Source organism: Rhipicephalus microplus, chromosome 8 (assembly GCF_043290135.1).
Source record: "Rhipicephalus microplus isolate Deutch F79 chromosome 8, USDA_Rmic, whole genome shotgun sequence".
In the NCBI taxonomy this organism is placed as follows: Eukaryota; Metazoa; Arthropoda; class Arachnida; order Ixodida; family Ixodidae; genus Rhipicephalus; species Rhipicephalus microplus.
In genome coordinates, this window is record NC_134707.1 from 102761323 (window position 1) to 102833411 (window position 72089).

Below are 72089 nucleotides of genomic sequence, written 5' to 3' on the forward strand. Positions count from 1 at the left end.
TTGACCTAAAACACAGGAGCGGTCACTTAATTACACTCCAATGGATTCCTGGACACTGCGGCCTAGTTGGCAACGAAACAGCCGATAGCGAAGCAAGAGCGGCAATATACAACGCTCCTATGTACGTCAAAGTACCGTACTCGCGAGGTGACGTCAACACATTGTTGAGATCACTCATGCGCGAATGCGCTGCCACTTACTGGTCGCTACCAGATCACCGGAACAAACGCCTGCGGGAAACAGACCCCGGTATGACTTTTCATCTTCCAGATAAAATCAGCCGAAGACATGCTAATATACTGCACCGAATTCACCTGGGCGTCGCCTTCACTCGCCACTACACCCACCTAATCGGCCGTGCAGACAGCCCGAATTGTGAACGCTGCCAAGTGCGCGAAACGAAAGCTCACATATTTTGTGACTGTGTATTATACGTGGCGCAAAGAAAAATGCTAACTGCAACGTTGGCAAGCATTGGACGAACACCATTAAGTGAAAGCCACATATTGTCAGCAATGAACGACCAAACAGTGTCAAAAACTGCTACAAAGGCTGTTCTAGACTTCATAAAAAGCACTGGACTAGAAACTAGACTGTAGGGTATTATGCTAAGTGGCTACTGTACATAGGCACCACCTCTTCTTGTCCCTTACATCACCCCTCATCTCTCTTTCCTTCCCCTTTCCCTTATCCCCTGTGTAGCGTAGCAGGCTAGAGCGAACTAGCTCAGGCCGACCTCTCTGCCTTCTAATGAATTCTCACTCACTTGACCTTGATAGAAATTGCCCAAAGCTTAGGTAGAACTTAGGCAGTTTAGTACATCATTGCCAGTTCAACGAATTTTTTTCTCTTAACCTGCAAAGCTCCTCCCCCCACCCTTAATGGGCTGTGGAACTACCAACTTTGTCAGCTCCATTGACTTGAACCTCAATTTCTTGTTACCGAATCTGACTAACACATCCAGGTCTGCCCGCGCAAAAGTACCAGTCAAGTCCGACAGAATGACCACCGCTGCTGTAGGTCAATTGGGAGAGCATCAGACGCGTTAATAAAAGGTCACATAATCGGTATCTACTGGGGGTAACTTGTATTTTTGCTCAGTTCTTTATTTTTTCCCATTTATAATATACACACAGCAGCAAACACAGGGCCGAGATGACCATGGCGCTACATGAGAGAGGCCCATCTCCTGCAGTGGACGTAGTCGCACTGATGATGATGATGATGATGATGATATAATTGCTGCTAAGAATCTGCAATACTAAAAATAACGTGTACTTTAGCTTTCTTGGCTTCACTGTTTCTTTTCGTTAGAACTGTGTTAAACAAAGAAACGAGCGCTCAAATACTGCCATTTATTTGTTCACTTGCTGCAATGGTCTCATTCTGTTAGACCTTGAACCTTTCGGTAGTCTGCAATGGTTTATCCGTTGGCTGTGCATTCATTGGAGAAGACGTATACAAATAGCTTGCACACGACGTCACCATCGCAGTTCCATAAAGTACTGGATCACCAAAACGTGGTCTTGAAAACGTACAGGCAGCATATCCGCATCGTGATTGAGCTGCTTGAATATGACAACGATGTGGGCAGAATTATCATTGACCTTTATCTGTCAAGAACAAAAGAGCTTCCAATTATTATAGCAATAACATTAACGCGTGGTGTCTTAAACATAGCGTGTGCCATGCGGTTCACCAACAGGGTGGTTTCAATGATGTCAGTGCAAGCCATTTATTGCGTTTCACGCGACACCAGCAGAGAGAGAAAAGTGTTCCGAACTTGTCGTCAAGGCTAAAAATGCCGCTGACTGTCAATCCCGGCATTGTATGCACAGAACTACTCGACAAAGTGGACCAGAGAACAACAACTGCCGTAGCACGGTTGCTACAGCATCGGCCGCGTAATCCAAACGTCGTAGGTTCGGTTCCTGCCGCTGGCAATTGTTGTCTTTTTATGCACTTTCCTTTCCTGCCATTTGTAATATAACTACCAAAACCGAATGACAATAGCACAAACTAAGCCATCTACGCTTACTTAGTGTCACAATTCTTATTATTCATTAGGTTCATGCCTCGCGAATTCTCACTCTCTCAAAAATATAATGTGCTAGTGGAACAGCTACGAACAGTGAAAACCCAACAGTGCGTACAAAAAATAAGCAACTGAAAAGGCTGCTCGCGAGCCGTCAGGGCAGGGCGAAATACATCAAGAGCATGGCAAGGGTGAAGGACTCCCGCAGCTGTTACTGTTTTGCGTATGAGAAAACACATTCGCTCAACTGGCATAGCTTATTACCTCCACTACTTGGGTTATTCATTCTGCTTCGAAAGGCCGATGTTTTGGCAGGCAAAAAAAAAGAATGCATACAGATTTAGATCGAGCTTCATCCGGCTAGATGGGTTCACCACTGAACTGCAAGAATGTTCAAACAGAATATTCAAACAGAATGCGCCAGTGCTGCATTACTTCGTATATTAGTAAGCTGCAGCTGTGTTCTTCTGAAAAAACTAGTCGCACGTGCCGGCACGGATTCTGTAGCTGCCTGTTCGACTTTGCGGATCACAGAAATATACGAGAATGAAGGACACGGTCGGTCCGTGCAGGGCGATCGTGGAGAGTGACAGCGACGCACAATCAGTTTCTGATATTGCAAAAACGAGTGAAAAAGGTGAGGCAATTATTCATGTACCATATATATAAAATAACGTTTTGATATTTAACGAATAAACACTTAAATCACGGCGCATAACTGCTCGAAGGTTGCTTTGTCCGCCCCATTAAGATTATCTGAAACATGCGCGACGACAAATAGCAATTCAGGGAAGCCCTGTACAACGAAGCACAGAACGCTCTACCCGCCATGCCCTTGCGATGTGGCTTACAGTATTGCTCACACATGAGAACGCCAGTTTGTATAATTGACCGAAACTTGCTTTTGCTAGCGCGTGAATCAACACAATTTGAATGTTTTTAACAAAATTGAGAGCTTTTTGCAGAGCAGTGCATACAGTGCGGACATGTTCACTTTGTTTGGAACACCCAATTTCGAAAAAAAGAAGGGAGGGGGTATTGCGACGCACAACACCAAGACGCCATAGCGTTTTATTATGGGGGAAGCAGCAGAAAATAGAATCAAGAAGCCATTTTTTTCATTCACTCACGCTTAGATTCAACACTTCCAAGGTTTGAATGGTTGGTTAATTCCTCAACATTTTGGCACAGCCCACTCCAGGTAATAGGCCATGAAACGTGCGGTGCCTTGCTTAGTAAAATAATTCAGTTGGAGAGTGAACGGGTGGAAAGTGAATTGTTTAGTCATTACAAATAAATAAATTAAACTCGTAAAAGTATAAAAAAATGAGTAATCAAACCAGTATGCCAAAAATAAATTGATACGTCTGGAACTATGGCAACTGAATTAAGATGCGCCTACCAGTCATTTCATTTAGACTCAAGTAAAAAGTTATATACAGCGTTGAAAATACTCCTGTGGCTAAAATCTAATATGGCTACACCAAATGAAAAAAATCATTGCAAGGGACAAATTTTTTTATTGATCTTCTTTTACCGTGCTTGTTGTTAGTATTTTTTTTCATCTATTATCTCACAGGAATTGTTATTTCACCGACACTGCCTGTTTTTGTCTGCTTGCTGACTTTGCTCGTTCAATTTCATGAATATTGGCTTGTCGAATTTTTATTGCTGCTTGTAAATACTTTCATGTTGGTCGGTGTCTGTTTTCTTTACTTTGCTTTTTACATTAAGGTACAAGTTTCCTACGCGAGCGTCAAGGAAGTTGACATTTTATCTCTTCGTGAAAACTACGCTTCACTCTGCATGGACGCTTTCTAACGTGGCAGGTTTGACTGTAAAGGCAGTGAGTATTTGCGTGCTATAAAATAAAGTGGTTCTAGCAATAGAGTTTAATACTACGCTGAGAGAGTTGACTGAGTTATTTTCCTCTTTTTTTGTGCTTCTGAACAGCAAGTACTTTCTTACATACGTGCGTCTTATAGCAAACCTCGAGTGATACAGTTTGATAAGATAGACTAGTGAGTGTGAGGTTTCTTCAAAACTGCTTTCGAAAGTCAATGCGACCCGAAAAAGTTGTCGGAATGAAAAAGTAGAAATTAGGTGCCAATAAAGGTTACCCGCCTATAAAATTATGAATGATATCTGGGGTTTAACGTTCAAAAACCACCACATGATAGAGACGCCTAAGTAGAGAGCTCCGGAAATTTTGACTACGAATGGTTCTTTAAAGTGCACCAAAATATGGACACATGCACCTGCAGTAAACTCGCCTGCACCAAAAATGCAGCCGCGGCAGCAGAGATTTGATCCCACGGCCTGCGGGTTAGCAGACGAGTACTTTAGCCACTAGATCACCTTGGCGGGGCTGGCTCTAAAATAGGGTCTAAAATTTCTAACACCGTTTTTTTTAAATCACAAGCCAAACTGCGACCCCTAAATAACTACGAGCTCTTCATTTAAAGTTTTCATAAACATTGAGTGAGATTTGAAGGCATAAGAAACAGGAATATGAAAAAAAAGTCGCGGAACGAAAGGATATCGTGGTTGCACTTGGGTTGCAAACATGCAACCAGCACGAGCGCTTGTATCTGGACGCCCTAGGAAAAAGGTTCCTTTCAAGCCCGGTCGGCATCCTCGCCTAATAAAACTACTCGCGTTAGGTGAGAATATGTCATTTTGGGTTCGTTTTGGGGTCTTTGAGAGAACAAATATTGTGTGTACTGTGGCGTGATTTCTTGTTCTAGCGGTCACGCGACTTTATTGTGCTTCTTACGTGATGTTCCGATCTTTCTCTTTTCCATCTTTTTGTATGTCTCTTTACGCTAAGTATTTTATGGTAACAGTAAGAATGAAAAGCATTTCGGTGTTTTGCACTAACCTCGTTGCTCTGTGTTTTTCCGCTTTTTCAAACACCTATTTCGTAGTGTGATATAAAAAATTACGTTACTATTCGTCTAATTTGCATCACATCTGCTGGCCGCTGCTGTGTGCACGCTAATTGTGCTGAAACTGTGCATGATTCATATGTAATGGGATTGGCGCTCTGCCCTTGTCAGCCAAAGCAGGTGACTACTGGGATCAATGGTATTGTAATAGTTTCTTCGGCACTATATGACCACTGGAGCGTCTATACATTTGCATAGCTATATAGAAATAAAAATAAGCATACAAACACAGAGAGCAAAAGGGACACCTAGCGCTGTCACGCAATCTTAGTGTTCCTGCTTTTTTTCAACTGTCATCGTTATTTTTGTTTTTCTTAACTTGCCTAATGCCTAGAACTGCATTCGTATTCCAACTATCCCAGCAAGCTGTTTCAGTCCCACACTACAACATGCACCTACAGCAAGCCGTCACGTTCACGCTGTTTTTTACCAGGTACTTCATGCGACACGACAGTGACCTATCCGCTTTCCTTCCTGTGAGTATGATCATATACTCAAGGTTCTTATGCAATATTTTGAGGTGGCAGAGAAGAATAGCCGGCTGTAGGGGCCACCATATTGTTCTTTTTCTTCTTGATATTATCCACATCTACTGATACTATCCTCTCTTATTTTCTTTTGTTTTTATAAACGCTCAAACTACTGCCTTTCTTGCCAAGAGCACTCATCGTACGCCTAAGATTCGTTCATGACTGTAATGGGTGGGACGCCCGATCAACCTCCACCACTTGCTGACCTCTTGTATTTTATTTCAATGGGAGCTTGTCGCTTCGCAGATTCCCTGGCATCATCAATATCGAGATGGAACTCGAAGCAGCACAAGTTTTCACACTGTGGTGCTATGTGAAGCTGCCGAAGAAACGAAAGGGACTTAATGAGAGACCGGGCGGTGCACACTATTTCAAGGATAGTTTCGAGCATACCTTCGATCCATCATGACAGTGCCTACAGATCGGCGATATTGCGACACTGATATACACTAGTGATATCAGTGTCGCCTGTTAACTTTTTCTACTCATGCGAAATTTCTAGTTCAGAAAGTTCCGCCTGCTCACTGTAGTTTCTGAAAAAAATGTACTTTTTCCCCATCCACCAAAGCTTTGAGGACTTTTTTTCAAGCGCGGGAATAAGCCAGTAAAATTTATAGAAATTGAAAAAAATCAATATTACTTAATACACGGGAGTAAAGCCTATAACCTCTCGGTCCACGACACCAAACTCTCTTATTGACTTTTGTGGACGTCCACGGCCGCGAACGTCGAGAAACAAGGTGCCTGGCGAACTGCGCTAGAGAAGCTGACGCACGTGATTGTACATACGTGCCTTGTATTTAACACCTTTTCTTTTTCACAGTGACCTTCTTGAGGCAGTGCGGATAACCGTATTGAAGAGGTTAAGTGAAGTGCTGCATCATGGCAATAATGGGGGCTGACAAGACACACTTCGGTAGTTTCAGTAAATGAGCTCCTCGATGTTAGAATTTATTCGTTCAACGCTTGTTTCGAGGCACGCTACCTTGCTCCGTTGAAACTGGCTCCCGATTTCCACTCTATGTTGTTTCAGTACATATTTAGTGAGTGCTTCGTTGCACTTACACGTCATAGCCAGTGGCGGGACACCTTAACGCATTTATGGTTCAGGGTACGAGCACGGTCTCTCGTATTTCTGAAGCGCTGTGAGGAAGTGTGCGCATGACGAATCCTTTAAACGGGTAACCTATCATTAAAAGGATACGGCACACCTATCCGTTTCCCTGCTCACATGAACACGCTTTCCACGAGCCCATTTAGAATACTAGTGTTTATTATGTGCCTGTAGGTGCCATATTTCCGCCGCAGTTCCTTCGCACTCCATATGGGTTAAAGTTAACTACTTCAGCTGCCAGAAAGGTTTTTACTTGATAATTGATGTCGATCATTGCTATTGAAGTGTTCTACGAAGTTTGAACGTAGATGGATTCACATCAAACGCATCGAGTGATACGATATCTACAAGAAAAAAACAGCAACCATAGCTAGCCATCATGCATCAGTGTACAGTGAAGATTGAACTATTTTTGTCGAGACGCGTTTAGCTTTCCTATTCTAACAATTCTTACTGGTAAATGAATAAAACATGCTTTTTTTGCTTACGACTTTTCACTGCCAGGATGGGATTCCCAACTATGCTGGTACGAAAGAATCATGCTTTGGGTGCTACGACAAGGAACCATACCTCGGCACTTCGCCATCGTCGCGGATGGTAACCGGCGTTTTTCTCGGAAAAAGAAAATATCCCTGAGCCAAGTCTACTCTCTTGTGTTTAGAAAATTCACTACGGTAAGAGGTCTTATGCTCGGCCGAATAAATTGGTGTGCCAATTTCAGTATGTTCAAGTTGACCACCATATTTGCAACTGTCAACCATGGTTGTTCATGCTCATAATCGCTCATGGACGCACTTTGACCCAGCAAAATAAGCGTGCACAAGCGCCTTCTAACGTAATCTCATAAGTCACAGCATTGTTTGCTGACTGATGTTGAGAACAATTGTTCGTACTTTTAAATGAGTGCCCTCATTGTGGAGGAACGTGCGATTTAGAGCACATGCTTTGGCGTCGCTCTCGTTACGTGTGGATAAAGAGCTCACGGAGCAGGAATGCAGCTCGGCTCTCAAGAGCTCGGTATATCAGCATAAACTTTGGCCTGTCTAGAGAGCCTGCGATATGGCAGTTAGGTCAAGTTTAACTGTCCCTGCTTAGGAACGGTCGGTGGTGTCGCCCTAAAAGGTGGCACTTCTCCATATCCTCCATATCATTAAATAAAATTATTCTTTCTCCTTATCTTTCAACACATCTTCTTGCCACAAAGTCTGTCATTATTATTCTACTCACTTGCTTGATGTAAAACCACTCGGAGAGAGTCTATAAAACGACTGTACCTGCTTCGAAATTGAAATGGCGTGCTTATACAAGGTGATTATCAAGTATGGTTGCTTGCTGGGCTAGTTAGTTCCTTTTAATGTATGGATGAGCGCATGGAACTAGAAAAGACGACACGGACAGAAAGAGCGCTGACTTCGAAAAAGTTTATTTCTCTGATGATACCAGACAGAAATACAGCTTACTTAGCTTTGCAAATCTGAGTTTGGTGAAAGCAGCATTGTTTATTGTGACAAATACCAGAGCTCCAAAGAAATAGTACAAGCGGTAGATCGAGATTGCTCGCTTGGGAGTGGAATGTGTCAGCATGCCATCGCTTGCATTGGCTAATGAGGAGTTTTAGTTTTTAGAAAATTAGTGATTAAGACTGCTTTATGTCAGCCATTGCTTTCATTGCCGATAGAAAGTTTTTTGGTTATCATTCTTATCTTACTCGCGGTCTCTGCGCATGTATTTGTGCCTGGTATCGTCAGTGCAATAAAGACAGTCTGGGCTTTTACGTTTGTTTTCGTGTCGTCTTCTCTAGCTTTACGTGCTATGAAAGAGGATAAAATGAGGATAGGAAGTGACCATGTTCTCTTTCTATTTGAACTTCTACTCATCTATCCCACAATCATATGGCGAGCGCAAAAAAAAAACGCCTGGTCTGTGCCGAAGGCGCAGCACAGTCACAACGAAAGCTAGAAGAACGGCCTTTCAGAGCCTTTTCGAAACGTTCATTGGGTAACTAGTGCAAGCACACTTGCTTGATACCCAATTAGTCCATATTAATAAATTTATTTGGGTAGTAGAACGGTATTCAATATGCTATTTTTCATCATTCTTCTGAGACGCGTCATTTCCGCTAAACACTTGCAAAGTATTTTGTGCCAATTGTTCATGCAGTGGCTGACAAAGATGAGGAATAATGGTTGAATTCAGTATTCACCACAGTTCATAGAGGAACAAGAACACACTTTTGTGATGGGTTGGGGCATTGGACGGCCCACTCGTTAGGCTATCCACATTGTGCGACGGCTGGTTGTTCTTTCGCTGTCTTACAACGCTTTATAAGTCGTATTAACACGATTTCTTTCCCGACATCAAGCCTGCCAAAGGCAAGTTTGACAAGCCACAAGCACCGGTGAAACTCCGTGGTAGAATGCTGGGCTAGTACCCAGGGGACCCGGGTTGCAGCCCCACTGTGTCATTGGTGTTAGGTTTTCTCTAATTTTGCACGATGTGGTTACGGACACCGGCACCGCTGGTGTCCGTAACCACATCGTTATGTTATGGGATCGTAAGTTATGAGATCACAATCGGAGTTGTGATATAATAACAAATTTCGCTGTAAAACATTATTTCTAGCAAGCGTTACTTCTCCCCAGCAGCGCACCACGCATGCAGTGTGGTTTAAAATAAAGTTGATAAGAGCCAGTACACTGATACTGGCGCCGAGGCTTTCGATAATATATGAAGGGTCCATATAAGAATGAAGTGCCCTCATGTAAATCGTATTTAATCAAAATTAGGGCTCAGCCAGGAATGCTGTTTTATAAGACGTCTAAGAATATTGTCAAGTACCATGAAAATTTTTCGTAAATGCGTGTTCTCCGAAACCTTTTCATCCTGACGTTGACATATACCCTCGTCTTAGTCACCATTTCATACAAGTGATTTGCGCACACCGGATATGATATTCCAGTACCACCAAGTGGTACAAAACGCTTGCCCGATTTATGTTGATTGTTGTTGTTTGTTACGTTCCCTATAAAATCTGAGATGCTACAGCTGCAAAATTGAAGTTATGAGCTGCGTAATGAAATATGGTATTACGCGTCGATGTACAATTTGCAGGCTTGTAGTTCTGCTGCTTCGAATTCAGCACAATATATATTTTTTTACCTCTGGTATGTTCTGCTTTTCTGCTTTCACCATTGGAGCTCATGTGTACTTATTTTTGACAGACTTGGCCCTACATGGCAGCTCTCGGTGTTCCCGAGGTCAGCTACTTCATGATCAGCACTCGTAACTTCAGCCGCTATACTAGGGACCTCGTTACTGCCATTGATGAGATGATGAAGTTCTTCGCCAGAACCCTTCAGTGCCTGTGAGCATTCCCACATTCGTCACATTATCGTGAATTTGCTGGTAAGGCAAGCATGACGTAGGAGTTGATTGCTTTTATTGTGATATCAATCATATGGACATTCTCGGTGGGATTTCGCCGCTGGCGTCCACTGACATTTAGCGTATATGTATACATATCTATATATGAGTGCATAGCTTTAGTCACTGAGCCAAGAAAAAGCAGTTTGTTCAACGCTTAAACGCAAGCTACTTATATCTACCACTTAATACTGGTGATGCTGATCTCGGTAGAAATATTGTGTTCTCTGCATTACCAGCGAGATGGCGCAATGTGCGCGCTTCACCAAATCGTGTTGACGCGACGACGCGCGCTCATGCGCTGATCTCCCTTGCGTACTTTGCCCCGCGGAGAAGGCGGGGGTGGAGTGGGCTTTGATGCTCACGCGTGTACGTCCTTTTCAGACTCATTCGCTCTCCCCGGAATGAGTCTGCTGTAGTTACCGGGCGCACAAAGGTCATTGCACTCGCTGCATAGTCTCCATTTTGTGTCCGTTTGCGAAATGAGTACACTTTGTAGACTCAGCAAAGTAACAACTTAAACACTTATTCGCGTACTTCTGTACTAGTGAGTACGTTTAGTGTGTCATTTGTGCATGAGCAAAGCGTGGCACGTTCAGACCTGCTTGCCATTCTTCGCATGACATTCCAATACGTTGTTGTCGCATTCATTGCTCCGCCTTTGCGGCGAAGTTGTGGCTTTTTAGTATAGAGAGATTTTTTTCTTTGCTAGAAGTGTAGTTTCTTCCGAAGATCAAGCTACTTTCTTTTTCTACGTATTTTGCAGTTCCTATAGTTTCTTTATTGCCCAGGTCTACATACTCAGTGTGGCCTTCGCATCGCAGTTTTCTTATTTCTTTACTTGAATAATAATAACGTTGATGCTAATGCTAAACAGCCGTTACTGTTCTTAAGCATTTATTTTTTAGGCACCTTGCGTTGTCACTATGAGTTGAACTGTAGCCACGAAATAACAACTCACTGTATCAGATTGGGGTCTACATTTTGCATTTTGAAGATTTGTAGTTATTTGTTCTTTGAGTCCTGACGGATATCTTTAGAGATAACTGATGCATGAATTATGGCGTCTTTGAACTTTGAAATGACAATGTTAGGTCTCATTGAGTACAAACTAGGCACCTCGTATCTCTTGCGGGGCTAAACTCTTTGACTGTGGTTCCCTAGGGGAGGTCACTATGAGGCGCTTGCTTGAAACGTAACGTACAAAGAAAAATACGAAACTGAAGCGACAACTAACCTATTTTTTAATAATCAATTTCATTTCAAGAATTTTTGCGCCACTTACCTAAAAGTTTTGTATTTACCCTCTAACAGCCTGTTCAAGTGTACATATTTGCAGCAGCCTTTGTGACCTGCCCTTTGTCAAAATGTAAAACCATTCCAGCGGCTAATCTGTGAAGTGCCTGGATGCTTTTCTGAGTCAACAAGTCTCTACAGTTATTTCCACTAAAGAAGCGAAATGCGAAGTTTAAGCTGTCTTGAGAATATGTTATAAACTCATCAAAATAACAGAGCGTGAACATTTGCAAAGCGTGGCATGTTTGCAGTTCCAAACATTCCTACACGTTGAGGACCAGAAGTATTCGTATCACCGGCATTTTGGCGTAAAAATCACGGAAGGCGTTAACGTATTGTTTAACTGCTTTTTTAGTGCAAAGTTTTTTGTGTAATACTCTTGAACACGAAGTTCTCTCGACCATGCTTCGAGGAGCTGTATGGGCGTACCGGCTAAGCAAATGGCCACGGCTCTTGGCGACAAATTAACACTGCGTCAAGATTCTTGATAGCTGAACACCTAAAAAAAGAAGCGCCGTTATCTCAAATAGCCACTCGATGACGGTCAATGCACACCGTTGTTTTTATAAAAGGACGTTTGAGAGCACTTCAGTGAAGTAGCGTGTGAGCGCAGTCACGTGGTTTTAATGCAAATTTCGCGGCCTTCCAGTTGGCTGCTTTCTGTAAGGCATCTGCGCACCACCATCTTGGGCCCTTAAGCCAATGCTTTTTTTTCTTGTGTGTATTTCAAAGTGCATTATTAAGGCCATAAGAGATAGCACAAGTACATTTAAATAGGTTGCAAAATTTGGGGCGAAAAGTATGTCAGAAGCTAGGGCCAGTGACATCTAGTACTATTATTATTTTTTTTGGCGTTTAACGTCCTAAAACTATCATATTATTATGAAAGATGCTGTAGTGCAGGGCTCAGGGGATTTCGACCACCTGGGCTTCTTTCACGTGCACGTAAATTTAGGCACGAAAGCTTGGAGAATTGAAGAGCACGAGGCTCAAATAGACAGTGCCTGCTATTTTCCGCGTGATCGGTGAGTACATCTCCCAATTATCTATCACGCTACAACTCGCATGCCTGCATTTGCATACGTAACAGTAATGTATTGGAGCAAGACAAAACATATCACGTGTACTGTACAGGCACTTTTTGTGATTGATATCAGACCAGGTGCTCCATGTTTACAGTGTAGTAAAAGTGAGTTGTTGTGACCATGAAATATCGCTGACGTGTCACAATATTGGCGTGGCAAGACTTCTTCAGGGTCCTACACAACTAAGTTTTCATCAAACTTGGCGCCTTGGGCAAGAAAACGACGTAACTTGTTTACGAGCTGTATACAGTCACGCCCGGTTTTTCGTTGTTGTTGTTTTGCCGGAAGAGTCTCCTCCTCTTACAGATGGTGCTAAGCCGCATGACAAGCTGTTGAGCCGCCATTTTATGATCTAATGAGTACCTACGGAAGCTTCGCAACCAGTAACATTTGCCTAAAATTGTATGCAACAACCCAGTAGAACTCATACGTGTGCGTCTGCAACAACACTTCCTTTTGTTGTTAAAGATCCAAAACATGAAGGTTATAAGCCGTATGTCGCGGCACTCATATGCATACATACAATAATCCGTAATGCCGGAAGAAAAGAATACGCAGCATGCACGTTGGCAGGAAAATAGAAATCACTGTCCGAGCACTCCGTACAAATGGTTCACCAGCGAAAACTCAAACGTGCAACCCCGGTGCTCAACTGTGGGTTCAACCCGATGTGGCACTGAATTCTTTCGCAATCATTAGTTCCGTGTTCGTTCTCTTTTACGAGGTTGGAGACACGTTTTGCTTCGGTTTACTACAGCGTTTATTAAACGTGTAGCACATTCCACGTCACATGATCGCGGTAACGGAGGAGTGAAATTAGCGGTGAAATGCGTTTCGCAATGCGTTAATCACAATGTTTGTTGACGAACAACACACGGTCACAGACGTCGCAGCTAAAACCAATGTGCCGCCGAAGAATGAAGGCGGGTTTCACCCCGGTGAACGTGCTCCTGCAACAATCACATTGATGCCGCAACGCCGCATTGTTGAAAGCGTCTGACATCGTGAGCCAACTCGACGGGGAGGCTTCAGGAGGAACTATTGCGTGCGGGCTCAGCCCCATGGCTGCGACGTCGTCACTCACAACGCAGGCACTGGCGTGTGTGCTTGAGAACGACGCTGAGATTGGAGAAAGTGATACACCAGTCAATGGAGACCAGTCATAACACCGCTGCTGAACGGAATTTGCTTTCCCAGCTTTCGCTGTAAAAACCGGATAAGTCGTTTTCCTGATTCCTCTACCCTGGATCAAAACGTACTTCGCCCTGAAGTAACCTATGAAAAATTATGGGCAAAATCTTCGTCATAGAAATCAACATAACAAAAAAGTGAAACCCGTCTTCATAGAAGTAGTGCTATAGGGGTACAGGAGAGCTTGTACAATTTTTATTGGTGTTTCTTCGCTATAGCCTCGTCTGATGTGGTCACATTCACGTTAACGCCTAGTGGCACGTCTCGGTAGTGTCGACCACCATTCATAATTATGATTTAATCGATGTGGTAACTGAAATTTTTAACAAATACCGAAACACAGCGTATTGTTAATCGTGCACAACGACGACAGCAACAAGCACACACTACACACGCGATATCAGTTATTGCAAGTCGATCAAGTGACGAAACGCTCTGTTGCGATTCCGCCATCGGTTATTTCTTCATGATAATTCCCTTGATAAAGCTCTTATCAACTACGAATTTGTCAAGCTGCTTCTGGTGCAGAGCCATGAAACTGCTGAATACATCGACGTTTTCGCGTCGAAACAAGCGCCTAGCGGTATCACCACTGTCACCAAAAGTATTGTGTAGCCTCCTAAGTAGGTCCTACATCAATAACCCTGGGCACCTTTCAGCTCTCCACCCTACGATCGAGCGGAGTCGCTTGTCTGTATACGCACTGCATTGAGAACGTTTCGGGCTATTGCCAAGAGGGCGGTGTATCGTCGTCGTACTTTACGTTCGCCAGTGTCATGTTGGTGTTGGTGTCGCTTGGCTTCGTGAATTTTTCTTCGTCTGAAACATCATAAGTATTGCATACTGTGTGAATGCAGTGTTTTGAAGACTACGTAGTGAGCGATGGAATTGGAAATGATAGCTGCAACCTTAAGAGAAGTAGAGAGGGACGTATGCCAAGGAACAAACCGAGATTAAGAATATCAGATTTGAAATAAAGAAGAAATGGACAGGCTGGGCAGATAGCACGTAAGCAGGATGACTACTGGTGTATAAAGGTAACTTATTACCTTCTCAGAGAAGGCAAGTGCACAAAGGAAAGTGAAAAAATTGGGTGGCCTATGAGATTAAAAAGTTCGCAGATGTGGAGTTTTGTCAGAAGGATTTCCTTCCCTCTGGGCTGTTGCACGAGAGTACGAAAGCCAACGTCACAGCCTCGGCAGTGCATTTCTTTGGGGCTCACGCGTGCTAACAGCAGCCCAGAGAGGACTATTGCAGCGCCAAGAACACCTTGAGCGAAAAAGTCTGTAATGTGGCAATGGAAAGCACAAGACCGGGTTTATTGGCGGGTCATGGAGAGGCATTCGCCCTGCAGAAGTCGTAGTCAAGCTGATGATGATGATAACGCAACGTTTTAGTGGCTCATTGGTAAACCAAATTTAAATATTTGTTAGGTGCCTTACGGTGCTCTTGATTTTAAGACGAGCCAAAATATTCTTGTGATAAACTTTTATATCACGGTTCTGGATCTACTACAGTGTTATATTTTGTTAAATTCTGACTCTTCAGGATATATGAATTTCTCTTTAAAAACCACGGAAAATAGAATGACATGGAGGTAATTAAACTTCACAAAGCGTGCGCAATTTGAACATTGAGTTAAATTCATAAAGCCGCACCCATGTGCATAAATTTGGGCTCATTTTCAAAGAACCCAGCTGGCAAAAAAATTATTCCATAAGGCGTGCCTCACACTTAAGTCATATAAACTCAGGCAAAACACAATTTTTTACGCTTTCTTGAGTGAATTTGTGGCAATATTGACTGGCGTAAGCATCGCAAACTATAAGCTTGAAGGAAATACAGTTGTTTCACAAGATAACCGAGCCTTTCCCGTATGCCTCTCATGCAGATAACCGATGAAACTGTGTGCTGAACTGTTACCTTTTTATGTTTCTGTTAGAGTAAGCACAAACGCACCAATACCACGCCGTTTACCTTAATGAGTAAACTTATCAACTGTGCAACGTTCATTTCTTTAGTAACTAAATAAAAAATGCGAATGCGTATACTTGGTTGTTTAGCTCACCGCCCAAGAATATGGCAATTATTTCTTCTATTTTGAGAATCCGAGGCCCGGATTCAAGAATCAAATAATTAATTGAGTCACTCTACAGCAAGCCGTAGTTGGTGGGGCACGAGGTCAACACTTTCTAATAAAAATACAAGAAATGTAATAGACTGCCAAAACACAGACAATCGCCCAATGTGAACATCACTTTCCATGGTAGATTGCGTTTGTCTCAGAAGTGATAGCAACGTTCAGCGAGCTTCACACACATTCGGCTAAGCGGGTCTGATATATTCACGGGTAAGCTGCAGTCAAGGATGTTTGCTGCAAACAACACATTTTATACGCTGACAATCAGCTGACATCACTCTCAAGAAAGCGCCGCTGTGTTCATTTGCACGCCCGCCGCTGGCTGCCCATCCCCACTATAGCGCGAATATGATGCTGCCACCCGTAGCCTTATCTGAGGGCAACTGGAGTCACCAACTATTTCACGAAGGAATTGAGGACGTGGTGTATAGGGGGGGGGGGCGTTTTGTTTTTTGGAACTCCTTCTTCCAGACAGATTCATTGTTTCTTTGTTGTTGCCGCATCTTCTTGCGGTTCAGCTGGGGAGCCACCCAACATTGATGATAAGATAATTGTGTATTGTGTGCTCATCCGATTTCCTCTAGTCTCTAAAAGCTAGTCGCAGTACGAACGGCTAGAAACACTTTATTTTAAAGGCCTGTGCGAGTGCCAAAGTTTGCAGCGAACATCAAGGTACTTCGTGAAGCTAGTCTTCCACCGTTACGTCTTCTCGCCTCTCGACGACTGCCGACACAGCTTTGCAAACTTAGCCAATTGAGGCCAGGACGAGCATTACTCAGTCGCCTTCAGCGATGCACGGAATCGGGAGCTTACGTAGCCCTCGACACCCTTCGTCATCTTGCCATCTGAATCCCAAAACTCAGACAACTTCGACAAGACCAAACTTGGTCACATGAGGATGTCGACTGTCAGGTGACGATTACACAAATGCAGAGCAAGTTCTTCACACCCACAGCAGAATTACGTTATTTGGTGCTTGAATGCAATGAAAGGAAGTAACCCAATCGTTTGAAAGTTTTCACCGATAGATTGGTTGACTTAGAGCGCGGAGCAAGGGCTGAAGCGTTTGTGACCTGGTCTTCTGGTGCCCTGGACAGTGCGACTCGAGTGCGTTGTTTCATCGACAGCATGGGAAAGCATGGCATTTCAGGCAGCCCTGAAGAAACTGAAGTTTTGTAGACAGCAACCAGTCATGCTGTTTTTGTACAGTAAGCCCGCTTTGCATCGGCTAAAACACGGATTGGCTTTAAATCAATGCACTCAGAGATCACTGCAAATTCCTCAAGACCTGCTTGGCATTGGTCTAAACATAAAGTTTCAATGGATTCCTTCACACGTGGGTATGAGATGGCTGATAGACTTGCACGGAGTGCCTTGGAACTTATACCAACAAAGAAGGTTCCGAAAGACAATTAGTGTCTTTCACGAGATGCTGTGAATCAGCATTTCCGCTCGTTATCGCTGACGCTTCACCAGCCATGTGTGACAAAAGGGCTATCAATGGTTTCAAAGGCCAGCTTGCTTAGTCGCATCTGAACGAGATCAGCGCGTGCATCAGCATGGCTCCAGAGGTTTAGACTCTCCGCGACGTCAATCTGCTCAAATCCAAAAAAAAGTGGTGACATAGAACACTATTTGCTTAGGTATCATTAGCTTAAGAATTAACGGCAAAGTTTATTTCAGGAACTTCAATGTTTAGGCTCGCCACGTGACAGCGTGACTGATCACAATGCCACGCGTGGTCACTGGATCTTCAGAAAGCAGGTGTCGCAACTTCTCTTGAATTTTTTGAATGCTGCAGACTCCGCACGTGACTGGTGATGAGTGACAATTATGTTTGGTGTATGGTGCAGTGAGATATAGGTACCGGTACAATACCGCATGTGGAAATGCACGGAGGCCACCGGCTTATGGAGGCTAACGTCACGCTACGCGCGACTTCTTAAGAGTCCGCCCGTGCTTGGTTAAAGAAACTTCTTTGGGTCTGCGCGTGCTTAGTCAAAAAACAAACAAACAAAACTTCGTTAGTTACAAATATCAAAGAGAGGACTCGGGGTGGGGCGATTGCATGGATGTTATGCAAGGCTAGACTCACCGGCTACCTTACAACGTCCTAATCCTAATTATGGTACGTTGGATGGTGTCACCACAGGTCTGATAGTTCCTTTTGCTGGATGATGCTCTCTTAAAAGCGGTCAATTTGCACAAAAGTTCAGCTAAACTGGCCTAAACCACTCACCGCCATTGCTAGCCACCGCAACACAGCTTCGTACGAAATTCGTGCGAACTTCTTGCTAGGGTAGCGCGCGTTTTGCGACGTGTGTTGTACAAGATAAAAAACTGAATAAATGTTCCGGAAAAACACGGAAACTTGAAAGCAATATTTTGGTCCAGAGAAGACGCAGGGAAGACCCCGTGCAACCCAGGTGGTCCTAAGTAGTCACCACCAAGCCGAGATTGGCGGCTCGTTCATGGGCGCTATGCACGGCCAGGATTTGATCGGTGAGTTGGGGGCTGCGCAAGCGAGCTACCCACCTGTCCTCGCGGAAGCCGAAGGCGATGGCTTCAGGTTATAAGAGCACTTGGTTGAATGCTGCTAATGGCCTACAGGTGGGGAAGTCTGCAGTGAGATACTGTTCAGGTCATATGACATGAAGAACCACAAGGTTAGGATACACATGGTTTTGCAAGTATAACGGTAACTGCCTGCGCTATGCAAAGTGGGGGACACACTCTAAGCCAAAACGGAGCAACAGGGGTATAGGGGTTGCTCCTTTCAGGGAGCAATTGCATTGCCACTCCCATTACTCTCCTAAAAGGAGTAACTGCAGAGGGAGGAACCGTTGCTCTCCTTTCAGTTCCTCCTTTGGGGGATGAACAGTTACTCCCTCCAGTTCCTCCCTGCAGACCAACAGTTACTTCCTGTCGACCAACCCTTACTCCCACCAGTTGCTCTTCTAAGAGCAACAGTTACTCTTTACCGTTCCTCCCACGTGTTTGCAGTTACTCTCTGAAAACCAACTGCACATGCTTCCAGTTACTCCTTGGGGGAATGAGTATTTATCTCGAGTATGCTTGTCACACGCTTAACACATGGCGAGAGCTCCTCGGAAGAGCACTGCTTGGGTGCTTCTAACACAAAAAGTGGACAATATTGAAAGGAAAACAAATGCTTTATTGTTCTTTTTATGAGGCGACGTGTGACCACACGTAAAAGTAGACTTCGCCACACCACAGCCAGCACTAAACAAACACCATAATACATCAAAGGTTTTCTGCGACATCCATGGAAAAACAATTTTGAATTTCTAGCATAGGGCAGTCTGTGTCATCATTGGTGAGAGAAGGGCAACTTCTCCAATTCTGAAGAACTCAAGTTTCGCAGCTGGTGTTTCCATCAGGCTAGCGCAGCAGAACGTCACCGCAGGCATATGTGAAGCATCTCATTGCTGCAAGAAAAAAAATAGAAGTGTGAGGTTAAACATGCCAGAATCAATTCATAACAATGAGTCACACACACTGAAGCAGCGGTTACATTCTAGGATGTCTACTGCAAAACGAAATGTGAAAAAAAGGAAGGTTCGGTCAAACGTTACTTGGCAAGCCATATAAATGCTGATGTGGTAGACGCTCTTCACATGATGTCTCGGACAGCAATATACTGGAAGAAAATGTGCAGCACCTCAACAAGGCATATTTGTAGCAGTTAAAGATACCCTTAGGTTCAGTTAACTTGTTTCCTATACACAGCTGAGTTACATTTCTATGAGCCCAGTCACCAATGGGCATTCTAAATGAGGTCATGTGTGTGGCAAATAACACGTACTGTCCGCTCATGTTAAAATACTTATTTAGCTCGTGCACATAGTTGCTCTCGATTCTACTGTTCTATCATACGCTGCTGCGTCTTGAATTGTGCAATACCTGTAGGCACAAGCCAAGCATGCAAAGCCTGCTTGAAAGCAACCATTTGCAGAGGCTACATGATAATCTTCAGTATATGTCTTTGTACCTGACGCAAACGGCTGGACAAAACTATAGACAAATAAATGTAGACCGTGCTACCTTCAAAAAATGCTTTAAATTTAGAAAACTAGGGTGCATTTGTTCACTCGGTTGACGAGTCACAGCCACGAGATATGTAAACGAAGCAATATATCTTAAGGCATGCACAGATATTCTGATTCTTTGTTTGACAGTGTCACAGATAGCTTGCCAATACATATATATTTGAGAGCAACAAGATGTGAAGCTTTTATTAGTTCAACGTCTTGTTGGTTCACAGCCAAACAGGTTACTGCTTGTTAGACAAATTGGAATAAGCACATCATGGTTTCCAAAAAAAAGCATTATTAGAAGTTAGCTCCCGGTGTGAATGTCTGCCTATTTATTTTGTACTGCCTTCTACATGTGCCACAAAGACATTTGTTGAGGATGTGCTACCAGTCAAGCCATGATCGCATACTTGGTCAATGTGATGGAAATACAAACATTAGAAACACTGCCACCTCTAGTAAGAGCATAACACTTCAGTATCTTGAACTAGCAAAGAGGTGCACAAGAAAGTTAAGCCCACTTTTGCGGAACTTTGAACGCGAATATTTCAGAGTGGGGAAGGTCAACATGCTGTGGCACTTTTAAACCCACGAAACATCTGCAGAAAACAGGGTAAAGGCAAGTCAAGAAACGCTGTTATGAAGGCCTGCGCGCATGGACAGCTTTGTGAATCTAGGCCCAAGTGTTATGCTTTGTGCAAGCCAAAATTCATGTAAATAGGGAAAGCATACTTTTAGGAGTACCAGCGTAAACAAATCTTGGCAGTTGGCTTTTTAGTACAAACAGCAATTCCTGCAATGAAAACATAAACATTTTATCTTAACGGTAACAGTGTGAGCACACACACGGGCCAGCGGAGCCATGTCGAATTGTCAATGCCAGTGTAACCATGTGGCATAATGAACTATTCTCTGGCCAACACATGCACAGTTTGCCCCTAAAAAGCGATGCTTTCATATACGTAGTACAAAAAGTCTGCACTTACCAAAATTCACTTGCTTTCTGTACTTTAGCATCGTTGGGAGCATCTTTATCTGCAGTATAACCAAATTTGTGTCATACCCCTGAAAAAAAAGTAAAAGACATGCATCAAATATTGTTTCATTTGGTAGCAGTGAAGTCAGGTTAAGAACAGCCAAGTGGGAATCAGCCGAATTATGTGCATGCGGCAAATCCCAAACGGCGTTATTGAGGTTGTCGAAATTTTCGTCGATTGGTATTAACGTCGATATGTGACTTCAACGGCATGCCAAGTTTTCACAGCGCATAAAGATTTCATGATGCAGAATAATGACAGCGCTAACGAGAACATACAGCATTTATGATTGTCTTTTACAATATTCAGTTTTGCTAAGGTTTTACATCACTAAAGAAATCTGAAAGATTTGGGTCATTCCTCCTCCAATTGTTCTGTCAATATGTAAACTGCTCGCTTGATGGTGCGCTTATAAAATAGTACGTTCAGCACAGAGGTGAAGCAAGTGACGCAGTGATGTGGGCAGATTTTTTTTTAGGCGTGCGGGGAGGGGGGGGGGTGTTCCGCTTATCTGAATAGGCCGGGCAAGCGAATATGGTCGTCAATTTGGGCTCCCTACGCCCGGCCTAAAAAAATTCTGTGCGCAACCGCCTGGCTATGCCAGTGAAGTGATGCGACAATGATTTGTTCACTTACTGATTTACATACACTTTACATCTCTAAAAAATGCGGCCCAAGGCCCCAACACTCAGCCGTTAACATTACATAAAGCCAATGGTAGAAAAGTGCCAGTATGAATGCAGCTACAACCCCGCCCCAATGTTTTTTCAAGCGAGGTAGTGTTGCGGAAATGAACTTTCAACTGCAAAAGTACACTGGCACTGCAGTGGTGACAGGGGAAGCAAGAAGGTATGCAGGCGGTAATAGAGGTAATAGAGGTCCGATACGGCTAGCAATGGATACGGTGAATAAGAGCAAATCATTTCTCTTTCAATAGCGCAACCACTCAACAATGTATTGTAAGAGCATTAAATGTTGCTGGAAATGTCACTCACCCGCACGCTGATGCATGCTCGGTCCTTTTTGTCCGACGAGCGAACAGGCTTGCAGATAGCTGAAGACGTGTTTACGATGTGTTTGTTCCCCCCAGCAGCAAAATCCACAACTACTTCGCGCTCCATAAAGATAAATATACACTAACCTTCATCACGAATATGCAGAAACGCAAATCTGCGGCACACACACACGATAAAAACATAGGTCACAAGCTCGCCCGTCCATGTGCTCGCCAACCACAGATCATATGAAAATGAGTAAGTAGTGCGAACGGGAACCTAGTTGCGCCGAAAAAAAAAACGTCCAGCAGTGGCAGCACAGGCGTCAGCGCAATAATTTCAGCGTGTTCTCCTAATACAATTATAAAAAAAACTGAGGTACACTAAAACTCATAAATAAATATAAAATGTTGAGTGTAATTTTTATTTAGTGCTAGTCAACATAAACACTGAATAAAAATTACTTTGTAACTTGCATCGTTTGCTACACCAGCGCCACTTTTGACGTGCGGGCGCAGATGGCGCAGTTTTGTCATTCTGCCCTCAAACTACACGGAGAAGCGTGCTACTAAGTGTATGGCTGATGAGAAGCGCGTCTGGGTCCACTTTTTTTTTTCTTCTCCGATATATCTTGGCTGGGGGGGGGGGGGGCTCCTTATGCACGTGTTTCGGTGCTTGATCGACTTTGACGCCCTTACTTCGCGGACGAACGGCGTGTCTAGGCTTTTTTATCGTTGTTTTGCACGTGTTTCGGCATTCGGTCCGCTTTGAGTTGCCAACTCTCCATTCTGCTGCTGCGTGTGTTAGGTATTTGCCGTACTGTATTCTCAGGCCTTCTGTGTTCAGCCAGCGCTGATATCTTATTATCTGCGGGTGCTAAAATAAATCACTGTTTTGGTTTGGTGAAGTTTGGCACACAGAACAAACAATAATCTGGCCCATGATTATCAATGTGGGCGGCATGCATATTTGTGTGCGGTGTCCTGCCGGGGAGTAACCGTTGCGTGACGAGAGCATTTACAGCGGTTCCTCCTTCCGTTGCTCCCTTACAAACTTAAGGTGAATACAGTTGCTCCCCTATTCTCGAACAAGTCGGCCATCTTGTTCCGCTTGGTCTTTTCGGAGAGTAACAGTCGGTTTGAAAGAGTAAAAACAGCCATTGCTCCCATTTTGGCCACTTTTGGCTTAGAGTGCAGGGAATGGTCGCCAGCACATTGAAGTATTTAGTTATTTTGTTGGACGTGAGCAAGGGTTCCTAGCGAGGCAGCGGGACTGCGGAGGTGGCGTGGTAAGCGAGTCCTCACGGGGCCTCGTATGCGCCCTCATTAGGGTTAGAGCTAGAGCCCTCAGTGTACCCCAGGAGTGTGGGAAAGCAAGAGAGAATAGGCCGTAATACTCTTGACGCTTTGGAGAATGCGGAAGGTCTGAGGGGCACCATCCCTTTTTGATAAGTCTTAATCGTCGCCTTAGAGCCACTGTATATTGACTCTCTGCGATTATCAACTCAGCCAGTGCGATTGCCACTTCTTTGCCTCTCGCATGATTCGATGTGCCCACTGGGGTGGTAACAAGTGAGCCTTGAATACTACATAGGTTCTTGCAGACCGATGTTCTATTGGAAATGCTCGGTAACAGCCTGCTTCCATATGTCCCAATCGTAATTAGTAACTACGCCAGTCGCGCACCGCTCTACAGAGATCCGTTAAAGCGTTTAACATAGAGAGCTCTTGCATCCACTTTGCAAGAGATTCTACGCATTATGTCTGTATAAGCCATGCTGTCACGCTTCCTAGCAGCCGTATCACCAGAGGAGGGTACCTTATGATGTTCGGCGTTTTGCTGCAATGATTGTGCAAGCTGCCGTTGTGTCTCTACAATGATGCCAAGAAGATCGTTTAAAGCGACGGGGTGCGTTGCGTTGCCTCCATCGCCATTGTGAGCGGTATCTGGGTGTCAAACGGTGAACAGACGTAGCTCTGTGGGCCCTTGGTGTCCCCCTGCTGGCCATTGCTCTTTGTCGTGAGCGGTGCCGCTGTTCAGGCCAGGCCATGAAGAAACGCCTGCAGCTTTTACTTGATGTCTCGAATTTCTCCTTCGCAGATCACTGTTCTTGATAGGTGCTCGATGTCAGCTGCGCCAAGTTAGCAGTAAAGACGTAGCTTACTGAACGCTAATCTTGCGTTTTAAGGATTGTGCACGCTTCAATAACAAAAAATTATTTTGGTGTGTGCGACAATTTGTTGTCTATCTTCTCATCTTAATCGTTTGGTGTGGCTGCCTTGCAACGTGCGAGGTCTATGGGAATGCTCACACAATTATTAGGGCGATTACGAAGTCAACCTTGATGAAACTGTCGTCATAATAAAGTGCTACACCGGGGTCCTGATGGTGCGCTAATCACAAAGCACCTATGGCCAGCAGTGGAAGAACCTCAGTTTAAATAACTCCAGCACATTTTCTATTCATGTAGTAGTATGGCTCATGCACCATTGATTTATTTGTGGGGTTTAACGTCCCAAAACCACCATATGGCTCATGCACCGTGCCTTTCATATTTGTGTGGTGAGGATGGGGTAGAAAATCTCTTTTTATCGAGCCCTACTCACAATTTGTGCTCTTTATTGTTTGAGAGACATATAACGTGTGATTAAGGCAGCAACTGTAGCGAAAATTGATGTTTTCGCAATTTACCCATTTTTAGCGTATACTGCCTTGCAGGAACACATTCAGAAAAATACGCTTGAAGGTCACTGCAATGGGCAACCTTGATCTACTGCCCATTGAGATGCGGGAGAAAATAGCAAGGTTTCAAATCGGCAGCGATGACGAAAGCCCGTAAGGAGGTTGCATCAATGTGTTCCTTCGAGAAGGCCGCGTGGTTTGCAGGGTGGTGTTTAAGGGCTTGTGAAATTTTTTCAACTGTTATATACCACTCTCTGTCTTTCTAGAGCAGCAAAGCTTAGGCTCTGCGTAGCGTATAACACCAAGGTCGGATTGAAGAACATGGTGCTGGACTTAGTGAAGGCCGTTCAAGCGGGAGCCATTGAATCAGAGTGAGTACGCAAAATGTCTGGGGAGGGGTATTAATTTACCATTAGCATTGTTTCGCCACAAGGGTGAAGGCATGCATGTTACAGCAACAAAGTAGAAAGTCACGCGAAGAGCAGCAAGTAATTGGAAAGTTCCAGCTCGTACCTCAACCAGAAAGCGCTTAGGAATTCATCATGCATGAAACGAGCGTGGACTGACACTCTCAGAGCTCTACACTGTGACAGTTCTTTGAGCTTGTCCTGTGCATACTTGTGCGCTCTTATTGGTGCGCCTTTCCTTCTGTTAGACGAGAGCACTTTGTGTGTTAAAAAATGAGTACTTCTTGATGTGCGAGCAGCGTGCTCCTTTTTTAAACGCAGCCGCGGCAGCACGGAAAGTGTCCTTGGTGCTCTCCTCAATCACGAGCCTGATAAGCGTGCGCGCAGGAGAGATCATGCCCCCCCCCCCCCCCCCCGAAAGCCCTCGTTCATGGAAACGGGGAAGATTACGACGTATAGAGGGCGCTCAATGCAAGTTCTGCGAGCCATGTCCCTACTGATGACAAAAACGCAATCAGGTTTCGTAGCTCTGAAGACCGCCAAACGGTATATAGTGTATATGAATAGATTGCTGTTAGCTATCTTGGCGACGTACGCTTCGTGGTATAATGGCTAGCGCCGGTCGCTGCGGAGTGAGAGGTCACTGCTTTGACGCATAAGGGCGGAACTTGTTTGGCTCGTTTTATTCTTTGAAGTCTGATAGTATATATCTTGAAACGTTTTATTTATAAGGGGAAATACGTCAGCAGGTCCGTGGTGAACCGCGGCATGGAAGACTTTAGTGTTAAAACAATAATCAACTCATGGTGACACACCATGACGTCATCATTACGGCACATATGTCAAAATCTCTGGGACGCCAACTTGACGTTACTCAATGCGTTGCAAATGTTAAAATTTTGCTGAACACAGATCTTTTGTACAGCCACATGTGGGGCACAGTTTTTGAAGCTCCCAATCTGAAAGCTGTGCGCGTGCTGCTCAATACCCGGATTCTCTGATAACTATAAATTAGTATGCAACACTTGTGATTGAATGCTGATATATCTTTTTAAATCTTCATCTTGTCAATGCACACGTGCTAGATAAGACCTTTTGCGCTATAAACTTTATAGATGTTTCGCTTTAATACCTTTAAAGGGGTGAGGATTTACCCCTCAGCCTTGTACAAACAACACATCATTTGGAATGCAGACATGACTGTGAACTGCTCAGGCAAGTATTGCAGTCGTGCGCGCTGCGTAATGTCTACAAGAGAAGCGCGTAGTTCGTGTTCCTTTAGGCACCTTTTTACGAAAAGCAGGCTGGTTCTTGCTCTTGTTAGTGGCGCGCGCTTGTTCTCGTACGTCCCATTTCTGTTATCCGATGTCGCGGAAAGTCATTGGTGAACGGCCCCCATAAATCAAGAGCGGTGTTTGGTTAAGATGCGCCTGATCCCGCACACACTTCAAAAAATAGCTGTAATTAATTCAACAAGCTGAAATATGAAAAAGCCTTCGTGGCAAGTTTTGAAAAAAAAAATGACTGACATCCGTCGTCGTCTGCTGAACTCATTGCATCCGCAAACACTTGAGCGCAACAATAAAGAAACCCACTTCCTTTTTCAGGATTGTTGACCCTTGTGCCCCTTTCATTCGATTAGTCTTAAATGTCGAGTAGGCTGAAATATTGCAAAACTAGTGTTGGGCGTTGAGTTCTATTGCCACGGATATTGTGATGACTTTATGAGTGCGTGCATCGATCGAGTTGCAAGCAGGTTCTTAGTCAACGGGCCGGAGAGCGGCTCATTGTGAATCATGAGGATTGAAATTAAGCTGAAGGTTTTACAACTTCAATTGTTTTCACACAGATTGCACAATGTTTCTTAAGTTTTGCATAACACACTTTTGTTCAAAGATTCAAAAATATACCAACGTTGCTCTTATAAATTGCGGATTCACCGACAAAGTAGAAATAATAAAACCGTAATTCCACTGTCATTTCGGAGTACTTCGTGCAATTCTAGAGTCATTTTCTCACAGCTATAGGAAAACTAACAACAAGATATCTGGAAATATGCTTCAGAAAAGTTTGGCACTATCACAGGACTACATTTAGTAATACCAATATTATGCAAGGTCTTATCACAGGACTACAAGTAACAATAATTATATTTTGCATAACTAGTACACTTATTTGCAATACTTCCCTCACCATTGAAATTCGGCCTTGTGAGTACTTATTGATGACTCTCGCCACCAATATTTCTATGCCAGCCAGTGCCATCTGCAAGCTAAAGTTATTCCTCTTCAATTATTTACGTTATAGCTCAAGGCAAAGTACCACATTAGGAATTGTGGTTGGCACTACAGCTGCAAAGTCAATTTGAAATTATGCAAGCACAGGCTTAAATTTAAAAAAAGCACTCCTCTAAATAGTGTCTGAATTCTCGTCACATTATAATATAAAACTTGGTATACCTTAAGGTTTAATGAACCTTGACCCCGCTCGTATAGGAGTTGAAAATTACAACACACAAAAAAATTACAGCATATCCACCGAGTGAATGATCATGAGTGGGGCGAAGGTCTGTCTGTCTGTCTGTCCGTCTGTCTGTCTGTCTGTCTGTCTGTCTGTCTGTCTGTCTGTCTGTCTGTCTGTCTGTCTGTCTGTCTGTCTGTCTGTCTGTCTGTCTGTCTGTCTGTTCATTCATCCGCACCAGCTGAGGGAGTCATAGAACTAGACGTTCACGTAGCAAGAGAGACAAGCATGTACAGAGCCACGGCTTAATTAGCTTCGCCCGTAAACCGAACGTTACAGAACGACGCGCTAAGACCAACTAAAGTTTAAGTCAGCTTTGGCTTATTTAACAATGTTGGTCAACGTGTTTCACTAGTTGCGTACCATCCTGTGACTTTACTTCTTATTTTTTGGTGTTGAAAATATTCTTCCGCAGTCTTTAGTATTAATACACATCAACTCGCGCAGCTGTCCATTTTTGCATGCAGTTTGGTGAATAAACCTGGTTACACTTATTTTGTTTTAAACAATGCTAAATTTTTGATTACCCATTCAACTTGAAAGTCAAATACAGTAAAATGCACAACATTCTGTGTCAATCCTAGTATTTGCGCAAGTGCCGTAAGATGAGCGAAAGGTTCTAGATGGTGTACAGGGAGAAGCATCCGAGTGTTCACGAAATGCATGTCTCGTACACAAGCAGGAAGTGAGCAGTTGTTGTGGCTTTGCGAAAAGTCACTTCCAGAAAATGATACAAAAAATGGATCCATTGAGTTTTCCGTATTCACGAAAATGAATTTCTTGCCAGGGTCCCCTACTTGACTCTTCTTATTGCCGACGTTATAATAATAATTAAACAATTGTGAAGTTCAAAACCTACTAACTTTTTCCTTGTGAATTTTCCACTTCATATACACCGGGCAGTGAAACCAATTTAAAATAGTATGCCAAATACTAGAAGTGTTATTCTTGTACAGCGTACAACCATTTTGGCGGTTTAAAAGTGGGTCAATCTAGAAATAGTGGCATAAAATGTCAATGATATAAAGATTCTACTTACAATTACCCAATTCGGACGCTAGCTTGCTGGTCAACAACAGCTGTTCTATTCAAGGCTGGAGTTTGAACGACTGAGTATTGATTCAAGGCAAAAAGATAGCATGTTTGCATGTAGGACCAAGTAATACTTAAATAAAATACCAGCACTTTTACCTCGTCAGAATTTGTGTTGACAGCGACATTACTGTGCGCAGATAAGCACTATGATAACATGTGCAAAACAAAATAGCAAGAGGGAAGATGAAAGGTTATTCAAGAGCATCGTTCAACAGGATGAAATGACTCATATGAATGACAATGAAAGAACCTTGCACAACTAACGCATTTTTAGCTTTCTTTCTTTTTACTTTGCGCGCACAGGTGTCGACATGACGTGGCTTATTACTTCGCTCTTGCTGACAAGCAGGCATGGCAGCAGCAGCCCGAAGGTCAAAGGGAATTCCTCTTGTTCAGAGTGACCCCTTCTTAACAATCATGCATTGTTTTTAATATGAAATATTTTCATGCTGGCGTCCAGCACTGCTCTGCTGTCGTATTTCCGGCACGGATATGCCATCGTAAATTCTATACGAACAAATCATAAAGGATGTAAAAATGGCAGCACATCCACGGAGAGAATGATGGAGAGTGGAGCGAAGCATCCGTCCGTCCATTCGTTCTTGCTTCCGTCCGTCCATGCGTGCGTCTGTGTGGCCGCCCCTGCGTCCATTCGCCCGTCCGTGCGAGCGTCTGTTCGTGCGTCCACACGTCCATCTGTGCGTCCCTCCCTGCTTTCGTCCATGCATCCTCTCTTGCGTCCATCCATGCGTCCATCCGTCGGTACAGCCATCCGTGAGTCCTCGCATGCGTCTGTCTGTGTGTCCGTTCGTCCGTTTATTAAATTCTCTAAGTACCACCATCTCGCATCTTTTCATCATATATTCCGTACATTCACCGCCATCCAGCAGACATTCCAAGGACTAAACGACAGGTGGCACGCGCACACTTTATCACGGCTTGCGCTTCGTGTCTACTTCTACATTCAACCACCTCGAGTTCATGGTATATACTAGTTCATTGTATTCATGGCACTATGGCTCAACGATAGCTATTGTTTTTCTAAAATCAAGGAGGTTACGGCCAGCGAGTATAACTTAGCAACCCTTTCTTGTCAGATAGTGCTCGATGTGCACTCCAATGGCTGCTAAGGAAGAATGAGAGACAGGAGAATTTGGCTTTTAGTTAACCCGCACGCTGCGAATTTTTTATTGTTCAACAACGCACAGAAGAAATCTTCTACCGGCACCATGTAGTAGTACAAACAGTAAGACTGGTTACACACTACTACTATGACTACGAGGGACGAACGGGTGCCGCTAGAATGAGCTTCGCCCCTAAAAACGCGACAAAAAAGTTGTTTAGCGTGGAGTCGAACCAGCGACTTCTCAGCACGCGGCGCAGGCTACTGGGCCAGAGCACGCACGTCGCTCGTCTTTTCAACAGAAAGTCGTTTATATACAGCAGGCACCGTTGGCTGTCCTGAGAGCTCTGAAATTTTAGCGGGTTTTTGTCATAAGTAGCGAGATGGCGCAAGGGTTGCAGGTTAGGCACGCGCGTCCTCTAAAAGTAAAAGCCTCCACGCAATCCTACGCGTTGAGATGCGTGCATGCCGCCCCATGACGTGCTCAAAGCTTTTATTGGCACCGTGCAGTCTGGTTTTTCATTGTGACCACAGCGTCAGAACGCAATGCCCAGCGGAGAAAGAAAAAAATTGCGCCATATCCACGAAGTGAATGATGATGAGTGGGCGAAGCTCCGGAGGTAAACCTGGTAAAACATGAATCCTCTGTACATTTTGCCCACTCGATTTTATTACATCGCTCCCCCTAGCGTACGTCGCCGCACTAAATCGAACGATTGCCTTCAACCAGTGACACGCGCCATATGTGACATCATTCCTATTTTATAAGATCTCGCGTTTTTCATCAACTACAAATACCGCTTTCTAGTTTATAACATCTTGCATCTTTTCATCATCAGCTACAAGTACCACCATCTAGTAAACACATCAAGAACTAAACGAGAGGTGCCTACATACAGGAGACGGTACCGCCATCTAGTGAACACTGCAAGAACTAAACTAGAGGTGGCTACATACAGGGGACGGTACCACCATCTAGTGAACACTGCAAAAACTAAACTAGAGGTGGCTACATACAGGCTACAGGGGACGCACAGCCCACGCCCTAAGGAGCTTCGCCCCTAAAATGCATTATTAGAATGGAGTCAGTCAAAATGGAACGTGATGCCCGCGTCTCCTTGCCCACGTGAGCGGGTGGACTAGTGCAGGGACACACGTGGACTGCGTGCCCCTAACGGCCAACGGCAGTTACCTTAGGATGGGCTAGTGCCAGCAACGCAGCTCCCTTTGGTCAGCTGACAGTTTCAAACGGTGGTCTCCCACTCACCCGCGAGCTTGCATCGGAATTCAAGAGCGTTGTACATCTTGCGCTTCCACCTCAAGCTTGCTTTCAAGCTAAAGGGAGCACGAAGGTCCCTTCGCTCGCTTCCGCGGCCACGTTTAGGAAAAGAAAGCGCTGCTCACGCACTAAAAAAGAAGTGTGGAAGTCCTTCTCGTCAGTCCAGGTGTATACTTGTGTTCGTTTCGTGAAGTTTTTGTGTTTGAGCAGCATGCTTCAAGTGTCAGCTGTGACAGTTTGTGCGTGCTGGTCTTGTGTGTGTTCATTTCGTACGTGTTTTCTTCATAAGGCGCGCGCTGCAAGTTTCAAGACGATCGCGCCGTTTTTCGCGTGACTTTGCAATTTGTTGCTGTAGCATTCATTTTTCGCCCTTGTGACGAAAGAAGGCACCGTAAACGCTCATCAACCTGCCTGTAGACACGTTTCACTTTTGCGTTATAAAGATTCCAGAAGAGATGAATCAGCCACGCTTTTTTTTTTCTGTTTTATTCGTGGAACTTTGCTCGCACGTGATTTTATTCGGTTCCCTGAGGCACATCACGTCTGCCCATCTTATTATCAAAAAGCGTATATCTAAATTTCGTACAAATCAGTCGTACCATAAACAAAGAAAATAACTCTTCAAGTTATTTTTCTTTGGATAAAAGTATGACATAAGCGAAGTCATTGTGTAGTTCAAGGGCTGCCTAAAACCAATCTCAACTGTCTAAAGGGCACCCTCCGCAGCATTCCGTACGACGATGTAAATATGTGGACTATGTTAAGAAATCCTTGATTAGAAGGCGTTGAGATGTTTATTTAGGCTTCGTGAGAGAGTTGTGTTTGTTATGAGAACACACTTTTCTTCCACAGCTTCATGCATGGCCGCCAGTACTGAAGGAAATGCAGGAAGTTTTGGAAATAAATAAAAAATGAAAAGCAAACTTGAAAGAGGAGGTGAAACATGAGCGCTTGTTGGACGCGTTCACGCGAATGACATCATATCATGAATATACCTTCTCTCTCCCACCACTTGTCCACATAACTTCTGAAAGAAGTAAAAGTCATGACGCAGAACCATACTACACCCACTAAAGTACATCCTAAAAGAGTATAGTGCTGGCACAGGTAGAATTAACCAATATTAGCCCCTAGAGCACCAAATTAGGTTATTTTCGTATTGTGGGGCACCACGCAGATCTGTTTCCCATGGTCAGTGACAGCCGCCCAATCCCAAGTTGCGGAACTCATGTGTCTATATAAGAATTTAAACCTTTTTGTCTTCATTATGAGCCTGATTATGCCCACTACAGGACAAAGGCCTCTCCAATGTTCCGCCAGTTAACCCGGTCCTGTGCTTGCTTCTGCAAATTTATACCCGCAAACTTCTTAATCTCATCGGCCCACCTAACCTTCTCCCTTAACGACCAGCGGTTATCCTGTCTGCGCGCTACATGCCCGGCCAATGTCCATTTCTTCTTCTTAATTTCAGCTATGATATCCTTAACCCCCGTTTGTTCCCTAATCCACTCAGCTCTCTTCTTGTCTCTTAAGGTTACACCTACCACTTTTCTTTCCATTGCTCGCTGCGTCGTCCTCAATTTAAGCTGAATCCTCCTTGTAAGTCTCCAGGTTTCTGCTCCGTAGCTAAGTACCGGCAAGATACAGCTGCTATATACCTTCCTCTTGAGGGATAGTGGCAATCTACCTGTCATAATTTGAGAGTGCTTGCCAAATTTGCTCCACCCCATTCTTATTCTTCTAGTTACTTCAATCTCGCGGTTCAGCTCCGCGGTTATTACCTGCCCTAAGTAGACATAGACGTTTACAACTTGAAGTGCACTATTACCTATCTCGAAGCGCTGCTCTTTTCCGACGTTGTTGTACATTACTTTCGTTTTCTGCAGATTCATTTTAAGGCCCACCTTTCTGCTCTCCTTGTCTAACTCCGTAATCATTAGTTGCAATTCGTCCCCTGAGTTACTCAGCCATGCAATGTTATCGGCGAAGCAGAGGTTATTAAGGTACTCTCCATTAACTTTTATCCCTAACTGTTCCCAATCTCGGCTTCCGAAAACCTCTTGTAAGCACGCGGTAAATAGCATTGGGGAGATTGTGTCCCCCTGTCTTACACCCTTCTTGATTGGTATTCTGTTGCTTTCTTTATGAAGCACTATGGTAGCGGTTGATCCCCTGTAGATTTCTTGCAGGATGTTTAAATATACTTCATCGACGCCCTGATTCTGCAGTGTCTGCATGACGGCTGATATTTCTACTGAATCAAACGCCTTCTCGTAATCGATGAAGGCTATGTATAGTGGTTGGTTATATTCTGGGCATTTCTCTATTACTTGATTGATAGTATGAATGTGGTCGATTGTTGAGTAGCCTGTTCGAAATCCTGCTTGTTTCGTTGGTTATTGAATTCTATTGTTTTCTTTACTCTGTTAGCAATTACCTTTGTAAATAGCTTGTATACTACAGAGAGCAAGCTAATCGGCCTGTAATTCTTCATGTTCTTGTCATCTCCTTTCTTATGTATTAAGATGATGTTCGCGTTCTTCCAAGACTCTGGTACTCTTCCCGTCAGGAAACACCTCGTAAACAGAGTGGTTAGTTTTTCTAACACAATTTGTCCTCCATCTTTCATCAGATCTGATGTTACCTGATCCTCACCAGCAGCTTTGCCTCTTTGCGTGCTGTCTAAAGCTTTTCTGACTTCTTCTATCAATACTGGTGGGGTGTCATCTGGGTTACTGCTAGTTCTTATAGTATTAAAGTCGTGGTTGTCCCGGCTACTGTACAGATCTCTGTAAAACTCCTCCGCTATTTTAACTATCCTATCCAAATTGGTAGTTATTTTGCCTTCTTTGTCCCTTAGTGCATACATCCAATTTTTGCCTATCCCAAGTTTCCTCTTCACTGCTTTGACGCTTCCTCCGTTTTTCAGAGCGTGTTCGATTCCCTCCTTGGTATACCTTCTTACATCGCATACCTTACGTCTATTAATGAACTTCGAAAGCCCCGCTAAATCGATTTTGTCTGCTGTACTTGAGACTTTCATAATTTGACGCTTCTTAATAGATTCTTCGTTTCTTTGGTAAGCTTGCCAGTGTCCTGTCCTACTACCCTGCCTCCAACTTCCACTGCATACTCCATAATGATACTCGTCAGATTATCATTCAGTGTATCTATGCTAAGGTTGGTTTCCTAACTAAGAACCGAGTACCTGTTCTGAAGCGAGACTCTATATTCCTGTACTTTCCCTCTCAGTGCTAGCTCATTGATTGGCTTCTTGCGTATCAGTTTCTGTCGTTCCTTTCTCAAGTCTAGGCGAATTCGAGAGCGTACCATTCTATTGTCGCTGCATCGTACCTTGCCAGCCACTTCCACATCCTGCACGATGCCTGGGTGTGCACTCAATATAAAGTCTAATTCGTTCTTTTTTCTTATAATACGTTAAATCTATGCTCAGGGCGCTCACTCCTAAGGCATGCTGTCATGCGTGCTGCTGACGAACGCGCGCAATCGAGAACAAGCTGCGCTCTGAGGGCGTTTGCATGCACACTTCCGAGCAAGTAGGCATGCGACTAAGGATATGTAGTGAAGAAGACGACAGTACTAATCCAAAGATCTTGTGTGAGTGCATAGACCAGAGACGCAAAACACGCCCTGCGCGTCTTCATGCCCTGTGCGCCAGGGCATGAAGCAAAATACACAACATTTATATACACAGCCAAAAGCAAAATACACATCATTGAAGCGAGCTGACGCAATGTACTGGGTGGGGCGCTACGAATGGCACTGGCGCCTTCATCTGAATGAAAAGAGTAGATGGGGCATGCGTCAGATAAATAGATCGCTATATCTCCAGCATTACTTTACCTTTTCGAAAAGTTATTACGGCTACAATTTCCTGGCAGACATCAGATTTATTTCAAGGTGTTTAAAAATTAATACGTACACGCAATGTTTTTCAGAGGCCACAAAATATTGCTTTGCTTCGATCAGGTTTTCTCAGTGTTGCATGCAGTATACAGCCGGCCCCAACAGTCACACAATGTGGTCTGTCACGCTTATAATGCGGTGATCAAATGTGGAGAGACCACTGAGATATGGTGATACATTGGTTGGCCATGCAGGCCTTCTAAGGTTTCACATCACGGTTTTAAAAGTTATCCAGCGACCTCGGCAATTAAATCTTAGATGTTGCCTAAAGAAGGTCATGAAAAATAACTCGAGATGTCCGTCTTACAGCCGTACCCATTAAAATGACAAGAATAGGTAATTTTTCTGTGGGACAAATATATATGAATGGCAATACTGTGGTAAGTTTACTAACAAAAGCTGTTTGGGGTGGCCAAAAGTGTAAATCTGTCTGAAGTGGGAATGGTTTTAAATATTTAGAACAGTCGTTAACGAGGTGTTCTTTGTATTGGCTAGATACTAAACGTAAGAAACTGCAATATCCAACTCAAAATAACTAAAGGGAGACTGACCAAATGCAACGACTTGCAGCCGAACTTTGAAGTTAGTCGCATAAAGAATGCAACTTAGTGTACCCGTGAATGGCGCATTGTTGCGGTGACAAAATTTGAATATCTCTATTCTCAACCACGGCGTTCTTTTTTTCATCAATCAAGGGAACTTCTTTTTTTAGGAAAATAATAATAATACAAAGAATATTTGGACCGACATCCTTACGGGCTCGTAGCTGTTCCATTAGAATGCTCACAAAGATTCTACAGGTCAGCTTTGAAGGGAGACACAGAAACGGTCAAATAAATACAGGTAATACACATATATATATTTTCTTTTGCTAGCATACATACTTGGTAGGTTCCGACTAGCTTGCTTAACGCGGCACTCATTACAAAAACACATGAAAATAAAACGAAACAGACATACACACAGGCTTACATATCAGACCTGTGTGTACAGAATAATATCTTGTGTGGCGAAAAAAAAATGACTTGCATGCTGGGCCTTTAAAATCTTTCTGAATTGTGCTTGTACATGGAGTAGAATTCAAGTGAGTCCCGGTGACACTTCTTGTTAACCTCTGGCTTTGAGCTTCTGTCTACGAAACCACTTCTGTATTTTGTTATACTGGACCTTTATATCACTTTCTCTTTCTTATTCCAGCCAAGATGCGAGTTAGGCAGGACTCTTAAGATGACTATGGCTGCTCATGGTTTCAGGCATTGCGAAAAATGTCACATAGTGTTCGTCAATTAAGTTTCGTAGGGTAATGCGAAACCACTTCTGTATTTTGTTATACTGGACCTGTATATCACTTCCTCTTATTCCGGCCAAGATGCGAGTAAGGCAGGACTCTTAAGATGACTATGGCTGTTCATGGTTTCAGGCATTGCAAAAAACGTCACATAGTGTTCTTTAAACAAGTTTTGTAGGGTAATACAACTCGTGGAGCTGGTCTCAGTGTTATATGACAGCAAGAAATGTGAAAGGTCTCTAATGTGTGTATTGTATAAAGATGCGTTTGATTTGTTTCAACGTATGCCACATTGTCTGAGCTCTACGTCTAGGTTTCCATGTTTCACATGAATGAATAAGTGTTGATATTTTGTGTAACTTTCACGGAGATCACTTTCGCAGCGACATAACTGCAGGTTTCTTGGCGTAGTGGCTCGCTGTCAGTGAGGCTCCTGAAACTGAGCTGTGGTTTCGCAGCAGCGGCGAAATGCGTTTCAGTGAATTCTTGGTGCTGCAGAGCGGCTACTCGTATATTCACATCGACCCACAGTTGTGGCCCGACATCACATCCTGGAACTGGATTTGGGCAGTTCTGCAATTTCAACCAAAATGGCCGTACATCAAGGTTAGTGGATATTCTAAGCAGCGTCTCGTAGTTTTATGATAAAAACATTTCAAGCGTCGCATACGAGGGACTGCGCATTAAAGCGTCAAATTTGTTGAGGAGTTTCGGAAGGCCCTTAATTGCCTAGATTAACAAAACTATTTCTAATGTCTCTTTTTGCGTTTGTCTTAGTGAAGAACTTTATTTGTGTGTAACTCTATCACTAAATATTCTCAGTGCATTTATCTTTGACTTGAAAAACCAGGTCACTTCTTTTATGGTTCTATTTCTGTTGAGCGAAAAAAAATTGTAATTCACCAGTGACCCGGAGAAAGAGGAGCGTTGGACAACTCTTCAAGTATTATGGAGCTTTTATCATAAGCAAGTTATCATAAGCAACAGTACACAGTGAAATGATTCAAGTGCAGATACAATTTCACGCAGATAACTTTTTATTTAACGATGAAGTACGTGCTTTCATTAGACATGGCTCGACTCGAATAAAAAGTGAGGTTCTGCAATTTTGTGTTCTCAATTGTTCGTATGAGGTCACATAAAAGCAGACTACAAACTGCTACTGCCAAATTTAATCATTGAAGTAAACACTGCCTTAAAGCCACTCTTTTTCTGTCTTTTTACATGTAATGATTACGAAGCGAGAGATAACTCCGACAAAGACTTTTGTTTTCATTATATCTGATGCAGGCCATTACGGACAGTCATCGCGATTTGTGGGCATCTCCCCAATACCGGAATGGCTGCGCGAGTATTATTCGTCAGAAGTCTTTCTTGAGGCGCAGCAAATCTGCAAAGATGGCGTACCTAAGCAGCCAGTGCTTCAGCGAAATTAATCAACCGACGAACGCATCCTTGCTATTCTCCGCGAACCTTCTTACTGAATGAGGCAGTAAACATTCGTTCACTACTTCTTTGGCATGAAAACATCTTTTCTGAAAAGCTAAGTGTTGTAAGGAAAGTGTGGAGAATAAATTAACCATTTTTGGTGTACCTCCCATACGAATGACTCGCAATTAAAATAAATTTGACACACGTGTCTATAGAAGTAGTTCAAATCTCGTGCCTGATAAGACGTTTTCACACAGCTCATGGTAGTTGGGTTGGCAAGACAGCCTTGCAAATTGATGCATCGAAATTGAGGGTCATGGCTGAGAATTCTGATTAGGCTCTAGAGGGTTGCCGGAAGGCCTGCAAGCCTTAACGGGAGGTGCCTATATGAGTTAGTGCAAAGTTACATTTAATGATCACTGCAGCGAGAGCCAAATATATGAATGGTAATTGCAGACACTGACCTAGGGTCATGCAGCTGATTGTTTATCTTCTTGACCCTATTATGCGGAACAGCCCATCAAATGTATGCGTAAAGATGCAAGAAGCTTTCAGTTTCCGGTTCATGCCCTTGCAGTTCCAATTCTAAATGTGGAACGCTGGGCTTTCGTTCTTCGCTTTTGGAGCAGTTCATTACTTTTTGTGTGCTTACGGATAGTTTTTCATTATCTAAGAATTTGAACAGTGGAGCTGCTTAGGTTCACCGTAATTTCGCAATTCGAGCACCACAAGATTAGTGCGTCCTGACTTTTGGTTTCGTTGGCGGGACATCACTGAAGTGGTTAAGGACATACCTTTTTTTAAAATGGAACAGCACGAGGATAGAAAAAAACGAAACAGTGCAAAAAATGAGACACTAGTCGAAGGAGCACACATAGAGAGCGCTGACTTACACATACAGAACTGCTCATGCTTTGATAACAGGGCGGCAGAAATACAGCATATTAATCACAAGGTACCGCTTAGATGATAAATTTATGCAGTTAAAAGCATACCTAATTCTGAGTTTATGGCAATAAAAATGGCAGGGTTAGAGACGGGGCACGAGTGGATGTAGATGAACTCATTATTGATAAAAAAAGTATGGACAGGAGTGTCATTTTGTAGTGCTATAGAAGTCACGCGAAATGTAGTGACTGACTTTCTTTATTCCATTAATACCAGCACATCAAAAAGGTGTTTATACCACATTTTAGGTTGTTAACCAATGGTACATCACGAAGTATTGAATTTTATTTCTGTTGTTTTATCTGAAGTGATAACTAGATCAAGTTATAGAGAATTCATGTCTATTGAAGTTGGCTCGTCGATGCACAATTCATGCATGCGAGCCATCCTGGTGGAATTCACTTGCTTCAAGAAAGAACGTTCACGAATGATTTTTTCCAGATCTTTGTGGTCGCACGCTGAAGTACGCTGCGTGCGATTGTTCTCCTTCACCGCCTGCACATACAACACACATAGCGAAGAACATGCATTCATGATTACTCATTGCCCGTGCTTTCTGCAATAATACCACCGTTTTCGTTTCGGTCATAGTTGTTACATTGTGCAATAAGTAAGTATAACCCACTGAAAAGTACCTGAACTGCCTTCCTGTAGGCTGAGGTGCTGTGTGCAATCTGCCACCAAATCCTCCATTAAGTTTCGCAGTTTTTTTTTTTTTTGAGAGCAGCATACTGAACAGAATTTGCTGCTGAGACTGCTCGCCTTTATAGAAACACCAGGTTCTGCAAGTGCATACATTATACTTGCGGAGCAAGAACACGACGCGGTGTGTCGTCCTTCCGTCATCTCAAGTGGCGGGACTGTAAGACGCTCAACATATGCAACAACAAGACTAGCAGTGCTCAAAACCCGCGCTAAACATAACAAACAAGGTCTGAAACATTATGGTGGGCCTCTTGTGCCTAAGGCTTCTTGCTACACAAGGTAGGTGGATCCAATTCAATATTAAAGCGATGTAGTAAAGAAGTAATCACATTAACCTAAAATCGCTGCAACGATCCGCCAACATGGGGATCACTTTCTAGTGCACATGTGATGAGAGAGGGGCCACCACCACATCACCTAGCAAGCGAATGCACTTCCCTTTGCGAAGCTCGTGCTTCAACGCTGCGTGGCTACATCACTAGATGTGATGGCGGAAACAACCAGAAGAAATTCGCAGCAGACAATGCGCATCGCAACTGCCCTATCAAGAAGAAAAGCAATAAATGAAACGAAAAAGTTGAGTAGATGTCGTACACCAATTATGCGAGTCACTTGCTAGGCCGAATACTGGCTAGGACTCTTAAAGAAAGAAAGAATGCGAAATCAAGATTGAGAAAAAGGCCCAGCTCTGTGGATGTGTCGTGGTCTACAGAATAGCACTCTCGTGTGGTAGAGTATGTGGCAGACATCCGACATGCTTCGTTAACAATAGGCTGAAAAAGCGCAACGCTTTTTTGAAGAACGTGGCCAATTATAATCTAGCTGTGCACTCTAAATCATGTACATACAGTCATGTTTTCACAAACACCAGATAATATGCCGGTGAGGTCATGAAGGATGTACATAGAAGTGGTAAAAGCCTCTCAAATTGTTGAAAAAAGAAAACTGTGTAAGATGAGATTTAGTAAATTTGTATGATAAAGTGTTTGATTTTCTGGGGCAGATGTTTTCAATAATTTTTATCCTTACAACTTAGACAAGATGCTGAGGCAGTCCTTGGCACGTTAACTTGCAGGTTGCTTATATGAATGTTTACGTTAAATAAATTGTTCATTTGCGAGTCAGCACTTTTTTAGCGTCGTTTCTTCACCTATGTCTCAGCTCAATTGTTATGCGCTGCTAAATTGGGATAGGAAGTTCATTGATTTGGTTAAACTTTTCATTTGGACAGAAAAAAACGCCGAATCTACTGCTACACTTCCAAGCATTTCATTGCTTCTCGTAAAATTATAGGTTCCAAAATAAGGGACTTGTAAAATACTCTTAGCTCTCTTGACCAATGAAAAAAAAAGCGATTGCCGCGTCGAGATGATTTAGCGTAATGCGACGACGTATGTCCTCTTTCATAAGAGCGGTACCTATGCCACGCTATCTGTGACTGTACATGCCACTTGTAAGTCTGCTTTAGTTTTCATCACCTCGACGTTGCCTATTGTTTTGCCTATTGAAGGCTGAACAGAAAATTCCACTGTAACAGTAATAACTTCACGCCCACCTTGATATGCGGCCAGCTGAGTTGAAATTGCACGATCGCCCGGACCCAGTGCCAGATTGAGACTGCGGGCCAAATTTCTGCTTCCCGGTGCATGTACGCGTACCCACTCTGGTGCACAAGAAATTCACTGAAGCGCCTTTCGCCGCTGCTACGGAACCACAGCTCTGTTTCGGAAGCCTCATTGAGTGCCAACCATTCAGTGACCAGACATGGGCAGACGTCACTGCACAAGTGTTGCAAATACATTTAGGTGCTTATAATCCGCATATGAACATCTTTATTCCAAAAACTATCTTCGATGAAATACCAGAGTTCTGTTATTGAGTCACAATCGAATGTCTCGGTTCGGAAGCCAAATAATCGACTCATGTCGCCACATGGGTGGTTCACATGAATTTGCATGCCTATGTTAAGTATATAAACATATTATTTTATACACCGTTATTCACCGAATACCTCTGTTCAGAGGCCGAGCCCCGCGAAAAAAGTTACTTGACGTTAGTGTTCACTTATAACTTTATTTCATGTCTGCTTCGATGATAAAGTGGTTGCAATGCTCAGGTTGCGGACGCGAAGATGGCGGTATCAGCCTCTGGCCACAGGGATCAGACTTTGGACGACGTGTGGAAGTGAGCGCAGTTGTACTGTGCGATATCGGGGCACCTTGAAGAATACTGGATTGTCTATATCGCAGGAGTCTTCTTTTGTGGTGCTCTTTAAAATCATATTGTGCCTTTGGCAATAAAATCCCTGCTATTATCAATATTTTACGATAAGAGTGCTATTACTATTGTTATTACAGTTAAGGTTGGTGTAAGATCACCACATGGGCAGCGTACGGCGCCATAGTTGTCTGCCGCCGCCGGTGTCTGTAGTCCCCATGGAACGAAATAGGAAAAACAAACTTGGTAAGTAAAAAAAACATAAATGACGCAATGGCGTTCAAACCCTGGTCCCCGGCAAACGGGCCCATTGTTTTACCACTGAGGTATGCCAGTTTTTTTCTTGATTGCCTATGCACATGGAACAATGTAAAACAAACATACACCTCGTTGTAAGAATTAAGCTTTCCAACGTCTACATGCAAGCCCCATTGTGGAGGTACGTAGCTTCGTAGGACTCGGATGAATCTTAATGTCTCACTGTTGGTGTGATGAAATTATATCGGTAAGGCTAAATGAGAAGCTACAGCAGAAGTTGCAACACCAACACCTAGCCGTGCTGATTTAAAAATAGGAAGATTAGATTTCAAGGCAATTGCACTGAAATCAAAGGCACGGAAATTATATAGACAAATCAAGAAGCCACCACTTCATTGCTAATTGCTTCCAACGTGTCTTTTTTTTCTTGGTATATTTAGTCTATTTATTCTAGCTTACATTACGACATCAAGTTGCATTGTTTTGCTCCTTTTTACTCTTCAATAACTTTGTCTATTGAGTACTGTTGTGTACAAAGTTAGGTTTAATAAGTTTTAAGAATTACAAGCCATGTACGCGTATAAACTTTATTTTGTTTTACGTTGTCACTGTTTTGTCAGAAGGGCCTTCAGGCACTCTCAAGCTGTTTGCAGCAGCCTTTTGTTTAAAGGACCCTCTCTGAATGGTCATACAATAATGGAAATAAAAATTTGAATTAATATTTGGTATGCGAATCTAGGAAAAAAATAATGCACGCTGAGAAATGGAAAATTTATTGTTCACTGACAAGACTAAAGATGATATTTGCTTTCGTAAACTATAAACTATAGAGAAATTAAATTTATAACATCACTGAAATCAAGCAAAGGCATTCTTTACCTGCCCCCGCATTGTGAGTCGGAGAGAGAAATAAATAGCCATCATTTTGACTGCCAATAGTTAACATACCATAACTTTATCTTTCTTAAAGATCCCCCAGGAGGCATTACTTAAAGAATTGGTTAACATAGAAAAACTTTTATTGCCACAACTATTTATCCTAACTAGACACAAGCAAAACTAAACTCACTTCATTTCATGGACAAATAAGACCATCCGCCTTCACTTTACATATACTATACGAAACACAACTATCGATAAAAGCGACCAAGTAAAATACTTAGGCGTTACTTTCTAATCGAATATCAACTGGGAACCACATGTTTTAGCCATATGTCGTAAATCGGAGAAGAAGCTATTGTTCATGAGGAGAAAATTGCGCCCTGCACCATCACACCTTAACCGAATGCATACAAAGCACAAATTATACGATGTTTAGTGTACGCCGATCTCATCTGGAGTTCACATCAAAAGCACCTCATTAATTAAATATAAAGAATACAAAAATCGGCATTCAGATTTGTATATTCAGACTTCTCGAGGCAATACAGTTCTGCAGGCTTGCTCGCAAGGGCAAACTTAAAACCTCTTTCGCAACGCAGAATTATCTCGCGACTAAAATTTTTTTACCAATTCTATCATGGTCTATTCCGCGTATCGCGATCTCATTACCTGCTTGACCAGCCCCAACACTCATCGCGACTGAAACATTTCAAAACTATCCACCAACCTTTCAGTCGCGCTAACGCTCACAAACATTGTCAGCTATCCACCATTGGAATAGACTAAACAACAATATTGTATGCTGTAACACTACACAATCATTCATGAACTTAATACAGTGTGTCCATTTTGACTTATGAGCTGTTTGATATTATATCTTCTTTCTTGTTCTTCCGGTGTGTATTTTCTTTCGATGCTTAGTATGTATCTTCTTCTCTCCACTACTGCATTGGCTGTGAAAAGTCTGTAGTGCGATCAAATTTAAAAAATAATAAATCTTGAAATATGGGCACATAATTGATCAAAAAACGATGTTAGGCATTCAGCGGTGACAAAATCATGAGGAATGTAATTCCAGTCTTCTGCTGTCCGTACAAAGCAAGACATAGAAAATATGGTCATCTTAATTCATGGCTGAGCAACTTGAAGTGAATGATAAGTGCGGTGAAATATGTGGGCCGGTGGAATGATGTACGGATGACAAAGCGTGCTGTGAAAAAAACATATGAAAAAGGCTTGTGCGTATACTTACTCTGATTTAATGACATCTGCTTTGACGGCATTGGCGAAATCGCTCACCATATTCTTCAGGTCGAACTTACTGCTGTAAGCTATGCATAATCTCAGCTTCTTTGTTCTGCAAGATATAAAAAATGTGTTCACAATTTACATCATTCAAGATTGAAGTCGAATACCAGATATTTTTTCTTACACAAGTTGTTCGGTCTTTGCCTCATCATAATTTCATTCAGTTGCCTTATCAATCTGAAGAATAGTCTTCGCAGAACCTACGGTGAAATCTTTCTGTAACCCTCATTCACGCTTAACAAAGACCATCTCGAAACTGCGCCCGAGGAATCGTCTTTAAAATGCTTAATATTTTGTTTGTTTGTTTGTTTGTAGCCTAGAATCCATGGCTCATACCCACTCTGGGGGATTGGCCAAGAGAACATATAGTCTCATATGGACGTAACTCCACTATTGTTTACAACAAAAAAAGGGGGGTAGTTGTAGAGTGAAGACAGTATATTTAAAAAAGCCAAAGATTAAGATAGTGAGAAAAAATCAACAAGACAGTAGACACTAATAGCTATACCTTGATTTTGGGAGTCGACCAGACAGTTCGTTTTGCCAAACTCGATTAATTTGGTGTGTCCCGGATTTATCTAGATTTGAAAATTACTTTCCGACCCGTTTTTTCTGAGTACATATCAATGTGGGCTTTATGTTGAAAAACGTTTAGAGTCTTGAATAAAAGTACACACCGCATCTAATGCATCTTTGTGGAGATTTTCCAAAACAGAGGCACCAAAATTTAGAACATTTTCTGTGGTTAAATATAAACCAAGCTTCGCAAATGAAATATCTAGAAGTTGTTTCCTAATTAATGCATAGTTCCGACATGAGCCAAAATAATGTTCAATAGTTTCTGATTCTTTGCAGAACGGACAAAGGGGGAAAGTGTCAGACCAGCTCTGTGTAAATAAAAACATAATGGGGGGACGCGGCACCGGCATCTGGAGATTATATCTTCAAGTTTTTTTTGACGGACTCTATTGGGTTTTCCATGGAAATTTTAGGTGCTGATAATCTGTCCATTGTGCGATCTTTTCTAAACTATCTGTAAAAATAGCAAATTTCCTTTATCTCACCCCTGATAAGTATTCTAACTCGGGAAGTACTGAAAAACTGCTCGATCAAGTGCTGCTCGTGCCAAAGCATCTGCCAATTCACTTAATTGTAATCCGCAGTGAGCTGGGACCCACACTAAATTGAGGAGTTTTAAATGCGGCGGTGCTAATGTGTTGAACGCTGCAAGGGCACGAGATTGTTCGGAGGTTGTCAGAGCTGCACACACCGAAAGTGAGTCTGTTAGGATGATTGCACTGGTCTCAGTCATAGGAATTTTTCGAAGAGCTAAAATAATATCTACTAGCTCGGCTTCAAATATAGGAGTGAAATCTGGAAGCCTTATTGAAAAAGACCAGCCGAGGAAATCAGACGCAATTCCTATGTCTGCCTTTTCATTGTTGACAGAAGCATGTGTAGCTATTACATTTTTTGTTTCTGCGTGTACCACGTAATCTTTTATTGTATTGGTCAAAAATCGGAGAGATTGCAACTTGGCTTGTGGGGGGAAGATTTCATCGTACTCTATTCTATTGTTGAGGGTTGAGGAATTAGTTTCAATTACTATGCTAATGTCTACATTTATGCAATCCAATTTCTTTTTAACAAAAATCACCTGAGGGGTATAAAATTGAGGCCAATGTGCAACAAAGAAAGAGTCAGGATCGCTGATAAATTTGTACTCTGATCTTCGCGCCGGTAAAGTGTAGAACTTTAGGAAGGTTTGAACCATTAGAATGCGGAATCGACAGAGGAGTGTTGGCAATCGCCATTCTTGGTAAATACATTATTCGCCACGAACCTGGGAAGCCCCAGGCATATTTACAGGGCTTCTCGCTTTAACATTACTAGTAGTTTAATATTATAACCAGCGGCCCCCGAGAATAATACACACCGAAATTTCAATATTGGTCGCACATACATTTTATATATCATTAACAAAGTGTGTCTGCGCAGCCCGTATTTTCTGTTGCTTAACCTGCGTAATAAGCCTAACGCCTGCGTTGTGCCTTTGCTGTTATATATTCTATGTGTGGGCTGCAATTCAGCTTTTCATTATAAATCATTCCTAAGTACTTGACTGAATGTACTCATGGAATAGGTTCCCAATTATATATAATACAGAAATAGAAACCGTATCTTCTGTAGGAAACACCAAGAGTGCACTTTTACTGATGTTCAATGACAATGAAATTGATTGCAACCTAATATCTAGAGTAATAATATATCTGCAATTTTTGATGTGGTGAGTAAATGCCGCTTACTGCAGCGAAGAACGTGATATCATCTGCATGAATGTAGACACTGACATCCTGAACAATTGGAATAGAGCTCATCAGTATATTGAACAATGCTGGAGATAGGACGGACCCTTGGAGAACACCACGTTTCTGTTTGAATTTATTCGAACAGCCATCCTTCATGCAGTACAATTCCCTTGATTTTAAGAATTCTGCTATCCACTCAGTAATATAACTAGGAAACTTTAGGCTCTGCAAGGAGTTCAGTAGAATAGAGTGTTCGACACTGTCCAACGCTTTAGCTATGTCGAGAGTTACTAATGCGGCGTACTGTTTCCTTTTACGAGCAAGCTGTAATGGACTCTCTTAATCCGCATGGGCGCACCAAATTCAGCATTCTATGCAAAAACCAATTTGGTTTGGCTTTTATATGAACTTATTCGTCACCCAGGAGTTTATTCGGCCATTTAGGACCCTCTCTATGGGTTTCACTATGTTCGAAGTTAACGAGATGGGTCTGATATTTTCTATGATAAAACCTAATCCTTGCTTTATTATTATTGGAATTACTTTAGCTATTTTTCAGTTGTACGGTATTCAGGCATTCTTTAAAGAGTCTTTTACAAGATTGAGGTCGTCGCCTGGGAATAGCTTGAATAAAATTTTATTCATAGGAACTGTGATTCCATCTGGACCAGGAGCTGACGAGGGTAGATTTCTAAATACTTTTGATGCTTCAGACAGCGTTACGTTTTCGAAGTCAGTGCTCATGCTAGAGTTTTGCCAGTTGAAAGCCATAGTCCAAGAAAATCTAATTTCTAGACCTCTGCCAATTGACTCTAAAAAGTTTCGGTGCGCTGTGATTCTTCGTTTTCATCTTCACCATACCTCACGATTTCAAAAACTGGCGTTAGTGAAGTGACATAAAATACCTAAATTTATTAACAATTCGCGTTGATTCACTTTTTTCGCTAATACAGTACTTTTCTTGGTAGAGCCTGAAAGTTACCCTTTGCCTTCATCTCAGCAGCACTTCTTCAAAAATTAATTCACCGTACTATTCGTGACTTGAAAAAACTGCTCAATTTCGTCATAATTTCAATAAATAGGCAACGAACAGTATCCTTGACTTCGTTGCTTGAAACGTATAGTACAAAAAATGCCACCGTGATTACTTCTATACTTCCTTCAATATGACAGGAACTTGGAATAACGTAGTCACAAAATTAGGCTTCTAATATACTCAAGTTTTAAATGTTCTTAAATAAACGAAAACGTTCTGTGCTTCTCAGTCCTGAGTTCATAGCTAAAAAGTTTGCCTTGATCATATTCATGCAGAATCCTTTGTCTCGGTATATTATGCACGCAAATATAACGGCAATGTTAGTGGCTGCCAAGAACACGTTTTTTTTTTCAGTGGCGGTCTGTGGCTTTACTGTAAATTCTTGGCATGCTCGGTCATAGAGGTGCCCATCAGAAGGCGAATATTAGCCCCTGATGCATTGGGTTCCGGTCACATTCAATAGAGTTATTGTTAGGACAGATAAAGAACTTCCATTTTTTCCGAGCAGGTGCTACAAGTGCATTGATGAGAACGAACATTATATGTCAAGGAAAGTATAGGGGATGCTGCTACGAGCTAATGTAGTGTAAAACTGTACAAATAAAATTGAATTAAAAGATAACTAGACACCGGCTGGATTCGAGCCAGTTCTGCTCGACGCACGCACCTGATGCACCACTGTGCTACGCTTGTAATCATTCCTTCATCAACGTTTTAGGGTATACATGTGCATATAAACCTAGGAGCGTCATTCAGCGCCATTTCTTGCAATTACCGCCAATAATTGTCATTACTTTCCAGCCCTGCAAAACATCAGTATTGTATTTAACATACTCTCGCTACCAGTATATCCTCTCGCGCGATGGTTCAACTCTCACGGAGACTTTGTAGTAGGATATTTGACAGGAAACCTTAGATGAGCATCGCCTAATGGGCAATGCTGATTTGTCACCTTACGACGGATTGTATTCAGGAGACATACCCTAAGTCAGATTGCTACTGTTCTCAAGATGCTAAAATTTTCCAGGAATTCTTGTTGGCTAGAACACACAATGCATAGCCTCGTTTCCGAAGAATTATCGCCGAGGAGAGGACTGGTCAATTTTGCCTTGTTGCAGAATCGTTCACCTTCACTAATCATTTTAGGCTGTCCTCCAATGCGTAATTGAGTATGTAGTGAAGTTTTGAATGAAAAACTATAGCAGGTGTTTTTGGTTGAGCGCGCTTCAGCGATCATAACTTACTGCTACGCGGAGGCGTATGTAGCGGTCATAAACTACGTAATAAATAAAAACTGAACAATCAGATCTCTTCAAAAAATGTGGTGTGCGAATGAATTGTTTCTGCGAATCCTGTCGGTGTGTGTTTTTCTTGCGAAAAGCAGAAAACAAAAAAAACGTTATGACTGCGTGCAACGCCCAGCACAGTCACAGCAAAAGCCGGAGGCGCAGCCTTTTAAAGCCTCTTCTAAACACTCTTTGGGCCACAAGATTGGTGCACACTAGATGGGTGCCCGCTACGACATAATTAGTCATAATTTTTCTGTAGGAGGCCGCCATTCACTGAGCTATTCTTCATCACACCTTGGAGGAGCTTGGTATCTCCTATTTTTCCAAGGCATTTTTGCAGAAATATATGCAGTGGCTGACGAGGATGATAAACTATGCCTCAAATGGGTACAGCCGACATTTAATAGGAGATCAAAAACAAGATTCTGTAAGGACTTGGAGAAATGGAGGATCCAATCGTTGCGCAATTCGAATTGTATGACGCCTGGTTGTTTTGCTGTTCTAAAACGCTTAATGACTTATGTTACCACGAATACATCATCCACGTGAAGTCTTTCAAAGGCTAGTTTTTAAGTGAGTTCTAAGCAGCGGTGTGGCTTGGTAGAATACTTTCATGGCACGCAGGCTCTGCCTCTCATTTTTCATTAACAGTGATTGGCATGTCCTCGTAGAAAACGTCGGTCTATCACTGCGTGCTTTGAGCTTTCTGAGGTTTCTGTCTTGCGCAACACCACTATGAGGGCCCGAGACAAAGCCGCCAGCAGTGTGAGCGTTAGCTCTCACTGTTTTGCATCTTCTCGTGGCTTCCTTGAGCGGGAGATGTAATTTTTTCAAGGGAATGAGCTTTGAAGGGAGATATAGAATTCCAATCTGTGGTAACTGAATGCTTCGCTTACCCTTTGAATACCATGGATAAAGGTTTCATCAGTACTGCAAACATTTATACTTGGCTTTACATCATCTCTCTTGTGTCTATCTTCCATGCTTTTTCTCTTCAACACAGAATTGATCGGAGTGGTTGCGCAGTGGGTGTTTCGGCTTCGCGATTTCTCACCTATGCCGCAAAAGGGACGATCAATAAGTATCGGCGAGTACATCTATTGGCGTAGAGACATCCGAGTTCTCCTCTTATCCTATAGTTCATCAAAAATTACACCGCGATTCTCATGCCTAACAAAGAGGAGGAAATTTCAGGCAATTCTTTAACACAAAACCGTTACATGCCGGGGGTCTTTTAAGCTTTCAATGACGTACTTGCAACACAGAAATGACGTCTAAAAATAACTTTCAGATGACCAAGTTCCGTCAACGGCCGTCGAACCCACAATATCTCGGTAGGCGATAACATTTGCAGGGTATGCTATTCCCTGCACTACAATAACATACTTTGTAGGATTTAAAAGCAGGCCTTTTACATATACCACTGCCCTCTCACGGTACTCTTGGTAAAGTGCATCATAGCATCATTACCATGGAATCCAGGATTAGTTCTGAAATGCCTAAATTGCGTCGTTTTGTCCGTGTCCGTCCTAATTGACGCGTTTTCAATAGAATCGGAGTTTTGTGAACACAATTAAATTCTGCCAGGTGGTGACCTTACCCAAGGAGTTGGTGTGACTAAAAGAATCCATCCATTTCGACCAAAAATAGTTTTGTGGTATACCAAGCATGCAAAGCAACGCGCTTGCTTCGTCTGGTTGTAACTTTGCGTCACGCGACAAATCATGGCCGGACAAAAGGAAAGTCACTATGCGCGTTGCGTTTCCCTGAAATCGGGCAGTGGCAATCACTAATTCGAACATGTCATGAGCAGCCGACGTTAGGGCACGTTTGGCGTACAATAAGTCGCACTCCTCTGGCTGTCACTCTGCTTTATTTGGTTTCGCTGTCACCTTCAACTACTAGAGGTATATCGGGCATCATTATTCAATATTGAGTCATTATTCACGGACGTTAGTTGTCTGGATGGGGATGTATCGATAAGCATCAACGTGGATGTATTTACAAGAAATGGCGCTTGAATTTAGCAGTCTAAAACGCAGAGGCATCACATAAGCTCTATTATAATAATGTACAGCAAGCATTAAACTGCTTTCTGTAAGGAGATGTTTTACTTTCGTGTTATATCGATTCCCAGGATGGAGGGATCAATCATGTTCGTTTACCTGCTTTCGGCAATAGTGTTGGTCTCAATTTTGCCATATTTTGTCGCAAATCCTTGGATACCAGGTCAAGATTTCCTGCTGTGCTGACTTTGAAGTTTTGCCGACTGAAGATGTCTCTATAAAAGAAAACGACGTGAAAGCGTATTGCGCGCTGAATTAAGAAGAAAGGCACACGTTCAATAACTGAATGATTTTTTGTTTGCGTTTGGCAGATTAACCAGCACTCGTCAGGTTATTCTATAAAGACCGGTCCAACTACCTAAACATTGTATGTGAACTGCGTTGTATGTCAGCCAAAGCAATGTTGTTTAACACGAAGATGTTTATGCCAGCATCCGCCAAGATGACAATAGCGTATTAAATATTGCGCATTACACTTCTTAGCTGGCTGGTTAGACGACTTAGTCACTGATAGCGGGACGGCTTTCTGCTCTCCTATAGTAGAGTACAAAGTACTCTGAATCGTTGAACACTTTTTCTAGACATACCTATTTCTATCACAAAAGTGACGTCAAAAAATACATACACTTAGAAAATATTTAAAAAACATTGGCTGCGTATCTGCATGTTACACAGCACATGTCGAAAGACGATAGTCTAGCGTCAGGAGAGAGTGAAGAAAACGTTTATTTGATGTTCTGCGCAAGAAACTTAATGAATGGTGTAGATCCTTTTCATAAATACGCCACCTGACGGTGAGCTTTTCGTCAGTTTCGCTTCGCAAAAGAGCGTGGGATAGCTAGCGCCATTATGAGGGCATGAAAAGCGAGCCGTCAAATGTGTCAGTGCTGTGATGTTTGTGTTGGCGGCCAGTTCTTTGTATTATCCGATGATATCGCACCGCTTTCTAGCTTGAACGAGCTCCTAGTACACTCCAATACGCATTTTGAGATGCTTCCGCTGCCCAATGAGCAACATTTTATAATCTTCGACGGGTTGGACGAGCAGTTTGGCTTGGTATGACTGACAATGCATGGATCCGGCCTGCAAAAGACTCTCTTTGGCGCTCCCTCCCGATGCGGTCAGCGTACTGCAGGAATGCAAGAGGTGTCTGTGTGCCCTGCATGAAACGCGCATCAGCGTCACTGGAAAACAGAGCCTTCGTCGTCTGCTGCAGTGCCCTCACAATGGTGGCAGACTGCAGTTCACGTCCGTGGCGCTAGGGGCACCCTTTTTCAAAAAAAAGGTCTAGTGTGTATCGGAGGTGAACGAGCGCATCAAGTCATGTCACACGTGCGACATGAGCACCATGTGGCAGTTATCTTGGAAAACACAGTGCGCGCACCCTGCGCGCCTGTCTGGGAGGTGATAAGGTGTAGAACATCGGGTGACGGGCAGGTGTCACCACCGTATCGTCTCAGCAAAGCGTTGGAAACTCTTGCCTTTTCTTGCAAGCGCTTCCTGGTCAGCGCAACGTGATAAACGCTACGGTCCCTATAATTACTTAAGCACTATTTTTCTAGTAAGAGACACACGTACAAAATATTGACGTGTTATGGTGCCTCAGATATGTGCAATAATTGCTTTATCATTGACAATCACACAAGTAGGAACGCTTAATTTCGAGCGATATCGGTGGGTGCTGCGGATGACTTCGGCCGTTTGGAGTATCGTTTGGCCACTTTGGTGTCATTTAAAGTACCTTTAAGGGCACCCAAACAGAAAAAAGTATAGACAGACAGGCAGATCATAATTTTTGCGTCGAATGTCCTCAAGAAAGACTATCGTCTTTAAAATTTCCGTCAATGGGAGTCAAACCCAAGAGCCTTCAGTTCGCGAAAACACGGGTCGGGCGACTTCCCAGTGCGTCTAGGCCACATATTCGCAAACCTTCACCAAGGCCACTGGATAAACGGTCATCACTTTCCAGACGCGCTTTTTATAAAACTCACTTTTTATAAAATTACACTCAACTTTATTTCTACGCATCCGTCCTATTCGGCACGTTTCCTATAGGAGAAGGGTTAGTGACTTCACGTTCACTACTTGGCTCACCCCGCAAAAACAACGGCGGGTGAACAGTATGGAAACCGTTCAGTAGAGTTTTCCTGTGTGACTGCAGCACCAGAACACATAGCCTAGCGAATAAAAACAGAAACCTTGAAACGGACATCGTTGCAAATTGAACGCGAAGCGCGCGTCTGCTGTCGGCAGATTGCGGTCGACTGTACAGTGGCGTACCGACTCTTTGGCGAGTGGGGGGGGGGGGGCATACCTACCTCACTCATCAACTGATATATGTATATATACTAACCCGACTCATAACGAGGCCTTCATAGTGCAAAAAACCTTGGTCTTTCAGCTTTTCCCTGATCGGGTGGGTCAAGCTGCGGGGTAAGAATAAAAGCTTAGCTCCCACTGTGCTCGAGTCCACTGCTTTATTACACTTTAAAAACGCCACTTTACAAACTGATGCCATCGCTCCTAGTTACCATAAGCAAAGCTGACCATATGTATCAGAGACTACTGAGGAGACTTTTTTTGGCGCTTCCAGTACAGCTAAAGTAAAGCATTTCAAAAGATTCGTAACACACATCGGCTCACTCGGCTCACAGCATGCAGCTTCGACAGAACAGCGTTGATTCTATTCATTTCAACGCATCATCACACGCCTGTCAGACAATGCCGTGCACTTATCAACACTATTGCATATGTTTCTGACAGCCATCGTCTCTGCTACTACTGCGAGTTAGCCTGCCTTACCCACTGTTATAGCGAATAAAACTAGGTGGGACTCAGAGCCTTCGCCGCCAACGCGCTGTGTCTAGAGTGCGGGAAACGACCAAGTGATATCAACGAGCACCTCAATGAAACGCACTGGACCCCTCGAAGACCTTCCCAATCATCGTCGTCAGGCAGCCACAAGGCAGCGCTGCACTGGCCGTAAACCGCTGCCTCCAGCTACTGTCCGGAAACCTAAGAGCACAGCCTCCGCCACCACCGAGGATCACTGAGAATTCTGACACACAAAAGGATAGTTACATGAACTGCTACTACAAAAGAGCGCGCAGTAAGCCAGAGTTCTTGCTTCATATTGCGACCGTGGAGTTCGCAGATGCCCCCTCCTAGAAAGAAACCCGTAGACAAGGTGGTAACACAAATTCCTCCATTCGACACAGCCTACTAAAATTGATCATCTGTACAATGACCAATAAGCGGATGTTTTCGGGGCAAAAAAATATTCACTGCAAACAGCAGTTAGTTGCTCTAACGCATGCAGGTAACCAAGATTGATAGCTTTCATGAGATTGTTTTAGCTGGAATTTTAATAAAACCTTATAAATCAATAAAGGCTTACAAAGAATGAAGAGATTTGACGAAGAATCTCTTGGGCTCATTCAGAACAGCGCCAATTTCAGTGGTGTTACGGCTAAAGTTACGAGCATGGAGCAGGAAGCCAGAGACCTCGGTGACGCCCAGGGCTGACATATGGTGCCATGTCTGTATAAATCGAAATCTATGAGCGATGACAGGTAGCGCAACACCAAAGAAATGCAGTTTGAACTATACTTTACGTATTTCGACAACAGTAGGTTAAGTATGATAGATCTCTAAAATCACAGCACGCATGGTTGTAGTATCGTAATAATCATGTTCGGAGCCTTTTCCAGTCAAGCAAAAAGCAAATTCACCGTAACCTATGTTTCAGTCTATAGGGGCTTCAATTAAGTGACACAACGAGTAGTCATACTGAATGTAACGAGAAAACAGCGAGTGTGCGTCATATCTATTGCATATATTTGGAAATGAAACTGTGCATTTTAGTCATGAACCTCGCGTCCGTGATTTTAGACGCACTCACTTCCACCGGTCAGGCACATCAGAACTTTTGCGCGAGCTAACGAGAATTTTTTTATGACGACTCTCTTAACAGGCCCCCTAGGCATTTGGCGCCGTAAACGTGCGGAGTGTGAGCTAGCCATCCTAGGCGAGGTATGACGTGCCGCTTGTGCTGGCGGGGCCCCAGAAGACCGAGCAGCCGCGGCCACGGTACACCATCTCCAGTACACCATCTCCGGTACACTAAAGTTTATTAGCTCTGTCACCATGCTCGGAGTGACGGGATATAAATTTTAAGATTCTTTCTCAGGATCTGGTACTCTGATTGAAGTCGAAATTGACAACGTTGTCTCCCCTGTCGCATGTACTATGCACGAGTGAAAGTGTGTGTGTGGGTGGGCGAGTGGAGGCTAATGACAGTTATTTCTCATGCAGAACAGAAACACGACAGCCATATTGTGTCCTGAGATTGGTGCATGGAAATGAAACCAGGCAGGTGGCAGGGGGGGTGGCAGTTCATATGGCTTTAGCAAGTATGGGTCCGTGAGAAAAGTGCAAAATTCGAAAATTTCGCTCGTAGGCGAATAGTGTCTTCAGGACAAATACGCCTAGAAAGATCGAGCAGTGCGTGTAAACATTGCCATTTATTCTAGCGAAAAATAGGCAGATCCAACGTACAGTGGAAATTGACGATATGCAAAGCACGAATGAGGAAGGTTAATAGCTCACATTAAAATCAGCCCAAAGTTATGAGGCAGAGATTAATTATGCCGTTCATGACTTTTATGTTATGATTATCATGTTGGAACTTCTCATTTACCTTCGCCATCTGTTCACGTCCCCTGATACCCAATTTGGCACTATGGAAGCCAGCGAAACGGCTGCGAGCGCATCATGAGCGTAGCAAGTAGTCTCACGTTGTTACATGGCATGCATCTCACAATTATCATGTTTGCACCAGCCACTAACCTTCGTCATTCATTGACATGACGTAATACCACGTTTGTAATATTTGAAGCTGGTGAAACGGCCGCGAGCGCATCCTGAGCGCAGCATGAAGTCAGGTTGTTACATGACACGCATCTCATGATTATTATGTTTGCACCAGTCATATACCTTCATCATTCATTGACGCGACGTAATACCAAGTTTGGCATATTTGAAGTTAGCTTTTGCTTGGGGTGTTTCACTTATGCAGACACATACCACGTGCCAGGTGACGAAGTTGCTTTGCAACGTCTGTCCTTGACAAAGGAATCGGAAAGGTGTGCTCTTCTTGGTGCGGTGTGCGAGCCACGTTGTCTGCGGAATGATTGCCGCTGATCCCACAATGGCCAGGTAGCCACTAAAAATTTATCTCACTGCCTGTTTTTATGACGTGGAGAAGGAGCTTGACAACCTCGTAAGTTAACTGTTCATGGCAACTTCGTCGAAAGATTGACTGCATGCTTTGTAGGGCCGGCTTCGAGTCAGAAAACACAACCCATTTGCTCGGTCTCTGGGATTTCATACACTCTATGGCGCCACGCAAAGCCGCAAGCTCTGCCGTCGTAGACGTAGTGACGTGTGACAACTTCATTCGCAGAATGATTCCTCTAGCTAGAATCACCACCGCACCGCCAGAACCAGATGCTGTGGTTGACCCATTGGTATAAATGAGCACGTGGTTATCGTACATTTCGTGCAGGAGGTGCAAGCTCAATATTTTTAGCGCTGACGAAGGCAAATTTCATTTTTTCTGTATTCCTGGAATTGAAAGACGTACTTGCGGAAGTGTCAGGCACCACGGAGGATATACCAGCTTCTCAGCAGGCGCAAACTTGACGTAAACGACGCACGATGTGAATAGACAATTGCACTAAATTTCATGCGGGGCCTCTCAGTAGCGAAGGTTGCCAAGTGGTGGGAAGGATTCTTAGCATTTTGCCTGAAGTACGTACGCATCGTTTCAATGGTGAAGTGCGTCATGATTATGTTGTCCTGTGCAATGGCACTTGTTTCAGGTGTCGATGCGCAGTGGGGTAAACCAAGGCATATCCTAAGTGCCTGGGCTTGAATATTTTGTTTTGTGTGCAGGTTCGTTTGGCAGGTGTTAGATATAACAGGTAGGCTGTACCACAAGAATCCAATAAATAATACCTTGTACAGCTGTAACATATACTCGACAGACACTCCCCAACTTTTCCTGGCAAGAATTCTGAACAAGTAACAAATGGCGGTCAGCCGCTTTTTCACGTAGTTTACTTGTGGGTTATAAGACAGGTGTCAGTCGATTATGACTCCCAAGAACCCGTGGCTCTGGTTGCATGACACTAACTGCCCGTTAATTGATATGCCGTAAGTGGACACTGGCTTTCTGCTGAAGGTCACGACTGCACACTTTCTACTTGCGATTTCGAGCCCTTGTTTGCGTAGGTGTGCGATGTCACTGATACTGCCTTCTGAAGTTGAGCGCGAAGTTAAAGTCGAGTCACACTTGATGTCCACACACAGATGTCATCAGCATACATGGAAAATCGTACACTGCTTGGTTGCTTCCCAACTAGCTCTTTGAGTGTTAGGTTGAACAGCGTCGGGCTTAGCACTCCGCCTTTCGTCACTCCTCGGCTACAGTAATACTCGGGCGTCGGGCCATTCTCTGTCTGCACGTGAAAAGATCCATTCTGTTGGTAGCTCTGAACACACATATATATTTTGCTACCGAGTCTCACTCTTTCTAATGTACTGAGAATGGCTTCGTGGGTGACATTGTCGTATACCCCTTTTACGTCAAGAAACAAAGCAGCAGAAAACCGTTTGAAGGCCCTCTGGTGCTCTACATATGCCACCAAGTCAATTACATTGTCAATTGATGAGCGGCCTCGTCTGAACTCGGACATGTCATATAAATATATTTTGTGTAACTCTAAGTACTATTCTCGAAGCGTTAAAATCATTCTTTCCATGACTTTTCCCACACAGCTGGCGAGGGCATAACGGGCGGTAGGAGGAAATGTCCAAAGGTTACTTGCCATCTTGGGGAATTAGAATCATGTCACTTGAGTTCCATTTCTGCGCAACCATGCCCGTTTGTCAGGAGTCGTTGTATAGCAGCAAGAGTGCCTTCCGAGGTTTATCTTTTAGAAGACAAAGAGCACGGTAAGGGATGCCGTAAGGTCCTGGCGCTGAAGAACGTCTGCACAAAGAAAGCGCAGCATTTAGTTCTTCCACTGAAAACGAACACGCCATTCGGAGAATACGTGAAGATACAGAAAAGTTCGGCTTCTTCGTCCCAGTTGAATTCGCCCCGCTGGAAATCCTTCGACAGAAATAATCTGCGACATCAATCTCTTCGCAGCGTAAATGAAGTGCCATAGATTTATATGTCTAGCGTTAAGTAATGGTTGTACGAAGACCCCGGACAGTTTTCCATATTGGTAACAGAGGCTTTCTGAGATCCAAAGACTCACAAAAAGATACCCATAGTCGCTTATCCAACTTGTCCAAGTGACGCTGTATTTTCTTTTGTGTGCGTCCAGCCACTCTCAGATCATCATGACTTTGTGCGTCGATAACGTCGTTCTGCACGACGACGAATCGCTCCGAGTTTCTCGAGATCAATGTCCATATCACTTCAAGGTGAGCTCACTGGAACGAATGCGTGGTGGACGGTAGAGCACTCTTTATTGCGTCCTCTAGGCTGAAGGGTGAGCCGCTAAAATAGTCTTCCAGGATTAACTTGCATTTTTGCCAATCAGTGCACTTGACGGCTCTGGAGGACTTGAGACTTGAAAAGCCTTCAATGTTGAGGTATGTTGGAACAGCTGTAACAATGAGCCAAGCACAAGCTTGAATAGAAATTAACAATTCACCACAGCTTCTAATATCTAAACTGCCGGTGGAATCGCCACTAGACGCAACAGATGATGTTTCGTTAGAAGCCACCTGAAACGACGGCGACCTTCCCTGGTGTAAGAAGCTATTTCGCTGCTTCTACAATGATTTTCTTGCGCGGCAGCGCTGTTCCTGTCACACTCTTCGTGGCGAGAATTTCCCGGCCCCAAATTGCTTGTGCTGTGTCTTTTTAAACAAGCATTAGCTTCTTGTTCTTTAAGAGTTTGCTTGCTGCATCCCTTTTCAAAACGATTCCCTTGGCCCCTTGAAACTGCAAGAAAAAAGAAAAATATAGTATTCTTTTTTTTTTACACATCATATAGCGAGGCTGCAAGAGACATGGACTATATGAAAAGTGGTGCCCTGTAATGCCCCATCTCGAAGCACAAGAAATAATGAACTACCAACTCGCCCAATTCATCACACTGCTAAACAACATATACATATTACCAATACTGCAACATATGGAAATAGAACTGAAATCAGCATTGAAAGTACGAACTATCAACTTTCTTTTTCAAGAAATCAAGGTGTGTCTGGTTGGAACTGTGTTAATGGCTCATATCTTGCTTGAACTCACGGGGCATCCACCATGTAGGAAAAATGAGGGGCTCCTTTCATATTGCTGCCATTTTTTTCGCAAAAAAATTACACAGACAAGCACATATAGCAGTATTATACCAAAGAGTGTGGTGTGAATGCTTAAGTTGAAAATTCCACATGCACATGCCGCATTTTCAGTTGATCAGCACAGGGAACTGTGTCCTTGTTGTTACTTTCGTCGATGCACACAATGAGCACTTGTGTAAGCATAGCACAGCTGTGCAGCTCAGCCCGAGTTTCCTCCTCTTTTCCAGAGACCTGGAATTGAAATTCACGTTCTTTAGTTCGTTTTTCTTCATCCTGAATGCTTTTCTTTGATAGATGAGGAAAGAACAGGACTGAAAATTTTGCAATTTTTGGACGTCAACATACACATAAATAAGTTAGAGCCAATTGTGGGAGCACCAATATATAGAGGACTGCATAAATAGAAAAGCTCGACGTGTCAGCACGCTAAAGAATGTTTCGCATTAATTAACAAAATAGCAAATTTTTGCTGTAGCTGGGTCTCTCTGTGGGAGCCTGTTTTTTGCTATGAGCCTGTGGGAGTCTGTTTTCCACTATAAAAAAGCTAGTAATAGTATAAGAACTGGTGCACCGAAGCTTCGATCCTAAATTAACTTAGAAATCAAATGCCATACTTACAATAAACAATCTTGCTTTCCAGGCTTTTTTTCAGAGTTGCTACCTTTTCTTTGAAAAAATCATGTTCCTCTTTCAATTCTACAGCATTAGCTTTGCACATTTTAACCTTCTCAGTCATTTCTTTCAGCTCACTGCGAGCAAACACAGAGTGCGAACCACTCTCTGAGCTCCCTTATATCACATGGATGACATGGCTCTGTTTGCACTGAAGCAGACAATGGCCAAATATCTACACTAGTGATGAACGTACTGAAAAATTTACAACAAAGAGTAAGCCTATATTTCATACCAACCAACCTGTTTCCTATTGCCGCCTTTACTTCTTTATGTCCAACGCTAAGACTTCTCAACAGTGTTGTGGGCATCGTCAAGGGAGTTGGATAATATTTTGTGATACAAGGTCTCTCTTACATTTTCCCTGTTCTGCTTTTACTTCTGTATTGTGCATGTAAAGAATTTAAAAACATCAAAAAACAAATCAGATACAGAATTGTCTGGGAGAATCTGCACATCACTGCAATGATGTAGCTATTCCAAAATTTGTTTTGCTGTACTGCAAACACAAACTATAGGCCGACCTTTTTTTTCTACTTTCTTGTTTTCTGTGGCGGCTCCTCTTCATCCAAGCTGCCACTCTGATTCCGTAAAATCTTCAGTACTGGCACTTTTTTATTCTGCATGTGTTCATGCTCTTCAGCTTCACTTTCTGATTATCCAAGAGAGAGAGAAAGCAAATATTAATTCATTTACAAGCGATAGTAGGGGCATATCTACAACATTAAAGCAACAAAGGCATACAAAAGCAAATGCGCATTGATGATAAGGATAAATGTATGTGTTTGTGGCCTATCTGCAGAAAAACTGACGAGAAACGTCTATGCTGAAAACCAACATAGCTGACGAATCACAATAACAATTTATTCAACAGACATTAATTGAAGAAACATAATATTTAGCTATTTTGCGCTGTGGAAAGCTAAGATAGGCACACAGACACGATCTGATCATTGTATTTTTCCGGCAGCCGCAACAGGAGCATGGTCTTTTGGTACATAATGTAAGTGGAATAGTGAATTATTGAGACCTGAACGGACTGAACAGGCGCCTGTGTCTTCTTGCTTACAGATTCCCTGCACATATGTAGGCTATTTTACTTTGTGGATGTTTTTTACCGTGGCAGTCATACCCTATAATTAGATTCTCAAAGTGGCGAGCATCACCCGGAGGGCACTCAACGTTATCTTGTGATGACATCACTCGCAAAGGTAAGGTGCTGCCATAACGTGAAGCACATGTTTGCAATGTCCTGTTGACACAATAAATAAATAAATAAAGGCCTCGGCGAGCAGCCCTTTCAGACGGACTACTAGACGATCTGAGCTATAACAACAACGTTCAAACATTTGTGCTATTATTTACGTTAAAATGTTAAACCCATATGCTCAACTGCTTTGATAATAATACGCGCACTGTTACAGAATCCTAAACACATACCTGTCAATATCAGGATCTCGGCCTGATTGAAACCAGGGTCTTCATCATCCACCGGGTCGTGCCAGAAAGCACTATACGTAGCGCGTTTATCAAAATCCGAGTCGTTTGAAGGCACGAAATCTTTGATGTCTCTGACCGCATTGACGTGACGTTTCTCGTCGAAATGGTTTAAAAATGTTACCACCGCAAGCGTCTCGATGACGCAACAAAAACTGCAAAGTGTTGGAAATGAATGCACGATCGAAGCACGAAAACCTTAGCCACACATGAACACACAAAGCAAGACCAAAATCCACTCAATTGGATAGGATTGCATTGACGTGTTTCACAAAATAGCCATTGTCATGCAGTGATTTCAGGAAACTTATCTCCCAAGTGCTAGACAAACTTTATAGTTAAATGTAAAATATTTATATGTAGTAAAGATCTGAATAATTTTTGGTATGTTTTAACACAAGCATCCGCCATTGACTAATGTGGGCGCATAGAGTTAATAAACAGAGCGACTATATTAACTCTTTGTGTGGGCGGGTTTGTTTTGCAAGTGTGATCCAATGCAATCCAGTGATATCGAATAGTGCCGACAACGTTAACAACGGTGTGTTTTGGTGCTGTTTGCCTCGGCCGTCTCTATTTTTCGCGAATATGCGTTCCATAAAGCAGCATTTGGAGCCAATAAACAATGCTTCTGACCTTCCGAAATCGTTGCGGACGTATCTGCAAAGCTGTGCGTTCGCGCTAGGCACCAATGACAACCAAAGCAGCATCAAAGCTGTCCAGGCGCCAGATGTTCCATGGTGAGACGACGACAATGCAGGCAACGTCATGGACGCTGCATGAGAAAATACTGCAAGACGGCAATTTTGTGCCTGCGACTAATTCGACCTCCCCTGAAGCGCTACCTGTGCAGAGTGATCATGAACAATCGGCTCACGACTTGCTGTTAGTGGTACTGAGCTTTGCACTGAAGACCGGCTTGTCTTGAGAAGCTGTTGAAGCTCTGCAGAGGCTGATTGTGCATATAATTGAAAAGCATGACGATCCGACGTCAAAGTACAAGTTTAAGGAGCAAGTGGGAGCCAGAATCTGGGCCGCCTGATTTCACTTCTACCGTGCGCTTTGCAGGAATTCACTAGGAGAGACGTCGGGTGATCTGCAGGAACCACGGAGGAAGGAAAGGTAAGGAGAGGCCCTGACGTCACTCGTTGTGAAGCCGCGATGAAGCCGGAAGTCGGCCATATTGACTAGGCAAATTCTCCTATCTTGTTTACATATAAATGCGAAGCAGAAGGCGCGAATCCCTCTCCGGCTCGGAAAGCACGTGGGCTGTGCAGCGCGTGTGTCGTGACGATCCGAAACTAATGGAACTGGGCTCATCACTCTGAGCCAGCGGGACACCTTCAGCGAAATCGCTTCGTCCGAGTAATAACAGGGAGTAACAGCTCGCCGACAACGAAACAACTACGAGAGAACGCGCGCTAGATGCACTGACAACGGCGAGTGCTTTCACGTCATTAATTCAGCAACTGTACAGACAACACGATCGGTCGTGCGCCTTCTACGGTTGCATTCCGCCACGCGTCCGACGCAGCGTCCTGCCACTGTGTCCCGTGTTCTGCGTGAAACTCACCGGCGTCAGGATTCTGCGACCGTGGTGACATTGAGCACGGTGCTAGTGACAGTTGAATGTGGTTGCTGTTACGTTGAGAATACATGCAATGCTGGTGGAGAGTGTACCAAGCGGAACAGAAAAGGTGTTTTAATACGCACATGCACGTTGGTACTATACATACACAACACGAAACTACTTATGTGCACATGGTTCTCACGGCGTCTTGCTGGGCTCAACAGCGTCGTCCGTTGTCACAAGCAGGAGCACTGCTCAACCGTCACTGACCTGCAAGGCATTGGTCGTCATTCGGCTTCGTCATGGTGCCCAACGCAATTTCGCTGAACACTAACTGCTTCATCCGCGTCATCCGCCGCACGACACATGGATATGCACTTGTTCTACGCACTGTTGAAACCCCGTGATGGACAAAGGGATTTGTAAACATTGCTAAGAGTAATGTATGAGCCAGGAGAACACTGCGTAACCAATAACGCGGCACAGAGCACAGATATTGTCCGCCACGGCTCAGCACGAGACCTGGGGAGACACACATTCCGCCGCCAGCCGCGGCCGCTCACTGCTAGACCAGCTCCACAGCGCAACACGTAACCATAGCAACGCCGCCATTGTGCCTAGTAAATATGGCCGCCACGATGTCATTTCCGCCACATTCTTTACGCCCTGTGCCGGCTGGGCATGCCCTCTCCTTACCTTTTTCCTTCCTCCGTGGCAGGAACGAAACAACTTTCAGGCCGGCTGCTCAACTTGTAACAACAGCTACAGTGGACGGAATTTGATGCTGGACGGCCACTTTCTTGTTACCTTGCCAATTGTGCGGCAGCTTTCTTCCTTGCTCTGTGATCAAGCTGTCGCAAATGATTTAGGTCAAAGGCTGCAATCTTTCAACTATCAAGAGCAAGCCAAAACGTCAGCTGACGTGAGAAAATTCAGGGAAATAACATACGGCTCTATATACCAAGAACTGAGACAAAAACTGGGGAAGGGTGACCTCACGCTAACCTTCAATGCTGATGGCAGTCTGCTTTTCAACTCCTTCAAATTTTCTATTTAGCCGATACAGATTGCAGTGAACAAGCTACCACAACAGTTGAGGTCCAAAAACATTAAAGTAAGTGCCCTGTGGTATGGCCAGTGATATCCTGATATGATTTATTTCTTGGAAGCTTTGTACAGCAAATGAGAGGCATCAATGCCAACGAAGGTGTGACTGGCATGGGTGGCACCTGACCATTGCGTTCACAGGTGAGAAAAAAACTCTGTTTCAATCATGGTACTGAACATGTGTGGTTAGCTAGTGTCAGGCTCAGATGTCATGAGCACTGTATGAGGTATACTTAATTTCATACGTCCTAATGGAAAAAAACTTAACACCTGAATTACAATAAATTATATTTTGACTATTATGCAATTCAAATACTTCACTGACAGGGCTTTCAAATCTGTGAAATAAAAGCAGAATGAGGAATACAGGAAGATTTGGTAACTTGGTAGTATAAAAGTATTGATAAGTATAAAACAGTGCTTAAATTTACGAATGTATTGTGACAATGCACATATGCACTCACTTAAGCAGTTTGCTTAAAAAGTAACGAGTCACTCAATAAACCCAGTTGCTGGTTCTGAGCCATGTGGGTCATTTTTCTTGTCTGATGTGCTTAGTACTCTCATATATTTCACATAAAAGTAGTATGTCTGTTTCAATATGAAAATATTTGAACAACAAAAGTAAAGTATAATGAGAGCCCTGCATGGTTTTAAATACAATGTACTTATTGCAAGTTTACTGCCTCAGCTGTTGTGCTCATGCTCCGGCCCGAGCAGCACTGCAAACTTTTATGCAGTATAGTAGCTACTATGGCTGTGGATGGTGCTCACATCAAAGGAAGACCGTGGATGGTGGGTAAAGCTTGTAACAAATTTTGCTGTCTCATAGACGCTATAACATTCAAGTAAATCTTTTTAATTTTGAGGCCACGTTCTTATGGTCTTCGAGCAAACAAATCATGCATATATATGGGCAGTTATATTGTTCATTTACAAGCAATTTCTGTGTTCTTGCTAAAAGTTTGTTATTTTTCAAAAATGCTGCCGTTTGACCCACCATTATTATAAATTACATCTTAGTGGTATAAAGGAAATTCCCATGTTGCTTAGTATCTCCAATAAAAAAGTTTTGGAATATTGACGAGTCTTTGTATCCCCTTCACAGTGGCTGTGGCATTTTGCTGCCAAACATGAAGTGGCGAATTAATTTTCGATTGTAATGGCTGCATTCTGATGAGAACAGCAGGTGAAATGGCCATGTTTTTTGTGTATTTATTTAAGGTACATTTCTAAAATGTGTATGAGGCGTTCATTGTAGAAAACCAATCTTAACCCTAAATGTCAGCAAATAAGGAACTGGACAGGCATTTTTTCATGTTTATTTGTATTACTTCTTGTTTCGCCGAAGTGTAACTGTCAAGTACCAACTGGGCCTGGCAGCCAAGCATGAAGGAAATTTACGGAAAAACACTAAAACAACACACAGAAAAGGCGTCAACACTACACCATCTATACAAAGGGTTGAATGGCTCAACACCTGTGATTAACCTGCCACACTTCAATGTCATCTGAAGTTTCACCCAAGATTACATGAATTTTGTGCTTTTAGGTGTAGGGCAGCATTTCACAGAGTTGTGGCTGTTCGCAGTAAATGAGTCATTATACGTTGGTTCAGCACAAGCTTTATCTAATATAGATAAACGCTTTTGTGCAATTCAGCCCCCTCAATCAGTATCACGTCTTTCTCGCTCTCTTTCAGTGCGAAAATACTGGAAGGCTAGCGAATGGCAGCAATAGCTGTTGTATTTTTCGCTACCATGCCTTGAGGGGCTTTTGCCAGCACATTTTTTAAGCACTTTTCACTTTTCGTCCAAGGAACTGCACTATTACTGCAAGACACAGTGAGTAAAGCTGAATTTACTGCTAGTACGGCCTGCCTTGCACGGTTTGTAGTTGATGTAGAGTTCATATATTGCGAGAAGCGCATGATATACAAAGTCCGTCAGCTGATGTGGTGCTGCAAGCTCTCCTCTGGGCACAGCCCTGCTTTAGCTTTGAGTTCAACATTGGCTACCTCAAAAATTGGCACTATCAACTAACAGACAGAAAAAGTACTTTATGGGGTCTTAAAAAACGCTACTCCTTTAGCGAAACGTCGCGGGCCGCTCCCACTAAGGCTGTGCCAATTGAAATAGTGGAACGGATCTTGATGGAAAGCAGCCACGAAAACTTGTGTGCACAAGCATGTCCACAGACTCTGCGTTTTTTAGTGAAGCCTGGCTGTTCAAGCAGTGAATCAGCTGTTACCCTTGTCAGTAAGCCAGGGAAGTATCTCAATCACTGCTTAGCTTGGTAAAAAATCAGCTTGAACACAACACCTGTGAAATTGTTTTGGAGCATGACAGAGTGATTGGAGCTTGGACCATGTTTCAGAGTCAAGCATACAAGAGGCCGAGGAAAACAGACAGCACTGCCCTTGTGACTGGGCAAGAAAAACGCCCAATAATCAAGCACACTGTTTCATTCAAAGATATTGCAAACTCTGTAATAATAGTTATTGTGTCACATAGGTTTTACTCTGAGTGTGCCTATAACACAAGTCATGTAATAAAATGTCAAAGGGCGAATTAGTTATTTTTAGTAGAATTGTCAACAAATGTTACTCTTTGTACCAATGTTGAGTGCGATAGAAAAAAAATTTTCATAAGGATGCCACAGAAAACACTGTTAGCAACAAAATTGGTAGCCATTCATGTGTGATGAAATTCAAAATATTTTAATAACTGAAATAATAGCAAAGTTTTTACACCACGTACAGTTCTTGTGCAATTTTTCTTTAAATTACTCCTGACACCAGAGTTGGAAACTTGAGATGCTTGTCTTGTTTGATGATCGAGCAAATGTCAGCACTTCTAACTGATTGTAAGTAACCAATGTTGCTGTTAAGATATTTTAACTAGGTTTTGCAGAACGCATGAGTGCTCAGCTGAATTTTCAGCACCGCATGACACTGCTAATAGTATGATGTAGACAGGGGGGCCATTGTGATGTTCCACAAAAAATTGGGCATCGTCCGCGTCGCAGAACGATCATGGTGGGCACATTTGGGGTGCATATTTCATGAATTATACGAAGCAGTTTGTACAAGCAGTAATTCTAGCTGTGATCACTGCGTCTTGCAGTAAGAGAGCAATGCCTTGTACGAGAAGCGAAAATTACAATTCAATTTGGCATTACCAACTTCGTATGAAGCAGTCAAAGATGACAAACTGTGCCTTTTCTAGAAACAGGTAGTACATATTCGCACTATCTTACTTGCAAGCAAGTTAAATGTTTTGACCTTATTCATGTCATTTTTGTTAACCCCATAACAATTATTGGTTGTAATGATGGAGTTGTGTGGTTTCAATGGCTTGGAACCCAGTTAATATTTGGCATTCATTGGTGCCACTTTTCACCAAGTTTACTGGCTAAGGTATACATCTTTCATTTGTTTATACATTTTTCATAACATAGATTACCATTCTTAGAAATGACCATCAGGCTTTCACAGCTATATGAGGGCCAGGATATGTGACTACTGCCATTATGACGTGCTAACCTGACGTTTTCTACCTTCAAGCAGGCTAACGTTCAAGTTTCACTCATTGAGTAATATTATTTTTTTTACTTTTCAATATCTATGGAAGCGAATACATCAAAAACGGTGTCTTGTTTTCCATGTGGTCCTCTGTTTAGGAACCTATCGATAAATTGGGGTTCTAGGACGACGACGAAGTGCCGGTGTGGCATAATGCCAAATGTTTGAGTTCCATGGATTTTTGTCAATAATTTTCATTTCACCTGTGAAGCGCGGTCTCCTGCAGGTGTGCAATGGAAGTAGAGCCCAACGGAAAACTACCCGACACCGGAATGACCGTGGGTGTTGCTTTCAGGAAGCGCTACAGCTCAGAAAGTGGTACTGACAGTGATGACACCAAACCTTACAACGTCAGCAGTGATGAAGCAGGGGACGACAACTTCGAGCTTGTCAGGAACCCCAAGAAAAAGAGACAACTTCTGATCACGTCACTCAATTCGAGTGAGCCCACTATGCGATCTTCGTGAAATACGGAGGTATCAACTATTCTTTTCATGACAGTTCTCGCTAGTGACAACATGAGACGTCTTAATTGGCAAGCCGTGTCTCTACAGCTAGAGGCACTGGTGCCGAACGAAGTAAAGGAAGTCAGAGTGAATAGCCGCAAGAACACCCTAGCGATTGACGTCAATCATGTGACTGCGCGGGACAGATTGCGTGAAGTAACGAAACTTAATGGGATGAAAGTCCGCTCTCGTATATCACTGGGCAAAGAAGTGAGCAGTGGGGTGATATATGAAGTTGCCGAAGCCATTAACAACTCGGACCTACCAGTCTTGATTAAGCCGGCTTCGGAAGATGCCATTGTTACAAGTATAAGTCGTATCGGGACATCACGACGCGTATGAATTAGATATAAGGGGGAATCACTTCCATCACACGTAAAAGTGGGCCACTCCTGTGACGCAGTTCGCCCTTTCATTGCGAAACCACTTCAGTCCTGGAAGTGCATGATGTTAGGTCATGCAAGTGGTGTGTGCATGAACTGTTCTATCTGGTCCCGATGTACTGGGCACCACAACAAGAAAACGTGCCAGGCCACGAATTTGAAGTGCTCAAACTGCATTGGACCCCATGATGCCTCTTCGAAGGACTGTCCTTTTATTCGAAAGGAGCTAACAATACTGAAGAAAAGGGCCAGAGATGATATCTCATACCGAGAAGCAGTTGCATCTATTACGCACATAGAAATTAATGCAACGAATGTGCTCAATTGTTTAAGACACGGATGTGACTGACCGTCTGTAACGTTAAGCAAATAAGTGCCGTTTTATCGACGGAATGAGTGACATTTCTCTCCTTCTCTTTCTATTTCTAACTTTTATTCCCCTTACCCTCTCCACAGTTCAAGATAGCCAACCGGGCTCAGCCATGGTTGACCTACCTCCCTGCCTTTTTTTCATCCTCATTCCCACTCTATATAGGAATAAATTCTGTGTAAGGCAACGCAGCTGTAGAATTTAGTACCATTCTTTCTTTGATCACTTAGTGGTTTCATTAGTTATGTGTTGATACGAAGAGCAGTGTGCATATTTTCGCTCAATACTTTACAATGATACGATTAGTAATTGTGTGTTAACATATTCATAACTTATTGGAACATAAGTTACTTGTGTAACCCATTTTTTTCTTGTATGTTAACTACTGCTGTGTTAACTCCATTCATTCATACTGAAAGCATGAACGGATGCATGTTTTCAACTTATTTGCTGCCTGCAGGACCACGAACAAAGTGCTTTAAACGAAAAGATTTTAAAATTAATAGTAATTATGCATACCTGGTTATGTGTATTCTGGGTCCCTTAATTCTACACACACTTTTGTTTCCATACCAACAAAACAGCACATGTGCCTTGAATAAATAGAGAAAATATTTATTTTATTTATGTACCACTTTCAGGGAATGTTTGCAGAGGTGAGTGAGAATCGCCATTTAGCTAGCATTTATGTTTACGATTGTTTGCTTTATACTTAACCTCATGAATGAACTGACTTCAGAGGCGATCTCTCCTATGAAGACAGCCGTTTTGAAGTTGAAACGGTGTCAAGCTAGTACAATACTATTTATTCACTTGGGATGTGTCGCTTTTTTAGCATTATGTGTTCAGAAGAGCTCATTGAGGTCACACTGAATATTTGTCACACTGAATACATGACTCTCCAGTATAACTCGCAGTGCCACCTGGGCACATGATATTCATGTATGTTTCTTGTCAAGATTAGTTGCCAGTTTTTCTCTTGAGTGCGAAATTCAAGACGCGAACATCCATTCCAATCACTCAAAGCTGTGCGTTTACAAATAAGCACTATCACGTGAAACCAATGCAATCCAACTTTCAAATCAGCAGCTTTCCACGAAAACCAATTCAATCTTCAACATGAGTTGTCCAACTTGAACCAATGATACCTCAGTTCAAGACCAGTAGCTTTCACAGGAACCTGTGTGTTCCCAGTGGAAGACAAGCAACATTTTACTGGGGTCTGTGTGACCCTATTTCAAGACCAGCAACATCATACTAGTACCAGTACTCAGTCGCCACGAAATCAGCAACACTTTACTGATACCAGAACAGTACCAGTTCAACACCAGCAATATCCCACTTGTGCCAGTATCCTGTTAATTCAAAACCAGCAACATTCTACTGGTACCAGTTCAAGACCAGTGGCTTTCTGCTGGGACCATTTGAAATCAGTTCACTTCCAACTGTGACCAGAAGAAACCAGTTCACTCCCAACTGGGACCACTAAAAACGAGAATAAACCAGTAGAGAAATTTTTACCAGGGCAAATTTGGCATATTTGAAGCTAGCGAAATGGCCCCAAGCGCATAATAAGCGTAACATGTAGTCACGTTGTCACATAACGCGCATGTCACGATTTTAATGCATGAACCACTCACATACCTTCGTCATCCAATAATGTGACGTAATACCAACTTTGGCATATTTGAAGATAGCGATCGAAACGGCTGCGAGCGCATCATGAGCGTAGCATGTAGTCACGTTGTTACACGACACGCATTTCACGATTATCATATTTGCACCAGTCACATACCTTAGATATTCATTCACGAGATGTGATACCAAATTTGGCATATTTTAACCAAGCGAAATGGCCATAAACGCAGCATGATCGTAGGATGTTGCCACGTTGTTACATAACACGCACCTCATAACTATAATGTTTGCGCCAATCATATAACTTCGTCATTCATTGACGTGACGTAATACCACGTTTGGCATATTTGAAGCTAGCAAAACTCCCGTGACCGCATCATGAGCAAAGCAAGTAGTCACGTTCTCGAATGACATACATGTTACGATTATCATGTTTGCACCAGTCACATACTTTCGCCATTCATTGACGTGACGTAATAGCAAATGCGGCATGTTTGAAGCTAGCAAAACAGCCACGAGCGCATCATAATTGTGGAATGAAGTTATGTGGTTACATGCACGCATCTCATCATTATTATGTTTCGACGTATGATTTACTTAAGTCGCCCATTCGCGTCACGTAATACCAAATATGGTACATGTGAAGCTAGCGAAACTGCCGCAAGCACATCATGAGCGGAGCTTGTAGCCACGTTGTAACATAATAATCATCTCACAATTATCATGTTTCTACCTGCCACATGCCCTGGTCATCTATTCACGTCCTGTAACACAAAATTTGATATATTTGAAGCTAGCAAAACGGCTGCGAGCACATCATCAAGGTCACATGTAGTCATGTCGGTACATTACACGCATGTCAAGATTATCATATTTGGAGGTGTGATTTACTTAAGTTGTCCGTTCGCGTCACGTAATACCAAATTTGGTACATGTGACGCTAGCGAAACAGCCGCAAGTGCATCATGAGCGTGGCATGTAGTCATGTTGTTACACATCACGCACCTGATGATTATAATGTTTCAATCAGTCACATGCCTTTGTGATTTATTCACGTCCTGTAGTAACAAAATTGATATATGTGTGAAACTACCGAAACGATCGCGAGTGCATCATGAGCGTAGCATGAAGTCACGTTGTTACATGACACGTATTTCACGATTATTATGTTTGCACCAGTTACAAACTTTCGTCATCCATTGACGTGACGTAATACCAAAATTGGCATATTTGAAGCTAGCGTAACGGTCACAACTGCATCATGAGTGTGGCATGTAGCAATGTTGTTACATGCACGCATGTCATTATTATTATATTTGGGCGTGTCATTTGCCTATGTCGTGCGTTTTGAGACGTCATACCAAATTTTGACCACATGAAGCTAGCGAAACGGCGGCTAGCGCATCAAGAGCGTGGCATGCAGCCGTGTGCCCCGCCGCGGTGGTCTAGTGGCTAAGGTACTCGGCTGCTGACCCGCAGGGCGCGGGTTCGAATCCCGGCTGCGGCGGCTGCAGTTCCAATGGAGGCGGAAATGTTGTAGGCCCATGTGCTCAGATTTGGGTGCACGTTAAAGAACCCCAGGTGGTCTAAATTTCCGGAGCCCTCCACTACGGCGTTTCTCATAATCATATAGTGGTTTTGGGACGTTAAACCCCACATATCAATCAAATCATGCAGCCATGTTCTCTTATTACACGCATCTCTCGATTATCTTGTTTGTACCAGTCACCTAACTTCGCCATCCATTCACGCCCCGTAATGC

General features: G+C 43.1%; 1 protein-coding gene and 2 long non-coding RNA genes across 3 annotated transcripts; 2 read left to right on the forward strand and 1 right to left on the reverse strand.

Moving 5' to 3' along the window:
* Positions 1–2449: 2449 nt before the first annotated feature.
* Positions 2450–10053, forward strand: LOC142768698 (dehydrodolichyl diphosphate synthase complex subunit DHDDS-like). The gene is made up of 3 exons (XM_075870712.1): positions 2450–2672; positions 7132–7301; positions 9849–10053. Exons 1-3 carry the CDS (start codon positions 2582–2584, stop codon positions 9993–9995), a joined length of 408 nt encoding a protein of 135 aa, XP_075726827.1. The 5' UTR covers positions 2450–2581; the 3' UTR covers positions 9996–10053.
* A 14713-nt stretch (positions 10054–24766) lies between these two features.
* LOC142768699 (uncharacterized) lies at positions 24767–37771 on the forward strand. The gene is made up of 3 exons (XR_012885401.1): positions 24767–24902; positions 36554–36776; positions 37461–37771. It is a non-coding gene; the product is annotated as an uncharacterized LOC142768699 (long non-coding RNA).
* Positions 37772–40625: 2854 nt separating this feature from the next.
* Positions 40626–50848, reverse strand: LOC142768700 (uncharacterized). Its single transcript, XR_012885402.1, has 3 exons — positions 50719–50848; positions 43864–43968; positions 40626–41032 (listed from the first exon to the last, which is right to left on the reverse strand). It is a non-coding gene; the product is annotated as an uncharacterized LOC142768700 (long non-coding RNA).
* Positions 50849–72089: the final 21241 nt, after the last annotated feature.

Coding starts and splice junctions, on each gene's coding strand:
- LOC142768698 (XM_075870712.1), top strand. CDS start 2,582: ATGAAGGACACGGTCGGTCCGTGCAGGGCGATCGTGGAGAGTGACAGC. Junction 2,673..7,131: donor TGCAAAAACGAGTGAAAAAG/GTGAGGCAATTA, acceptor TTTCACTGCCAG/GATGGGATTCCCAACTATGC. Junction 7,302..9,848: donor TGTTTAGAAAATTCACTACG/GTAAGAGGTCTT, acceptor TATTTTTGACAG/ACTTGGCCCTACATGGCAGC.